The 71,316-nt window shown below is 46.3% G+C and overlaps 1 long non-coding RNA gene and 13 other non-coding genes across 14 annotated transcripts in view; 8 read left to right on the top strand and 6 right to left on the bottom strand.

Annotated features, from left to right (window-relative positions):
- LOC144130192 (uncharacterized) overlaps positions 1–2,347 on the bottom strand; it is a 4,006-nt gene extending 1,659 nt beyond the window's left edge. Inside the window, exons 1-2 of the long non-coding RNA XR_013313998.1 lie at positions 1,890–2,347; positions 955–1,024 (exon numbers count right to left, since the gene is read on the bottom strand). This is a non-coding gene — a long non-coding RNA (uncharacterized LOC144130192). The remainder of the gene's footprint in view (positions 1–954; positions 1,025–1,889) is intronic.
- TRNAG-GCC (transfer RNA glycine (anticodon GCC)) lies at positions 333–403 on the top strand. Its single transcript has one exon. It is a non-coding gene; the product is annotated as a tRNA-Gly (tRNA).
- A 3,141-nt stretch (positions 2,348–5,488) lies between the features above and the next one.
- Positions 5,489–5,559, bottom strand: TRNAG-GCC (transfer RNA glycine (anticodon GCC)). Its single transcript has one exon. It is a non-coding gene; the product is annotated as a tRNA-Gly (tRNA).
- A 1,924-nt stretch (positions 5,560–7,483) lies between these two features.
- Positions 7,484–7,554, bottom strand: TRNAG-CCC (transfer RNA glycine (anticodon CCC)). The gene has a single exon. It is a non-coding gene; the product is annotated as a tRNA-Gly (tRNA).
- Positions 7,555–12,428: 4,874 nt separating this feature from the next.
- Positions 12,429–12,499, top strand: TRNAG-GCC (transfer RNA glycine (anticodon GCC)). Its single transcript has one exon. It is a non-coding gene; the product is annotated as a tRNA-Gly (tRNA).
- A 2,112-nt stretch (positions 12,500–14,611) lies between these two features.
- TRNAG-GCC (transfer RNA glycine (anticodon GCC)) lies at positions 14,612–14,682 on the top strand. The gene has a single exon. It is a non-coding gene; the product is annotated as a tRNA-Gly (tRNA).
- Positions 14,683–20,487: 5,805 nt separating this feature from the next.
- TRNAG-GCC (transfer RNA glycine (anticodon GCC)) lies at positions 20,488–20,558 on the bottom strand. Its single transcript has one exon. It is a non-coding gene; the product is annotated as a tRNA-Gly (tRNA).
- Positions 20,559–32,011: 11,453 nt separating this feature from the next.
- On the top strand, positions 32,012–32,082 carry TRNAG-GCC (transfer RNA glycine (anticodon GCC)). Its single transcript has one exon. It is a non-coding gene; the product is annotated as a tRNA-Gly (tRNA).
- A 559-nt stretch (positions 32,083–32,641) lies between these two features.
- TRNAG-GCC (transfer RNA glycine (anticodon GCC)) lies at positions 32,642–32,712 on the top strand. Its single transcript has one exon. It is a non-coding gene; the product is annotated as a tRNA-Gly (tRNA).
- A 4,809-nt stretch (positions 32,713–37,521) lies between these two features.
- On the bottom strand, positions 37,522–37,592 carry TRNAG-GCC (transfer RNA glycine (anticodon GCC)). The gene has a single exon. It is a non-coding gene; the product is annotated as a tRNA-Gly (tRNA).
- A 9,978-nt stretch (positions 37,593–47,570) lies between these two features.
- Positions 47,571–47,641, top strand: TRNAG-GCC (transfer RNA glycine (anticodon GCC)). The gene has a single exon. It is a non-coding gene; the product is annotated as a tRNA-Gly (tRNA).
- A 2,109-nt stretch (positions 47,642–49,750) lies between these two features.
- On the top strand, positions 49,751–49,821 carry TRNAG-GCC (transfer RNA glycine (anticodon GCC)). Its single transcript has one exon. It is a non-coding gene; the product is annotated as a tRNA-Gly (tRNA).
- Positions 49,822–55,902: 6,081 nt separating this feature from the next.
- Positions 55,903–55,973, bottom strand: TRNAG-GCC (transfer RNA glycine (anticodon GCC)). The gene has a single exon. It is a non-coding gene; the product is annotated as a tRNA-Gly (tRNA).
- Positions 55,974–69,177: 13,204 nt separating this feature from the next.
- On the top strand, positions 69,178–69,248 carry TRNAG-GCC (transfer RNA glycine (anticodon GCC)). Its single transcript has one exon. It is a non-coding gene; the product is annotated as a tRNA-Gly (tRNA).
- The last annotated feature ends 2,068 nt before the right edge of the window (positions 69,249–71,316 follow it).

The following is a 71,316-nucleotide window of genomic DNA, read 5'->3' as shown; positions in this document are numbered from 1 at the left end:
ACCATTTGATCTCATAATGCTCTTGGGCCTCCACAGTATATGGCGCTCCAGAATGGCAGGCTATTATTGTGACAAAGACGCACGACCTGCCCGAATTTATTTTCGGGAAAGAATGGACTGCTTTCTGGCCATCCAGAAAGCAGCTGCGGAGCCTCCCGAGTGGCTCTCGAGGCTAGAGCCGCTCTGTATGCTTCGTGAATTTTAGTATGACGAAGCCAGACTCATGATGGCTGACCACGACAGTGTCGTATGTACATAGCGTTTTGTGTGTTTTTTGTTGAGTGTTTTTGTGTAAATGTTATGAGTCAAAGCCAGGCAATAAAGAAAAAAAAACGTCGGTGGTTCAGTGGTAGAATACTCGCCTGCCACGCGGGTGGCCCGGGTTCGATTCCCGGCCGACGCAAATGCTTTTATTTTTAACTTAGATCGTTTGACCGCACAATTCATTTCTTTTGCAGCGACGGCTCTCCTGCAGCATTGTAACGGTAGGCTGCACGATCAACGCAGATGCATGGCTGCGTCTAAATTAGCGTCTGATGGAGGCGCAGTGTTACCGCTATACAATAACGCTAAACAGAGATGTTGCAATGCTCGATGCGTATTTAAATTTCAGTGAACCTACTTGTGCATGTGGAAATCCTTCTAAACACTTTAAATACTGCGAAAGAATTTGACGTTTTCAGGTTCTGCTCGTGAGAAAGAAAGGGCTGAAGGTAATGGAGTCAGGTGAACCTTAATTTCTTGCTGGCATGTGCGAACACCTGCAGCATTTTTGCCGTGGTACGTTTCACATCTTGCAGCTCCTTCCGAAAAACCGGTTTAGCATTTCCTTTCCCCAAAAACCAATTATTATTATTATTATTATGACAGCCTGTCGCCGCATTCTTCGCCTTCGTGCACAGGAAAACGCCATAATTAGAACGCAGGCACTACTCAGCGAAATTCAATACTTACCTGTGTCTTGGGCTTCTCTTGAGAACGCTCTCATAGAGGCCCATGTATTCCCCGATGCTGTTATTTGCACCTGTAAACAGACAAGGTCCCTTGCCATGTTTCACGAATTTCGGCGCGCACGCAGCTACGCGGTGCCGCTCATGCCTTAAAACAAGGTAAAAGCAGAAAATGCGGCGGCTGATCATTCCGGAATGATGGCGCCGTACCCTAGTAGTCCGGGCTAAATCCCATGCTTCCCGGTGGATCAAGACATAGCGCTCCGTGGCGGAGCGAGGTGCACCAAAACGACCAGTGGAACTAACGAATCCAATGCATATCGGCCACTAGAATTCGCATACTCCGCCGCGGAGCAAGAAACGACGACCAGTGAAATCCGCCGTGAGTTCATAGTATTCAAGCAGAGTTTTGTAATACTTGCTTGTTTATGGTGTAAGCCTCTGGCAAATCACTTTATCACTTTGTTTAGGAAGCAATATGCAACCAGAATTACGTGTCTGGAATCACTGCGGCAGCGGTAAACAGCTTACACGTTATTCGAGGCTATAGTAGGTGGTTTCAGCGCATTATCTCGAAAGTTATTGGTCCCCTTAAACTGAGCGCGGCCGAGCAGGGCAGCGGGTCTGTTTCTGCACGACTGCCGAGCAGGCGTGCTGTTATCGCCACCGCGGAGTTGCTCATTTCTTTGCAGTCGCTAGCCCAGGCAATAAAGAGTTCTTTTCAGTGCAACGTACGTCAGTCGGATCGTCTGTTGTTCACTCTTGTAATCACCGCGAGACAATATTTATTTCGTAGTCGGTAAATATTGCAAATATATTACCCATAAACATAAATGGGCACCCTACACACTCTTTTTATCACTGTTAATTCGTCTGTACAATAGTGGAGAGCTGTCTCGAATTCAGCAAACACGGAATAAAAAAAGCCAACAGACAGACCTTCCTCGCCTGTCGTTCATAGAAACTCCCCAAAGGTCGTTGAGGGCTGTGTGTTTTGTCAGTCGACTAACCATTTCACAGAGTCGTGCACGTCAAGCTTCCGCTTACGGAACTTCTTTCTAAGAACATGTGCTGCTTCGTCTGTATCACAAAGGGACACCGAGCACGAGACTGCCGTCGCAGGATTACCTGTTCCACCTGAAAGGGTCGGCATGTTTCGTTTATGTGCAACTCTGACGTGAACCGGAACACTGGTGAAGGTGAGGCCCACAAGAGCGGCGACACGACAGTCTGCGCATCTTCCGGACAGAGCAGGCCTAATGAGCCGTTCGTATCGCACTCATGCGTGCTCTTGCAAGCGTTCCGTGTCTGGGCAGTGGGCGGAATTACAGGAATACCCGATGGTGGCAGTCAGCGCACATTCGTCAGTGAAGCGTTGTCGAGGCGTTTGCAGTTGAAGCCTGTGGGCTATATATCACTATTGCCCCTAATACGTTTGCAAACTTCTCCAACCAGGTGGCTAAGAAGCGACGCATTGTAGAACCGCGTTTCAAAAGCAAGTTTTAAGAATCTGGGGTCAATTTACGTGCCAATGAGATCCCTCACATTGGCCAGGATATAGAAGAGACGCCCATGGATTCGTCCTTTATGGCATCGTTTAAGCAGATAGCAAAACCATCGCAGGCGAGCTGCTATCTTCCAACATCGCCACGCGAGATGGTTTGGCGTACTTATTAGCTCTTAGCAGATGTGGACTGTTATGACTGGCCAAGTCTGCAGACGTGACACGATTAAGCCACTAACAGCTTTGGAGTCCAAACTCGGATGGAATTTCCAACGTATGACGAAGTGCTTGAGAGCAGACTGAGGCGCGTCGCGGATGATGGTGTATGGGTTGCGAGCGAATGCACTTGAGAGGGACGAATGGCTCTCCTCTTTTTGGAAACTCGAAAGCTTGGGAATCTTTGATCCTGATGTTAAGCGTGAATCAGGTTGTGCGACATGCGAGAATTTGAGCTTGGTATCCGATTTCGCGATGGAAGATATAAAGTCGCACTACCGTGGAAGCAGGCAGCCGAACTTTCTGACAACCAAGAGATAGCCGTCACGGCACTTACGAAGCTCATATGTAGACTTTCGAGCAACGGTCACAAACCCGACATTTATGACAAGACGATAAGGGAATGCCTCACTGCGGGACTTACAGAAGTGATTGACAGCCTTCCTACAGACCCCGCAAAACTTTACTACATGCCGCAAAGAGAAGTTACCAGAGAACACTCCCTGACTACAAAGGTGCCGGTAGTGGTTTATGCATCGTCACATGCCGAAGGATACAGTTCTCTTAATAACTGTCCTGAAAATGGGGACGTTCTGGACTCCATCTTGGTTTAGGGTGCACTCATAAAAGCCCCTTATACCCGTCCAAGAGTTCAGCCTTTGGGTGCCAGCCCATGGCCCATCCTCAACGCACAGTAAGAACTAGCAAAAGAAAAAGAAAAACAATCTGGGATGACAGTATTGCTTTGGGTACGCCGTTTTACGTCCCCGCTGTAGCGTGAACCTAATGCAGCCCGTATTCATTATTTACTACACTTTCGCACTGAAGTCTTCGGTTATCGCGTATTAAATCACTGTAAGCTCCTGCTATATATGTTAACTTAATGTTAATATGTTAACTTAATGCCACACAGAAATTTACGCCACTAGAAATGCGAAACACGTTTTTTTTTTCCCGCCCCGCGGGTGGCTTGGGTTGGATTCCCGGACGACGCATCCTTTTTGTTTGTAACTTCGATCATTTGATCCAACAATTAATTCCTGTTGCAGCGGCGGCTATACTGCAGCCTCGTTACGGCAGGCTCTAATGCTGCACGAACAGCGCAGAGGCATATGGCCGCACTCATGTTAGCACCCGATGGAGGCGAAGCGTTAGCAGCATAGACTAACGCTAACCTTAGATGTTGCTATGATCCATGAAGACTTTAATTTAACTGACGCTCCTCTGACACGTTGCAATACTTCGGAACACTTTCAAATACTGCGAAATAGTTTGACTTCTCCAAGTTCTGCTCATCAGAACGAGAGAAAATGGCTAAAGGTAAAAAAGACACATGCACCTTAATCTCTCACTGGCACGTGCCAACACCTGCAGCATTTTAAGCCAGTGTGCATTTTAAATATCGCAGCTCTCTCCGACGAACAGGTTTTCCGAATGAAAGCCTCTCGCCGCATTCTTCGCCTTCGACGACGGGTAAACGTCGTAATTAGAATGCAGTACGCTACTCCGTGAAATTCAATACGTACCTATGTCTTGGGCTTCTCTAGACAAAGCTCTCGTAGAGGTCCAGGTATTCCCCGGAGTTATCATTTGCACTGATAAATACACAAGACCCCCTTTCGCGCTTCTCGAAATTCGGCGCGCATGCAGTTGTGCGGGTGCAACCCATGCCTTAAGCCACGCTATAAGCGGGCTAATGCGCCTAGTCACTCCAGACCGGAAGCGATGGTACCGCACCGTAGTAGGTAGGGCTAAATACGGCGCTTCTCGGCGGATCAAGCGACAGCGTCTCGCCGCTAATCAAGGTGCACCAAAACGACCAGTGGAACTCACGAATCCGATCCAGATCAACCAGCAGAATTGGCATCCACCGCCGCGGAGCAAAAAAGCTGCTCTTGGTCGATCAGTGGAATTCGTCGTAATTTGATAATATTGAAGTGATACCACCTTATTGCATCATTAATTCGACCGGGCCACTGCAGTCACTAATCACAGTTAACTGAGTTTAGGTTACGCCTGCATGCCATGATTAAGGTGCAAAGGAAAAGTTATATCCTGCAGGTCCTTTCACTTGATGAATAACCTAACGATTCTGAATCTGCACCACGGAAACCCTGCTCAACGAAGTTTAACTATTCTTTCTGAATAAACGTTGAAATTTATGCTGTGGTTACCTGTTGTGAAATGTGTTAACTTAATGCCACACGGAAATTTAGGCCACTAGAAATGCGAAACACGTTTTTTTTTCCCTGCCACATGCCCTGCTAATTTGTTTTTCCCTTTTATAAGCAAGCATTTCACTTAAAGAAAAAATTTCAAGGACACTTAAGCTCCGCCTTAAGGGTGTGAAGTGATAACGAAGTGGGTTAAGCTTTCCATTCTGAGCAGTTTGACACCTTTGAACACATTTTTCATTTTCTTTCAACTGTTTCAATTAACTGATTGATCAACCACCGACTATAAATTTTCTTAATTAGCATCAGCAAGCACTGTTTTCTCATACAATACATTTTCACACCTTTCAACCCCGCTGTTTCCAATTTCTCTGATTTATTCAATTATTCAATTAATTACAATCACTTCATTAACTCGTCATTGCCTGTCACACACCAAGCAATCGTCACTCACTAGAACGCTTTTAGAATTTTTTTTACGCAGCCCCCGATTATTTCCGTCACGCGGGGCCGACTACTACTACGCCAACGGCTTTTCGACCGAATGAGATGTGCACCCTATCGCGTAATATGATTTCAAGCGGCTCTAGCCGTAGAAGTACGGTAACAGTGCGGTTATATTTAAAAAAAAGAAAAACAGAGGCTGCGTCGGCCGGGAATCGAACCCGGGCCACCCGCGTGGCAGGCGAGTATTCTACCACTGAACCACCGACGCCGATATGCGAGCGCAAATTATGATTCAATACATGGCTTGGGTCAATGGATAACGTCTGGCGTCATGTAGGAGTCAGTGCCTGCAGCGCTCAGGCGACTTTTAGCGTGGGGAAAGTAGTTGGCGCCACAGGAGGAACAGAGGTATTCTCTCGAAAACAAAGGATGAGGTGCGGATGACATGTAATATATGTTATTAAATTAATAATCTGCGCAAACTAGAGCCTCGGAGTAACCCATTGTTGAGCCTTACTTCCTGTAAAGCCTTTTGTTGGTTTTATATACACGACGCACGCTGTACCTGTGGCTCATCTGACGCATGTGTCACCTGCTCTTGTCATCTGCCATGCTGTTGAAACTACCGCTGAATCAATTTGATCCAAGTCGGCATGATTTTCAGAAAGATATGTCATGTAGCGCACATCTAACTCTACTCATTACTGACATCACTTCCAGTGTAATCTTACACATACCTGTGGACGTATTATTCTTGGACTTTTAACAAAAGCTTCTACGAAGTTCTCCTCAAGCGGCTTTTCCTTTCCCTTTCATTTTGATTATCATCTCCCTCATTCACGGGTGGATATGATGCCTGCTCACTAACCTTCAGGAGTACTCATATGTTAATTGACATGCCTATGCTTCTAGTGTGCTATAATGTACAGTACTCGGTTATTTCCATTTTCTGATTTACACTAATGATCTTCCACTAAACTATTTCCCTCGTATGATTCTTCACTGACGACAGCGTAGTTGATTCATTTAGCACTACCAGCAACGATACCTTAATATTAGAAACTCACTGCAACCATATCGAACCAAGGTGCAACGAGCGCTTCATCTCTCCAGATGTTAATAAAAAGTCAGTAGTTTTTTAACCGTACGTAATGCCATCTCTCGCCGCATTAATAAACCATCAGGTATAGTTAATTCTTATCATTTTTCGTTGTCAGCACTTCTCATTCCCTTGGTTAATGACCGTAAATTTCTTACATTACGAATAACGCCAACCGCGAGCTTTGTTTTTACATCATAACCTAGAACTGGCACCTCCCACTGCAAGACTGCTGTCCTTTTTAACAATCTCTTGTCCTAAACAGGAGTACGGATCCGCAGTTTGGGACCCCACTCAGTAGAAACTTTCTGCCCCTTCGAGTCCATCTAAAATTGTGCCGGAAGGTTAGTTCATTCTGAGTACTCATTTTAATCGTACGCCACCAAACTCATGTTAGGATATACGCTTCCATCCCTCGTTTCACGCTGTAAAATTTCCGGACTGTCTTTTCCATGAATTTTGCCTGTAATAAGTTGCAAATTGGGTTATTAAACCTGTTCTCACACTTGCTAACAGCCAAACTAGAATCTCCTTCCTGATGGCGCAGTTGACCACACTAATCGAAGACACATGAAGGCGATAATTAAAGATGCAATCAACATGCTGTAACAGCCACGGTGTAAGACTATGTTAGGTGCTGATTCTGCTCCCAAAGGTGTGTCCCGATCTTGTTCGCATCTGCTTGTGTTTCTCTTGAACGCGGGCAGATGACACCATGACAGATGGCGGCAGGCATATAAATTTTAAAAATTGAATTAGTTGGTCAAGAACGGCGGCAGCCTTCGCCACCTAACATTAACAACGGAGGCTGGAGCCACGCTTAACGTTAACTCCTTATGGACAAAATAATGCCCATATAGAAGAGCATTAACAGAGAAAAGAGAGAAATTGGGCAGCCCGCGTGCCAGGCGAGTATTTAACAACTACACCCCCGACGCCTACGAGGAAGCAGAACTATTGTGCTTCCATTTATACCTAGATTCATTGCGCGAGGTGTGTGCTTCAGTCCGCATTCCGCCGAAGTTACCCTTCGCGGCGAGAAAAGGGCAACAGCTGCGCACAACTCTCCATACATCAGTCAGAAAATGAAAATTGCATCGGCCGGGAATCAAGCCCGGGCCACATGCGTGGGAGGCGAGTATTCTACCACTGAACCACCGACGCCAGCACTTCTGTGCAGACAGCGTTTCTCTATACATAGCTTCGGCCATTAGACAATATCCGTCTTTATTTAAGGCACTGTTTGTAGCGCCCAGACGATCCTCTACTCCGTGGCGAAAGTAGAAAACTAGTATTCAGAGCTGGCTCTTATAATTAACTCAACGAAAAAAAGTAGCCAGTCACCACCTCCCTGCTGTGCGCCAGCGTGACTAACAGCCTAAAACTCCTCCCGTTCCTCCGCGCCTTTCGCGTCACAGCTGCCCCCTCCTTCCCTCCATACTTAAAGACGCTTAGCTACTGCCCTCAGTCACCCCTGATGAAGGAGCCGAGTCGGCTTCGAAACGTTGGGTTAAAGTTCAAATTTTTGGTCGGAGTTGTGCAGTTTATTATAAATCTTCAAACGCAACCAGACAGGCCAATATGTCAAAATGTTTAGTTTTCAGAGCTCGCTGTGTTTCGCAACAACGGTTTCTTTTTTTATTTAGGTCAGCAGAAGCGGGGCCCAGACGATGCGTTTTCCTGCGCGGCAGGTGTACGAAGCGACGAGAGCTGAGTCGTCTATGTAGGTAGTAAATGACTCAAAGTATTGAATGCCGTCCTGCCTGCACAAATATCTTTACCGAACTTAGAATTCTCAGCGACGTCACGGCCGTGTTCTGCAGTGCAGCGGCACAACGGGGCAACCATGGCTCGAGGTGCAGCGCGGAATTTCAAAAATGTATTTTCTCGCTTAAAATGAAAAGAATTCTACGATAAAGTTCACTGTGCAAAATTACAATCAAACTAGCTATCAATTGGGCCACATTTCATAATTCTAATAAAATCGCCTCTGTACGAAATTTGCGGCCGATAATGGGACACAAGACTTTTTCTAAGTCGGGCATTCTTTTCTGAAATATATTGTGTTCGAATGTAGTTTGAGCCATTTAATTATATAAGACATGTCCTAGAGAGCCGCTGAAAGTATGTTGTTTCTCACGAATTCCGCGAAACAGTCTAAACAAACAGCAAAAACGGTGCTTCTTCGGGTAAAATGATAAACTTACGCAGCGCAAAAAACCTCATTCTGAACATCTCATGCTGTGCGATAAAAATATGCAATGAATATGCATTATCCATAAAACTTCTTGGAGCGAAGTAGATAATATGATCTTTGTAAATTTTTAAGAGACCACATGTTGCACTCGCCCAAGCAATTCAAAGGGCTGCCGCGTAAGCAGGAAATTTTTTCATCCAACGTTACAAGGTTAACTATTTTAGACGGTTCAGTAAAGAGCCGCAAATTTAGTGGACAAGATATAAGGAAGATGAAAAACAAATTCACTTGCAAGTTAATTAGTGAGCGTAGGCGAATTTCGCAAGGCAATTCATGTCTAGCAATATTTTATGCATCGTCCGAAAGCAAAAGTATATTAAGAAAATTTTCGTGTCTCCACTCCTTCAAGCATTATAAGAGCGCAACTTTTAATGACTCGTTCACCGAGATTTCAGCAGTTAGGTGTTTAATCTACAGCAATGGCTTGAGCAAACATGGCTTCTGCGGCAGGCTTATCTTTTCAATCCAACGCTGCGACGAGCAGCGGGACCCGCGCTTTTTCACTAACAGAGGCGCAACGCGTTCTGTAGACGCTACTGTTGACGCATGCCCTGCTCTGGCGGCCGCTCAGCACGTGCGTATGCACCAGGCGGTGACTGAAAGTTTCGCCAAAGTTCGTTACGTTCGGCTCCTTGTTGTCCCTCTGTTCTGCCGCCGAGTCACTTGCAGCGCATCGAAAATGGGAGCTAAAAGCATTTCATACTTAATAAACCGTCCCACTGACGCACTCCTCTAGACACAGCTTCAGACGCTATGAGTGTACCGCACACAGTGGACGCTCCATATTCACGCTTTTTGCGATGTGGCTCACCCAGAAAATATTCTTAATTTGTTCGTAACAGGCTAAATATTCGCAGTCGATTTCTCCATTAGAATTGCTTTCTGCTGTACCGTGCATGGTGCTATAATAAAGTGAATAATGTGTTCCAATGTGCAATAAAAATATTTCTCTTCGTTATACTCATCATTATCACTCGCATTACAATCACATCAGGAAAGATGCCTCTGCACTTCGATTATCCTTTCGTGCGCATCGAGGCTATGAGGCTCATCTTAAACAGTAAATCCGTCGCAAAGACAACGTGATAACCCCCCTATGAATACGCCCCCCCCCCCCCCCCCCCCCCAGTTACCATGGAATGATGACGCGAATTGGTTGGTTTTGTCGAAGCTAAAACCCCCGCAGCTGCCCTGACAGCCTGGCCACAAAAGAAATCCTGGCTGAACAAGGCGCGAAACTTATCACCTGCCCATGTGAGCTCAGGGCAAAACTTGAAGTAGGTTGTTAATTGTTGCTACCAGTATATTGTACGCAGCTGCACATGCGGTCCTAAGCACTGCCTTCCTTCCGCCTATATTGACTTCATGCGTTTGTTATAACCTCTCGAAAAGATGTTCTTACCGTCCCTATGGATATCGCTCTCGTGATAACTTTCGAACGGCTGACGAAGAGATACAGCTGGCATCGTGTTACAGCGAATATGGCTGAGAGGAGTGAGCTTAAGATCCTATACTTACCGTATGACCGGTATGCTTGCTTTAATGTACCACGTTTCTTAATTATTAAAAGCAGCTTTCTATTCCTCGGAATGTTTCGGTTGAGCTTTCACCATGAATAAGGTATGTGCTACACTACGTAGAATAATCTCCATTCTGCCTCGAGTAACATTCGGCCCTTTTCGTTCTGAAAAGGCACAGCCCGTGCTCAGCGTAAAGGAAATGTACGGCTTGACCCACACCGAATAAAGAGATAAAGCTGCAGCGGGAAAACCTCCAACGTATCATTTTTCTGGACCAAAAAAGTTAAAGAGAGCCCATTGTGGAAGTGAGATTGGGCTCCTCATTGCCAGCTTCCTCCTCCAAGAGTTACTCGACCCCATCCCCCCGTTGCCCTCCACAAGTGTGGTCTCCAGCCACCGGCTAATAGCAGCGCTAATGGTTTCGTTTGAGAAACATGTGGTCTCCAGACTTTTTTCCTCGACTGTGCATTAGTTCTGCTTCCTCGTAGGCGTCATGGGTGTAGTTGTTAAATACTCGCCTGGCACACGGGTTGACCAATTTCTCTCGTTCCTATGTTAATTCTCTTCTATATGAGCGTTATTTGGTCCATCGGGAGCTAACGTTAAGCGTGGCTCCAGCCTCCGCTGTTAATATTAGGTGGCGAAGGCTGTGGCCGTTCTTGACCAACTAATTTAATTTTTTAAATTATATGCCTGGCGCCATCTGTCGTGGTGTCATCTGCCCGCGTTCAAGAGAAGCACAAGGAGCAGCGAACAAGATCGGGACACACCTTTGGGCGTAGTATCAGCACCTGAACATAATCTTATACCGTCGCTGTTACAGCATGTAGATTATATTTTTAATTAACGCCTTTAAGTGCCTTCCACTGGTGTGGTGAACTGCGCCAACAGGAAGGCGATTCTAGTCTGGCTTTAAGCAAGTCTGAGAACAGGTGTAATAACCCAATTTGCAACTTATTACTGGCAAAATTCATGGAAAAGACAGTCCGGAAATTTTACAGCGTGAAACGACGGATGGAAGCGTATATCCTAACATGAGTTTGGTGGCGTACGATTAAAATGAGTACTCAGAATGAACTAACCTTCCGGCACAATTTTAGATGGACTCGAAGGGGCAGAAAGTTTCTACTGAGTGGGGTCCCAAACTGCGGATCCGTACTCCTGTTTAGGACAAGAGATTGTTAAAAAGGACAGCAGTCTTGCAGTGGGAGGTGATAGTTCGAAGCTATGGTGTAAAAACCAAGTTCGTGGTAGGCGTTATTCATAATGTAAGAAATTTACGGTCATTAACCAAGGGAATGAGAAGTGCTGACAACGAAAAATGATAAGAATTAACTATACCTGACGGTGTAGTAATGCGGCGAGAGATGGCATTACGTACGGTTAAAAAACTACCGACTTTTTATTAACATCTGGAGAGATGAAGCGCTCGTTGCACCTTGGTTCGATATGGTTGCAGTGAGTTTCTAATATTAAGGTATCGTTGCTGGTAGTGCTAAATGAATCAACTACGCTGTCGTCAGCGAAGAATCATACGAGGGAAATAATTTAAGTGGAAGATCATTAGTGTAAATCAGAAAATGGAAAGAACCGAGTACTGTACATTATAGCACACTAGAAGCATAGGCATGTCAATTAACATATGAGTACTCCTGAAGGTTAGTGAGCAGGCATCATATCCACCCGTGAATGAGGGAGATGATAATCAAAATGAAAGGGAAAGGAAAAGCCGCTTGAGGAGAACTTCGTAGAAGCTTTTGTTAAAAGTCCAAGAATAATACGTCCACAGGTATGTGTAAGATTACACTGGAAGTGATGTCAATAATTAGGAGAGTTAGATGTGCGCCACATGACATATCTTTCTGAAAATCGTGCCGACTTGGATCAAATTGATTCAGCGGTGGTTTCAACAGCATGGCAGATGACAAGAGCAGGTGATACATGCATCAGATGAGCCACAGGTACAGCGTGCGTCATGTATATAAAACCAACAACAAAAGGCTTTACAGGAAGTCAGGCTCAACTGTGGGTTACTCCGAGGCTCTAGTTTGCGCAGATTATTAAGTTAATAACATATATTACATGTTATCCGCACCTCATCCCTTGTTTTCGAGAGAATACCTCTGTTCCTCCTGTGGCGCCAACTACTTTCCCCACGCTAAAAGTCGTCTGCGCGCTGCAGGCACTGACTCCTACATGACGTCGGACGTTATCCATTTACCCAAGCCATGTAATGAATCATAATTTGCGCTAGCATGCCGGCGTCGGTGGTTCAGTGGTAGAATACTCGCCTGCCACGCGGGTGGCCCGGGTTCGATTCCCGGCCGACGCAGCCTCTGTCTTTCTTTTTTTTAAATATAACCGCACTGTTACCGTACTTCTACGGCTAGAGCCGCTTGGAATCATATTACGCGACAGGGTGCACAGCTCGTTCGGTCGAAAAGCCGTTGGCGTAGTAGTAGTCGGCCCCGCGTGACGGAAATAATCGGGGGCTGCGTAAAAAAAATTCTAAAAGCGTTCTAGTGAGTGACGATTGCTTGGTGTGTGACAGGCAATGACGAGTTAATGAAATGATTGTAATTAATTGAACAATTGAATAAATCAGAGAAATTGGAAACAGCGGGGTTGAAAGGTGCGAAAATGTTTTGTATGAGAAAACAGTGCTTGCTGATACTAATTAAGAAAATGTATAGTCGGTGGTTGATCAATCAGTTAATTGAAACAATTGAAAGAAAATGAAAAATGCGTTCAAAGGTGTCAAACTGCTCGGAATGGAAAGTTTAACCCACTACGTTATCACGTCACACCCTTAAGGCGGAGCTTAAGTGTCCTGTCTAATTTTTGTTTAAGTGAAGTGCGCGCTTAAAAGGGAAAAACATATTAGCAGTGCATGTGGCAGGAGAAAAAAACGTGTTTCGCATTTCTAGTGGCCTAAATTTCTGTGTGGCATTCAGTTAACATATTGCACAACAGCTAACCACTGCGTAAATTCCAACGTTTATTCGGCACTGTCCGTCCATTAATAAAAAAGCTCTCTAAAGGAGGTCAACCTTCAGCATACCCGCCCGCACTGTAACACTATGCTATAATGTACCACTCATTTTTTATTATGATTATAGGGGAGCGCTTAACTCCACAACGCAAACAAAAAACGGACGAAACAATAAGAGACACCGAAACACCAAGAAATAATGAACGACCAACTAGCCCCTTTTAGAGCACTGCTCAAGTATTTTTTACCAAAGGAACATAAACAGATATAAGTCTAACTGCAATGAGTCATACAAAGCCACTGAGGTGAGAGAGTTGAGCACAGAAGACAGCACTGTTGTGCGCAATAATTACTTGTCATGACGCACATAATTTCTGCAAGTTTTCGCCATTTCAGCGACCCCTGATTTGGAGTCAGTGACGCTTACGACTCCAGCTAAAATAATTCAGCTAAATATTAGAGTATGGGGGTGCAAATCGCAGTCCTAGCTGCTCGCATCATGGCCGCATCTGTCATTTAATAGAAAGCTCGTATAGCTTGCATCCTTTAAAAAGCATGCTTGATTGAACTACTGCAACGTTGTTCAACAAGTCAGAAAACACGCGTACGCCCTTACGCAGCAATTCACCCGATGGAGCTACAACATCCTTGCACAACCGTGCACTTTTGAAAGGTGCATGGGTGCATTAAAGGCGCTAACGTGCTCAGCGCACTATTAAAAAAAACAAGAAAAAATAAGGACACAGAAATAATGCCGTCATTACAGTTACACCTTTAAGAGTGAAAATGTTTTTACTGTACAATTTATAGCACACCGGAGGCGACGGGGGACACAGGATCAGAATGTCAATTTGCAAAACATACCCCTGAAGATTAGTGAGCAAGCATCATATCCACCCGTGAATGGGGGATATGATAATCAAAATGAAAGGGAAAGGAAAATACGCTTGAGGAGAATTTAGTAAAAGCTTTTTTAAATACCTGAGAGCAATCCGACTACAGGTCTGTGTAAGATAACACTGGAAGTGACGTCATTGATGAGTAGAGTTAGTTGTGCGCCACATTACATATATTTTTGAAAATCATGCCGACTTGGATCAAAATAATTCACTGGTAGCTTCAACAGCATGGCAGGTGATGCATACGTCTGATGCGCGACAGGTACAGCGTGCGTCGTGCCTATAAAACCAACAGAAGGCTTTAGGAAGTCCGGCTCAATAATGAGTCACTTCGTGGCTCCATTTTGCGCAGATTGTTCAGTCAATAAAATACAGTAAGTATTGTCCGCATCTCATCCTTTGGTTTCGGGCGGAGACTTGTCTTCCTCTTGTGGCGCCGTCTACTTTCACCACGCTAAAAGTCGTCTGCGCGCTTAAATCACTAACCTACATGAAGCCGGATGTTGTCCATTGACCTGCACCTTGTGTACAAGAATTCTGCGCTTACACATCGGCGTCGGTGGTTCAGTGGTAGAATACTCGCCTGCCACGCGGGTGGCCCGGGTTCGATTCCCGGCCGACGCAGCCTCAATTTTTTTCTTGAATGTTTCTTGAAACATTCTGTGGCTCAAAACATTTTAAATAATTAATTTCTGTGTGGCATAACGTTAACAGATTGCAAAATGGCTCACCAGAATGCGAATTTCACTGTTTCTTCAGAAACAATATTTAAACTTCGCTTAGTATAAGGATTTCCGATGCGCGGATTCGGAACCATTAAGGCAATCATCACATGAAAGCACCTCCGGGATCTAACTGTTCTCTTTGCACCTTAATTATGGCATGCTGGCGCAAACTGAATGCAGTTAACTAATCACGGACTGCGATGGGCGCGTCGAATTAATGGTGCAATAATTTTGTATTACTTCAACAATGCGTGATATAATGAATTTAAACTCAGCATACTTCTTCCCGGTCACGCTTTTAATTCGGCCAATACATTATAAATGACGTTCCTAGTTCCGATTTGTGTTAGTCAAGCCTACTTATTTTTCACAGAAAGACGCTCTGATACACATTAAGCGCTTTCTTGTTCTCCAGCACTTCCACAACGCTATGGTCGTTTATTAGTTCCCACGTTTTCCACAGTCAAGTAATTCGCGCTGTCGGACGACCTCTTGATGGGGGTGAGGAATTTTGTCCTGGCTATAATAAAGACACCACTGCTACTAATTTTTACACTTGCGGCATGCATCCGCTTATGTAGGTTTCATTGAAAATTTCTAACAGCGAAGTAGGAAGCTTTGATCAAGAACTGCAGCACCTTCCGGTATACCTTAAGAATCTATTGCTTTTCACTTACACTTTTGTAAAACTATTCATGATTAAAATGTCATCAAAATCCCGACCGAGAACAGTCTCACAGGAAATATTATAGGAAAGTGTGAGAACCACTGTCTAACATTTGTGTCGTCAGCCAGCACTTTGTGGCTAAATGCAAGCGTCGCTGTTTGTTGCCGTGCCGCAGACAATGTGAATGTCAGTCGTTTATTTTTATAAAGCCCCGCATAAACTAAAACAACTGCTTTACATAACAAATGTTCGTCCAGTACTCGAACACGTTTGCGCGGTATGGGACCCTCATAGCTCTAATCTTATAGAAAAGCTGGAACGCGTCCAAATCCGCGCTGCAAGATTTGTTTGTGGAAATTAAAACTTGCGTTGCAGTGTTATATTAGTTAAAGAGAACCTTGTTTGGAAAACACAAGCACACCGCTGATTAGCAGCAAAATTACAACTTTTTTTCCCGATTTTACTCTGATCTCAAAAAGAATAAGAACTTGTACATTTACCCTCCGCACTTCATCTCTAAACGATGTCATCCCGAGCTGGAAGTTCATGAACTGCGCTGTCTTACTGATGTATACTTTAATTCATTTTTTCCGCATGCTTCCGCACGCTGGAATAGGCTTCCCAAGAGCATTGGTGAATGTAAGACGTGTTCAGAGTTTTACTCTTTATTGTGACGCAGTCTGCAGTGGATTAATATCATCACGTTTACTTGATATCTTTTGGCTGGCGTTGCGCTTCATGTGGCAGTGTACCCTTGTACCGTTTCCATTTCTGTGTTGTAATTTTGCACCGCGGTACACTGAAGACCGTTTGCAGTCCAGATGATTTATCGATGTAACGCATTTTGTTCGTTTTTTTTTTCCATTTACCAACTGTGCTTAGCTGTTTTAAGTTTTTGTTACATGTTCATTTTGCTCCAATCGTTCCCTCCCACCCCCTTCCTCCTGCAATAATGCCGTTGCGGCGCCACAGGTACTTTTATCAAAAAATAAATCAATAAATGTCACGTAAAAGTCAGGAATTTCAGTATTTTGTCACGTGTAGCTCCTACATAGCAGAATTTAAAAAAACTCTGTTTAAGATAAAAATTATGATTACAGCGCAAGAACAATTACATACCTCTCATACACTAATGCAGCGATTATCAGCAGTATTTGATGTATTGCATGCCTTATACTGTCCTCACGCGTGCACCAACCTCAGCGTATTAAATTGCGTAAATGCGATCCTGCGCAAGTACAAGAGCCGCTCGCCTACGGTGTAGGTAGGTCTGCAGTTTATGAAGACGTTGAGCTAACCGTTGGAACTCGACAAGTGGCATAAATTTGCCGCCCGTCGCCTGCAGCCCGCACGCCGCGCAAAACCTAAGCCTTTTCAGGTCGGGGTGCGGGAATGCTGTTGGCAGGGTTCCGAACTGCCGCGCCTACATCGGGATGAGAACACGCCTCAGCCACGTATTATCGCTCAGGGCACACGTCTTATCATCGATGTTTCCTCTGAACACTCGCTTTGTACTGCGCTGTGGCGACAGAGTCGCCGAGGCATTGCGACCTTGGCCTTTGCCATGCCCGCGGCTCAGTATCGTGGTAGGCCGCGCCTCTCGCGCCACCTGCCCTGAACCTCTGGGTCGCCTCTTTTCACGGCTTCGAAGGCGCACGTTTCGGGGTGCCGGAAGCACCGAAGTCTGGGGCGTCGGCTTCCCGAGTCCGCACCTCGGGGTTCTGAAGAGCCGTACGTTGGCTGGCGACCGGACGTCCTTGCCGCGTGCGCTTCTGAAGGGCCGCTGGCGGATGGCTGCTCCTGGGCTGCAGACGCCGTTCTTCATTATAGAGCTGGTGCTTCTCGCTTGGCTGCCGCGTCCCGAGCCGCGCTCCTGCTTTGGACTGTTCGGCCACTTCAGTGGCATTTCTCGAACTTATGCTGTTTTTGTTGCGGTCCTTTTCAGTAATCGCACATATACACGAGGCGAGACATTGCGGGATGAATGAAATCAAATCATCATATAAACAAAATAACAGTATGTTAATATACTAACGGCTAAAAATTTACGTTATAAGTTAGTGTGTAATTGACGAAAAAAATTGTTTGACACCGTACGGTAATGAATTTCAAACTTTGATGAAGAAGATCCATCGGTTTGAGAGCTAAGGTACGTGCGAACCATGAGCAACCAAAAAATTTCAAGAAGCGAGAAGCGTCTTAGATGAGAGTTTTTAATGGCAATGATAACAATTATTTGCAGGACCTTACAGTAATTTAATACGCGATAACCGAAGACTTCAGTGCGAAGGTGTAGTAGATCATGAATACGAGCGGCATTAGGTTGATGGTACAGCGGGGGCGTAAAACGACGTACCCAAAAGCAATACTGTCAACCCAGATGGTGTTATTTTTCTTTTCTTAGCTCTTACTGTGCGTTGAGGATGGGCCATGGGCTGGCGCCCAAAGACTGAACTCTTGGATGCTTAGAAGGGGATTTTATTAGTTCACCCTAAACCTAGATGGAGTCCAGAACGTCCAAATTTTCAGGACAGTCATTAAGAGAACTGTATCCTTTTGCATGTGACGATGCATAAAATACTACCGGCACCTTTGTAGTCAGGGAGTGTTCTCCAGGAACTTCTCTTTGCGGCATGTAGTAAAGCTTTGCGGGGTCTGTAGCAAGGCTTTCAATCACTTCTGTAAGTACCGCAGTGAGGTATTCCCTTATCGTCTTGTCATAAATGTCGGGTTTGTGACCGTTGCTCGAAAGTCGACATATGAGCTTCGTAAGTGCCGTGACGGCTATCTCTTGGTTGTCGGAAAGTTCGGCTGGCTGCTTCCACGGTAGTGCGACTTTATATCTTCCATCGCGAAATCGGATACCAAGCCCAAATTCTCGCATGTCGCACAAGCTGATTCACGCTTAACATCAGGATCAAAGATTCCCAAGCTTTCCAGTTTCCAAAAAGAGCAGAGCCATTCGTCCCTCTCAAGTACATTCGCTCGCAACACACAAACCATCATCCGTGACGCGCCTGGCTCTGCTCTCAAGCACTTCGTAATACGTTGGAAATTCCATCCGAGTTTGGACTCCAAAGCTCTCAGTGGCTGAGTCGTGTCACGTCTGCAGACTTGGTCAGTCATAACAGTCCACATCTGCTAAGAGCTAATAAGTACGCCAAACCATCTCGCGTGGCGATGTTGGAATATAGCAGCTCGCCTGCGATGGTTTTGCTATCTGCTTAAACGATGCCATAAAGGACGAATTCATGGGCGTCTCTTCTATGGCAAATGTGAGGGATCTGAATGGCACGTAAATTGACCTCAGATTCTAAACACTGGCTTTTCAAGCGCAGTTCTACAATGCGTAGCTTGTTAGCCACCTGGTGAGAGGTGTTTGCAACGTATTAAGGGCAAAAGTTACATATAGCCCGCAGGTTTCAACTGCAAATGCCTCGACATCGCTCCAGTGACGAAATCTCGCTCACTGCCACCATCGAATATTTGTATAATATAGCGACATGCGTTTCCGCCCACTGCACAGGCACAGAACGCTTGCAAACGCACGCATGAGCGTGATACGAACGGCTCATTCGGCCTGCTCTGTACAAAAGATGTGCAGAATGTCGTGTCGGTTCTGATTTGGGCCTCACCTTGACCAGTTTTCCGGTTTGCGTCCGCGTTGCACATACTCTAAACATGCCGACCCTTTCAGGTGGAACAGATAATCCTGCGACGGCAGTCTCGTGCTCGATGTCCCTTTGTGATACCGCGGAAGCAGCACATGTTCTTATAAAGAAGTTCTTTCTTCTTCCTAAGCGAAGCTTGATGCGCACGACTCTGTGAAGTGGTCAGTTGAGTGACAATACACACAGCCCTCGACGCTCTTTGGGGAGTTTCCATGAAGGACAGGCGAGCAAGGTCTGTCTGTTGGCTTTTTTAATTCCGTGTTTGCTGAATTCGAGACAGCTCTCCACTATTGTACAGAAGAATTAACAGTGATACCGTATAATACCGTATACGCTGTTTACCGTGGCCGCAACGATACCAGACACGTAAATCTGGTTGCATCTTGCGTCAGTAACAAAGTGTTAAAATGATGTGCCAGATGCTTCCACCATAAACAAGCAAGTATTACAAAGCTCTCTGTAAATATTATGAACTCACAGCGGATTTCACTGGTCGTCGTTTCTTGCTCCGCGGCGGAGTATGCGAATTCTAGTGGCCGATATGCATTGGATTCGTTAGTTCCACTGGTCGTTTTGGTGCACCTCGCTCCGCCACGGAGCGCTATGTCTTGATCCACCGGGAAGCACGGGATTTAGCCCGGACTACTGGGGTACGGCGCCATCATTCCGGAATGGTCAGCCGCATTAGCTTGCTTTTACCATGTTTTCGTGCTTTTACCATGTTAACTTCGTGAAGCGTGACAAGGGACCTTGTGTATTTACTGGTGCAAATAACAGCATCAGGGAATACATGGGCCTCCATGAGAGCGTTGTCAAGAGAAGCCCAAGACAAAGGTACGCATTGAATTTAAAGGAGTAGTGTACTGCATTCTAATTATGGCGTTTTCCTGTCGCCAAAGGCGTAGAATGCGGCGAGAAGCTGTCATTCGCTAAACTGGTTCTCCGTAAGGAGCTGCAAGATGTAAAACGTACAACGGCAAAAAAATATGCAGCACGTGTCGACATGTGCCAGCAACAGATTAAGGTGCATGTGACTATTTTAACCTCAGCCCTTTTGTTTCTTTCTTACTAGCAGAACTTGGAAACGTCAAATTATTCCGCAATATTTGAAAGTGTTTCGATGGATTTCAACGTCTACAAGTAAGTTCACTTAAATATGCATCGAGCATAGCAACGGCTCAAGCTAGCGTTACTCTATACCGCTAACGCTGCGACTCCATCGGGTGCCAACATGGAGGCAGCTATGCATCTACGCTGTTGTGCAGCGTTAGAGCCTACCGTTACAAGGCTGCAGGAGAGCCGTCGCTGCAACAGGAATGTTTTTTTTTAATCAAACGACTGAAGACAAAAATTTAAAAGAAAAGCGTGCGTCGGCCGGGAATCGAACCCGGGCCAACTGCGTGGCAGACGAGCATTCTACCACTGAACCACCGACGCTTTTCTTTCTTTATTGTATGAATATACACAGCAGTAAAATATCGTAGTTGCCGTGCCCCTTGGCAGACAACCGTGTCTAATGGACTTCCATTAGAACAAGTTGGTCCATCAGACTCAATACATCATCCGCATAGCCCTGCTGCTTCAGGACTGCTCTTAATTTATACCTTTGTTCGACAAAATAATCACATACCGATCGTGCATCCAAGTCACAATGTCTAAAAGCCATTCTACTCCTCCAAATACTGTGAAGGCCCAGTAACATAATCTGGTCATACTGTGCAACATCCGTTTCATTGGTCAGGTACCGAATTCCGCGCGGTGTCAAAGGCAAGTCTTTTTTTTTAGTGTTTTTTGCAAAACATCTCAGTTGAACACCGCATCCTAACAATCCAGGAACACGTGTTCTACCGTCTCTGGCTTTCTACACAAGAGACAGCTTGAGCCCCAAGGAACAAAAATGCCCTTTTCCTTTAGCCACGTTTTAACTGGTAGGGTTCCTGTATGCAATTTGAAACAGAATGTTTTAACGCCAGGTGCAATAGTCATCTTCTTAACTAGCCTGAGAACGTCTTTTCCAGGGCCTTCACAGTATAAGGTTCTGTACAGTGGAGCTGGAAACAACTGCTCAACAAGATCCTTGTATAGTCGCTTCGGCGTTACACTGGGTAAATACTCTACAGAGAATCGCACTTGCAAAAACCTGAACGACCAGATAACCCCTCGCAGGAAGCGAGACACTGTGTACCTCCGAACATTGCACGAAGAGACAATGAATTCTGGAAATGCACTAGATAGCATGGTTTGTATGAATGTCCGCAAGAAAGCGTCATTTTGGTCACGCAACAAACAAAACCTTAAAACCACCTGCCGTACATATAGATGCATAAGAGACAGTCCTCCGACCTTTACTCTCCGGAAGAGATTATCTCTGCGAATTCGTTCCCAGTTGGACGCCCAAATAAAAACAGTAAAAACCCGATGGAACTTTTGGATATTGTTTCGTGCACAATATAATACTTGGAGTAAATACATGATCCTTGCAACAAGAAAGGTGTTACATACAGTTTGCACGCGCGAAAATGGAAAGATTACGGCCCATCCACCCTTTTGTCCTGTCCCGCATTTCTTCTGCTTTTTCATTCCAGTAATTGGTATTCTCCCTATATTTGTCCAGCGGGACTCCCAAATAAACTCCGGGAGTTGTAACCCATCGGACCCCGCAGAACAATTCTGGTTCTAAGTCCCATTGCCCATGCCAGACTCCGAGACATTTGTCTAAATTAACAGCGCTGCCAGTTTGCCTACAGAACCTATCGGTTATTTGTAACGCTCCTACAACACTTTTGCGGTCTTCACAAATGAGCGCTACGTCATCAGCGTGTGCCAGTATTCTTACCTCACATGCTCCCAACCTAAAACCTCGGATGTGCCCACTCGCAGTTATCATCCTACAAAAAGGCTCCAAATAAATTGCAAAAAGGAGAGGGGACAGTGCACATCCTTGTCGAACAGATGCCCTTACATCAATTCTTTCAGATAAGTTTGTTTATCATAGTGCGGGTCGAGCAACATGCATAAGCCATTTTTATCCCTTTGAGAACAACTGAACCAATACCAATATGTTCCAACAGGCAGTAGAGTATTTCATGAGACACGCGATCGAACGCTTTTTCAAAGTTAATTTGAACCATAGCCACTTTCTTATTTAGAGCATCGCAGCACTCGAGCACGCTGCGTGCTACATGAACATTTTTAAATTTGCTTCTTGTTTTTTTTTTCACACGTTTGGTGAGGTCCTACAATATCCTTTATGGCGCATTGCAATCGCTTAGCTAACACATTCAGCAGAATTTTATAATCAACGTTTGTTAACGTGATCAGTCTATATCCTGCAACCTTTACCAGCTTGGCTGGGTCATTTGTCTTAGGAATTAGGACCGTATGAGCATTGATAAACGAAGGCGGCAGCCTGCCGACCTCAAAACACTCCTTGAAAAGCTTATAATGCATAGTGGCAAGGTCATATTTAAAGCTCTTATAAAAGGCCGCACTCAAACCGTCAGGTCCCGGCGACTTTCCGGCATTCAGTTCATCAATTGCTGTCACTATTTCGTCAATACTTAATTTGTTCTCTAGTTCTTCAGTGATCTCATTTCCTAATATTGGCATAAGTAGCAAAAAAGTTTCCCGAAACCCTTCTTAACTTGGTGCTTTGCTTGCAAACAGCTCACGGTAATGTTCCACGAATGCACTGGAAATTCCACTTCGATCACTGAGGATTGGCCCTTTGTATTCGATGACCGAGATCTCGTTCGAGCGCGCATGTCGCTTTTCATCTGAGAGCGCTCGTTTTTTTGGCGTTTCGCCAGTAAGCCATTTATCCGTACGTGCTCTTATCGCTGCCCCTCTGTACTTATGAGCATCTAAAGCTTCTAGCCTAACTTTTACGCCATTTATACCATGCATGAACATGTCCGGCGTTTGTACCTCTTCGCGCCCAAAATTCGCCAGAAGCTCTCGCAGTTGCTTTTCTTCTTTTTTTCCTCATAATTTATTATGCTTGAACGCTCAATGGCATGAACTTTCACCTCCTGCTTAAAGCGTTCCCAAGATTCAATACATCCTGTTTCACTATTATTAAACATATTCATGCTTTCCTTAACTTTTCTTAAAAATATGTTGTCTTCTAAAAGCCTTGAGTTTAGCTTCCACATATCCCGGTTCATTCTTGTTTTACGCTGCTTCCTTCCTCCCAAAGTTACCGTAACTAGGCAGTGGTCACTAAAGGACACTTGCTTCACCTCATACTGCTCACAGGAAGGCGAAAACTCCGGCGACACATATATTCTGTGCGTAAAAAAATGCGTAAAATGCGTAAAAAATGCGTAAAATGCGTAAAATGCACATGTTTATGACTTTTCGCCAGGCCCATTACGTCCTCTAAGCTGCACTCGTTCAGGACACTCCAACAAATCAGCACTCATGCCTTTTACATCATTTCCATTTGAACGATCTTTAGGGTTCGTTAGCTACTTTGCCTTCCCAATGATTTAATGAATTTTGTATTTTAACTGCACTCACTGCTATCAGTAAGAAATTCTTTTGCCGTGGTGAACCGTCTCAGGTTGAGGCGTAACGGCTTTGGTGATGTAGGAAAGTTTAGTTTATTGGGGTTTACCGTCCCGAAGCGACTCAGGCTATGATGGATGCCGTAGTGAAGGGCTTCGGAAATTTCGACCACCTTGGGTTCTTTAAGGTGCACTGACATCGCACTGTACACAGCATATACATACTTTTGGCAGGTACTGAGGAGCCGCCATATCTATCCGAAAAAAAGAAAGGTTTCATTCTAAACTGAGACTTAAAAAGGAAGCCGCTTGATGGGAAACTTCGTCAACGCTATTTTCAAGATCAAAGAAAAACGCGACCACTAGTATGCTAAGATTTTGATTAGAAGCTATGTAAATAATGAATAATGTTAGTTATTTTTAACAAGCGATATCATTCCGAAAACCATGTTGACTGGGACGAAAGAAATTTACTCATAGGTTCAACATCATGCTTAAGTAAGATCTTTAGTTCTTGACCTTGTGAACAGTATATACGGGGGTCAAATTTACACTGATGACTTTGCGAGGGCGCATGAGCAGTCAGGCTCAGCCGCATTTGTATTGCCTCGCCTTAATATATTTTGGGGCTGGACACCTGCTTCAGAAGGTAGTTTCGTCAGTTTTTCTGCAAATCACAGAGTGTCGTCATTCGCTCTGACTCCAAATCTGCACTAGAGCGCCTGCATGGAGGGACTCCTGTTGATAAATTTTTATCTGATCTCTAAGCTTACTCATGAAGCTACAGTTCAAAGGATTAATGGTTTGCTTCCAGTGGCTACCATCTCAGGTTGGAGTGGCTGGCAACACGGCGGCAGGCGTTCCCCAAAATGACCATCATATCCTTCTTCGCTGACTGTATTAAAGGACGAGAACATCGCAAGGCAGCTAGGGGTGCATCAGTTTTCCGCCCTTCGGCCGCGTCTGCACCTCCCTTGCGTTACACGAGGCTTATCGCGCGACAGAACTGCTCTCTGGTATCGCCTGCGCACGAACACCGCCTATACATCAATATGGACGGAAATTCACCGCGCCACCTCGCCCACGTGCGGCAAAGTGCTGCTGTGGGCGATGTGAACCGTTTCCTTTTATCGTGCCGCCAGAATAATTAGGAAGTGTTTTTTTCCTTTTTTAATGAAACAAGTGATAGAAATGAACCATGAGCGCTACTAACGATTTCTTCAACCTGAAAAAGAGTTTGATATTTCTTTGAATAGGTGAGCATAAAACAGCTATAACGCTCATTTTGCGCGAAAATAACTATTGAAGACAATTTGTAGAATGCGCCTGCGAATTGCACGGAGTGTGAGATAGCTTTCTATGCCTGCTCAATATCTTTTCATTGCATAAACTTGAATAGGGTTTCGCCATTAGTATTACAAAGATCTGGTGATGTTCGACACGAGTTCTTATTAAGACGGGAACACTTCTGTAGACTTTACAGGCTGACGTCGACCAATGACAGCTTTCTTCAGCTAATCTGGTACTGTTCATTAGCGTCAGAATTCGTGGAATTTGCTTCTCGCCGCCACAGAAAAAAAAAAACAGTTTCTAACTCGAATTCCCCCCCCCCAAAAAAAAAAAGAAACAAGGACAGCTTTCCATAATAACAAAAGTGCCAGACTTGAAATTTAAGCCTACCAATACGTCCAACAGGGATTTAGCATGTAGCCAACTTCAGTGGTCAGACAAAGAGCTGCAAATACGTCCTGCGCGTCGTGCATAATCGCGCACTCTCTCTCTCAAAAAAAGAAAGGCGGTCACCGCAATTACCTCTAAGGGCAGTAACACCTCAACATATATGTTATTAACAAGGCATTAACTTCTCCGTTCTAACAATTCCTACCTCCAGAAGGTAGCAACAAGTACAAGCTTTTACTGTTTTATTTATTTATTTATTTACAACACTGCGAGACCCAAGGTAAGCGATGGCGGGGTGGGAAGATACATGAGTATATACCAAGACAGTACACAGTTTAAAAATATTTAGAAAAGCACACTAGATATGAAATATTAAGCACGCAAATGAAAGTACCATGCATTCAAAAGCAGTAAAAGATACGGAACAGACTTCACATACTAAGTTCAACCAAAGCATGAAATTCATGCACGCCATGCACTTGAAACCTGATACTGTCAAGGCCGTTTCACTCTACTACCGATGTTTTTATCTCTACAAAGAAGTGGTGCGAAAAACCTCTAGTTACACTTTCTACAGCCCCTCATTATTAATCTGGGTCAACGTCATTTTCCATAAACGTTTGTCCCCTAGCAGAGGGAAGCATCTGCGTGTACACCTGCACAAACAACCGCAAAATAAAATGCACCCGGAGCGTGGTTTCAAGTCTGTTTTCGGCTGGTATAGCTTTTTAGGCCACTAATGGCGAGTAACAACAAAAAAGCAGACAAGAACATTAAACACAAAGATACCAGCATTCGAGCTCAATACGTTTTGATTGGGAACCGGGGGATCTCACTAGGCCGCCGCAGTAGACCATCCAGCTTACGAAAGGATTGCTTATATACGAAGCACCGAAGGTGCCCGGGTGTACCGGCCACATTTTCAGTTTATTGGCTTTTACAATAAGGCATGGTGATCTTGGTGCTATCAGCTCTTGCAACGCGCTGCGGTAAGCCTTAAAGTGTATCCAGCATGGCTGAAATCTCGTTTTTACTGATATGAGTAGTGCCGAACAGTGTGCACTTCATGGAGTACTACCCAACCGCGAATCATTCATTATGTTTTTTCACATAAAAAATACACAAAATAAATTTGGAAGGTTGCTAGAAAAGAAAGAAATGGATGTTTTTCTTCGTTTTTTATGCATCAGTTTGCCCGATTTGTTGTAACTGGCTGGTTCACACTGCAATCCATGCAAAAGTACACATATGACATCAATAAGCAATGTTGTCTCGAGTGTTCCAATTATCAGTGCATGCCACAGCACGAGACAGCGATAAGGAGCTCGTGTAGCAGAAAACCCGGTGTCGGCATCGGCGGCGTTGGCCGTGAGCGAAAAAATCAATGTACACCACTGCCCCAATAGATAGCGTGCGAAGGCATTAGCCGCTGTTGACCGAGTAGCGTTGAGCCTTGCTGGGAGGATAGTCCTGCCACCGCGCAGAGGGAGGCTAGCCGGCGCTCCCTCTCCTTCGCGCTGGCGCGCCCCTCCCCATCGGGCTCTGCGCTACGCGGTTTGCCGCTCCGGGCGTCCATTTCACCGCAAGGCGTCGCGCCGAATGAGCGATGGCGTTCTGTGGACTCTCTGGCAGTGCTGCAACTCGCTGTCGCATTCCACTCTTAATGGCGAATCTTAAGCTTCCTCAAATTTTTCCTTTCAAGGTAGCAACGCACACTTCCTAAAGCGTGCTACCGATGTCAATTATTGCCACTGCTGCCTGTAAAATAGCAACAGGCATGAAGTAGTAGCAACATCAGTAGTTATTACCTATTTACTACGTTTTTTTCCAGCTGTGTAGACGCTGGGCCGCAAAGGGCTAACTTGCACTCGGCGTACTGAACCGAATGAAATGGTACATCCGCTATCGTAGGCGTGCCGGAGACCGCTGTTCAGATAGGCGAACTCGGACCTGGCCAGAATTCCTAGAAGGCCAACGTGAAGGCGGATGAGTCTTCGGGAAGAAACGTTGGGGCGCGGACTGTCGTTCACCGAAGCAGCGGCGGTGTCAAGAGGCCGAGTCTGCCCTCGGGTCGCCGGACTGAGTGATGCTGTTCACAGGTCACGCGGGGATGTTAATTGGAAGAAGGCTGCAACTTTCACAGAGGTCCCACGCATCGGACACCTGGCAGGGGAGACAAGGTCGTTCATTCACCTGCTGGGAGACGGCTTAACTAACATCTCTTTCCTACGGTGGCGCTGAACCCGCCACACTGGTGAAATCGACTCGGCAGTGTTTGATACGTTTTTGTCTTTCCCACCTGCTGATAATCTGCGTGCCATTCCTTTACCACAAAGGCAACGATCTAGTCGCAGTGGTGACATCCACGCCACAGTGTTCGAGGACTGTCTTCCTCCATTTCCATCGACCGAGCTGCGAGAGAGCATCAGCATCGCCCGCTGCCGTAGGCGGCACCAGAAGTGTCTACGACTGCTCACTTGTTTGAACATCGTTCTCCGAACTTTATTCCCCAGCCAGGAATCTGGGGAATACGAAGGCTACGTAAAGGGCTGCTGGTTTGTTACCGAGACACTCCTATATCGACTGTAAATATGCAAAAATAAATATAATTTACAGTTTCCTTCTTAACGGAGTCCAAAAACGTCCTGCGGAGCCCGGATCTGCGGTGCTGAACGATTCAGACAACCCCACGGCCACTCATCTCCAGCATCGCTTAGCGTTCAGGGAAGCGTCTGTAAACGAGCTGTGATGCGGGTAGCCGGTAACAAATGAGGGTGCTTTTGTCCGCTGTGGTGCAACAATGCCGGTTTAAGCTAGCTAATTTCAGCGCCAAGCCCAAGCTATGACATTTAGACTGAAACAACGCAAGCACTATGTTGCGTGCTCATACACAACTTGGCTCTGTATGACCAGCTAACCCGCATCAGTAAGATGGTTTGGTTTTGGGGGGGTTTAACGTCCCAAAGCAGCTCAGGCTATGAGGGACTCGATAGTGAAGGGTTCCGGAAAATTTGACCACCTGGGGTTCTTTAACGTTCATTGACATCCCTTAGTACACGGGCCTCTAGACTTTCGCCTCCATTGAAATTCGACCGCCGCGGCCGGGATCGAACCCGCGTCTTTCGGGCAGCAGCCGAGCGCCATAACCACTGAGCCACCGCGGCGGCTTATATCAGTAAGATGGTCTACTAAGCTTATCTGCGGTCAGTAGCACAAATACATGAAATCAGTATTATGAAATGATGGCAAGTCATTCTGTTTTATAATAGAAATTCTGAATGTCTTTAGCAATGAGCTTGAGTACAGATGTCTCGCACTGCAGGCTGGGGGAGCTAAAGCATTTTTCGAAAAAAATTGTTTTCTTCGTCATTTTATAGCTTTTAGTCATCTAAAAACGAATATCTCATTCAAAAAGAGACGAAATAAACGCAAAAAGCTGTTTTTTAGAAGAAAACGCGCCCCATCGCCTCACGCGCTGAGCGAACGCCGCTCTTGGCCGCGATTGGCCGGGACCGTCGTGAGGTCATTCACGGGGATCTCCGGCAGGCACCGATGACGTTGCTGCGTAGCGCGTTGCTTCAGCTTGCTTTTTAAGGGCTACGTTTTAGAAACTATGGATAACTCAAGCAGTGTTGAACAGTTTGGACTTTCACTATGCATGTTCGAGCCATCAGCATCTTCAGAAAACGGCGGAACCAAAGACGCCGCGGAGTGCGCCGGCAGCGAAAGTCAATTCGCGACATTTTCGCGTGTTGGAGATCTCCACTGGATGGATGGATGGATGGATGGATGGATGGATGGATGGATGGATGGATGGATGGATGGATGGATGGATGGATGGATGGATGGATGGATGGATGGATGGATGGATGGATGGATGACAGCTCTTATTTCCACCGGAAATGGAGGCCCCTTAATGCTCACCGTTCCCGGCACGCAGGAATAGAGGGCGGGGGCCGGAGCTTCCGTGACTAAAGGCTAACCAAGAGACCTTATCTCTTCGCGGCTTCAGCCGCCAGGCGGATTGGCTTGTTTCTGCCGAGTGGGTTCTTAACTGCGCTGCAGGTCTTCCCAGCTTTCTCTGCTATCATATCTTCAACTCCGGGGTAGTCGGCGCATTCCCATATTCTCTGCTTCACTGTAACCGTGGAACCGCCGGACTGCCGGAACCTGGACGAGCGCGCTCAAACCTATTCCGAAATCGTTGAGAACTACTGACTAAACAGAAAACTGGTGCCACCGCCGGATAAGAATTAAGCTAAATAATAGAGAAGCGACCACATGGCGGCGCATGCAAGCCGCACAAATTCGTTAACCCAGTATGGGCCTTTCACGTCCTACCAGGGTAACACGCAAACCAAATCTCGACTGATACCTATGTTTTCTTTTTTTTGCCTAGATGCATGCGCGTGCATATCTTTTGTGTAGGTGCACGTGCAAGTGGCAATAAAAAAATTAATTGCTCCGAAACGTTGTGGTGTACCACTGCGGCTTAAAAGCCTGGCCACCAACTTCTTGTAACGCCTGTAAACATGATCTAATTCAGATCACTGGCACACTTACACTAGGCGCGCGTGGTAAAGCATTTGTTTCTTAATTTATTTATAGATACTTGCCTAATTACTTCCGAAGGCCTTATAGAACTACAAAAGAATTCCAAACTGGATGAGTTGGAGTGGGTTCACTGCTGTACAGCAGCGCGAAGAGACGAGGCAACCGGCTGGAAGCTCCCGTGTGCGCTTTCCTTCTGTCGCATGTTCGGGCTACTGTTCAGCCATGAAATTTCTGCACTTACCCCCATACATTTTTTTTTGCAAGCTGAACACGCTTTTGAACAATAATTATGGCTGCGTTGCGGAGCTCGCAATGCTGTTCATCAAAACTAGTGTGCTGCGAGATATAGTTATGCTGTTGCGTATCGAGATAACCAGCAGAATTACTTGTGGATGATATACATGTATGTGTACCGCGGCTCGACAACTTTGTCGTTCTGATTAAAGGACTAATTTGCATGAATTCTGGCGCCATTGTCGATCGTCAGCCATGACCAAGTGCTCAGGAATGAAAATGTATGTTTGTTTTGCTCAAGTATACTAGCTTATATAACCGGTTTTTTTTTCAGTTAGGTGCAGCGGCATGTGCACCGCGCTGATGAAAGGTTCAGAGAATTGCTTGTGCTGCCATGAGGTTCAAGCAATCAGGAAAAAGCGAAAAGGCACACACTGCGTAACGAGCTCAAAAAAGTTCAAGACTGTGGACCTTAAAGACAGTGCTGGAAGTGACCTTAGCTGAGCATGGATGTGAACCAGCTGGGAAATGCAAAGAGGTTACAAACAGGTAAGAAAGTAATATAACGAAAAGAGAAATATTGATGCACCTATTTTGTACAGACGGTTTCGGCATGCTGCGTGCCACCAGACTGTCTGGTTAACGTGGAAGAGGCTGGGGGAAAACAACCGACGGATTCTACCAAGCTGTGTGCTGAGCGCTGTTCGAAAGAAGTACCATGCAAAACTGGTTTATATACAGGCTTCAAGCATTACACGGAACGCTGGTAAGAGAAAGCAAACGGCACTGGCAGAAGATTACGTTGATCTGTGGTTCGCCAAAGCGCGGGCCGCAGCGATGCAAGCGCAGCAGGACGGCCGGCCGACTCTCCGTGAATGGCGTCACTTCCGCCAGTTCTCCCTCTCTGCCATCCCCCCACCCGGCGCTTCCGGAAGCGACGAGGGCGTGCCGGCGGCGGGTTTTTAAGAAGCGATTGCTGCTCTGATTGCGGACAGAATCGGGAAAAAATTTAACATATGATTTTCCAAGGTCCTTTCTTCCCAACCACAGCGTTTCATGCGATTTGAGAACCCTTTCAGCTTCCCTTTAGCGTCTGAATTTTATGCTTTCGCGTTACTACCGTCCCCGCCGCGGTGGCTCAGTGGTTAGGGCACTTGACTACTGATCCGGAGTTCCCGGGTTCGAACCCGACCGCGGCGGCTTCGTTTTTATGGAGGAAAAACGCTAAGGCGCCCGTGTGCTGTGCGATGTCAGCGCACGGTAAAGATCCCCATGTGGTCGAAATTATTCCGGAGCCCTCCACTACGGCACCTCTCTCTTCCTTTCTTCTTTCACTCCCTCCTTCATCCCTTCCCTTACGGCGCGGTTCAGGCGTCCAACGATATATGAGACAGATACTGCGCCATTTCCTTTCCCCCAAAACCAATTATTAATTATTAAATTACTACCGGTTTCACTCATCAAGGATACAGAGGTGACTGCTTACGACTGATATGCGGCTGATAATGCGTTCTTTATGAAAACAGAAGCAACAATGAAAATAATTACGCATTTTCTTCCCATTTATTGAAAAAAAAACAGGAATATTCCCCATGCTTTCTTGGTTTCACTTTCTGTTGGCTCTTTTAACATGTGTGTCATTACAATATCCTTATTTCTCTACAATTATCTGCTGGAAAGCTATGAATCAAGTCAAACTTAATAATGAGTCACTCCGGGGCTCCAAGCCAGCCAAATTTGTGAAGTCAATAACACATATGAAGTGTTGTCCGCCCCTCTTCTATTGGGTTCCGAGGGGTACTTCTATTCGTGTGGCGCCATCTACTTTCGCCACGGAGAAGACGGATATAAAGACTGATGTTGTATAATGGCCGAAGATATGTATAGAGAAATGCTGTGTGCACTCATGTGCTGGCGTCGGTGGTTCAGTGGTAGAATACTCGCCTGCCACGCGGGTGGCCCGGGTTTGATTCCCGGCCGACGCAGCCAGTCCTTTTGCTCACTTAGGGACGGCACTTAGATCTACGTACGTGCTTCGAACGCCAAAGCTTTGTCTCATAGCGAGTTATGTTTCGAGGCTAATCAAAGATTCCTTCCTTTCTGATGACACACGTAATAATTACCATACAGAAGAGGATCGTCTGGGCGCAGCAGACAGTGCCTTATATAAAGACGGATGTTATCTAATGGCCGAAGCTATGTATAGAGAAAATCTGTCTGCAGTGATGTGCTGGCGTCGGTGGCGTCGGTGCTGGCGTCGGTCGGATGCCGAGCCACCAAGATCGCCCAAATCTGTGTTTCGGGAACAGTGTGCGTTGGTGAGGAGTGTATATGCTGCTCGCGACGAACCTCCAAGCTGGCTGCCGTGCCTAGATGCTTGTGTGTGCCTCCCTGAATTTTGATGTTTTGATGGGGATGCAGTGGTGAGTTAGGGCTATGGGGGGCTCATATTAAGCAGCCCGGTAACTTGAGACGCGAACTAGTCTGATTGAAGTTTCCTCCTTTCTACAGAAGTTCTTCCATGCAATAAAGAAAAAAAAACTGGCGTCGGTGGTTCAGTGGTAGAATACTCGCCTGCCACGCGGGTGGCCCGGGTTCGATTCCCGGCCGACGCAGGCAGTTCTTTTTGCTCTTCTTAAATGAGCATTATGGAGGGCACTTAAAACTACCTGCGTGCTTTGAATGCGAAAGCTTTGTCTCATAGTGAGTTTTGTTGCGACGCTAATTAAATATTTCTTCCTTTCTGATGACACACCTACTCATTAGCATAGAGTCGTAAGAAAACGCAATGCACAACGTTCACCTTTATTCGCCAAGAAGCAACCGGCGCAAGTTGCAACCTCGTTGGGCACAGCTCTTACGTATATTTATAGTCCTGACTGGACTTCTGTTCTTAGGCCTTAAACCGCATTACCGAACGCAAGCACTGGCAGCTTGCTCTTCTGTAGCGCCACCTTGCAATACCAAAAAACCTTTGTGAAAAAGATTAAGAGCGCGGTTGGCTGCGCTCATCTCCATAAATTTTGTGCCGCTGTGGATTTGTGTTGCGGTTTTCAGTGCATAAGAGCAGTTTGAACCTCCTTTTCTCAAACGAACGTTTCTTTGTTTCTTTTTGTGCACCAAATATGTACAGGACGAAAACTGATCTCCGCATTCTCTGGGCGTGTGCGTTCTGTTTTAGGTGGCTGTTCGAGACGGTTTAGAGCCAGAATCACAGTTTAACACGCTGCGAGTTACCGGAAGACCGAAACTATACGGTGAGGTGCTGTGTCATTAAAAGATGGAATTATGCAGCCTTGTCTAGCTTGGGACAACATGGCAGACGAATTTGTTTTGGTGACGCTGGCACACGATAGCCTAGAAGCTGATTACTGTGTCACAATAATTTTTTTCTCTGTCATAACCTTTTAAAAGGTTTTGAAGTACGCAGTTGTGAAAACGGCGAACTCGCAGCTTTTCTCAGATGTGCTCTACCGAGCACTAAATTATGGCTGTTTAGGATAATTTAGCATATCTTCAAACTTGCAACCAGGATGGTCTTTCTTACGCTAAATAGCGAACGCAGCAAAAAAAAAAAACTTCACAAAACAGCAAGCATGATAACACGTGTTCCACCATTTTATCTTTTTGCTGACAGATTATACAACTTAAAATAATGTCCTTTTTCAGATTCCTTACGTCGTGCGCATATTTGAAGCAAAAAAAAAAGATTGTGCGATCCCAAGGTCATTGATCTCATAAACCTTTGTGTTCTAACTTTACAGTTGCCAACTTTGCTGACAGCTTGCAAGAAATCTTGTATGTGGGTGCGAAAAATATCCTATCAGTATCTTTAGATGGAAAACTAATTGCTTTTATAGGCCCCTTTGGCTACTTAGGTCTACATATACTTCTTTTCGCTTTAAATGAGAAATCGCGCCTCTATGGGTAAAGAAGGGGCAGTGACACAGGAAACAAAAAGTAAGAAGCACGTGCGTCTGCCGGCAATCGAACCCAAACCACAAGTGTGGCAGGCGAGTCCCTAGCAACCAAGGGCATCGGCCCAACATTGGCAGTACATTGGCAAATAGTGGTCCGTGGTAGTATTTTCCAATACACACCCAACAAATGGGCCGATGCTTTGTGACGCTTGGGGTATTCTACCACTTAACAACCGATGCCGCAAGGAAGCACACTAAGCGGACCTCTATTAAAAACTTGTCTCACTGCACAGCGACAGGTTTTATGCGGTCAGCGCGCGCCGTGCCCAGGCGTCGGCTTTCACCATGCAGGACGGTAAGAGCGCAGCTTGGTCTTAGAAAGGCGGGGAACTAAAATATATTCGATGTGAAGCTGACTGGGCCGATTTCTTGCTCGTTTGGGTATGTCACGAGACATATCCATGCGAGAAGTCTAACACTTTTCTGCACACAGACTGCTTGAACACTGTATTGCTTTTTCAGAATAATGATTGCAGTAACTCGGTTAATGTGCTCTCTTCCAGCCAAACCTGATGCTGGTCTTGCCTGACCAGCATCATACCAAAGCTGATCACGGCCTATACTAGACACTGAGCTGGAGGACGTCGGATTAACTTCATCAACTCAGGGAATATAATTTGCCTGATGGACTGCAATATCGAAAAATATTTTTGTTAGGTGCCATGAAATAATCAGGTATTTTTATAATAGCAGTTAGATAAGCCATGTGGTCCGTGGCTGTGCAACTTAGCGATGTCGCTTCGGAAACTAAAGCGACTGCCTCAACAGCTTTTCATCCTAAGAAGAGAAAAACGGGTTATTCTCGCAGGACTGGCGACTGCAGCGCCGCCGTTCTGCTGACCAGCCTGCTCCTTCCGCGCTCACGGCAGCCTGGTTACTTCTGGCAAAGACGGTACATCCCACTTTGCTTTCATAATGCTGGAAATAACATGTCACTTTGATGTGCCCTTGCCTTTCTTTACCGCGTAGAGGCAGGGCGGCAAAATGGGACTTTCAACAACTGCGTTAGCTCTAAAACTGAAAGCTTCATAAAAACAGCGGATGCTCCATCACCTTCAGGCAATTGTTAGAAGCTGTCCGGATATTCTTCTGGAAGTTGCGTTGGGCTATTTTCTCCAACACTGAATACGGGAACGGTGACAAGGTCTCGAGAAAAGATACACGAACCTGTTTTGTTGTGGTGAACTATGTGGATACGCAAAAAAAAAAAATTTGTCTACAACGTGCTTCGCATCGATAACGCCACTTTAGGAATGCATGCGTGCTGTTCAAAGTTGTGTCCTGCATACGCTAGGAAGAATTAACCCAAAGAATGCTGTCGCTAAAGAAAAATGTATACGAGTACACTTGTTTCGTTACGCCCCTTGTGAGCATCCAGCGAGGATATAAGGAGCACGACATGCCTGCTTACTGTGATCTCCTCTTACCCGCGTGTCCGATCAAGCATTTGTTTTATGTTTCATTTACTTTATGCCAGTGAGAAGTCAACCAACCGTGCGAAAACTATCACACTCGAAGAGAGAAACGCGGACACTACAAGTCCGTGCGAGCACTCACAAGAACGAGGGTGGCTACGAATGTGCGCTCGAACGCAGCAGAGAGCGCACCACAGAGTAAGAGCTGCAACGTTTTCACCGAGTATCTCTTTTGTCATCTCGCGAAGATATTATGCATTGATAAGTAGATAAAACTGACCAGTCTCATTGGGTCTTTCGCTTTCCTTCTTGTTCTTCGCTGCGCACTAAATGAACTCCTGTTTTTAGCAACGCTGTTGCTAGTATGGCGCTATATGACCTGCTGGCCAAGTTGCAGGGAGCACTGGCGGTATCTGTTGCTGCAGCAATCGCTTGAACGCACGTGGCTTCAGCGAGACGCCTATGCTTTCAATCTTGACTTTCACGCAACCCTCTTCAGTCTTCACAAAGCAGTTGTAGTTGGGGAACCACATGAGCCTTAAGTGTTATTACGCAAAGTATTTTTACCTGAGCGCTAAGATTGTAACAACAGTCGTAATGAATAAGTGCAAACTTGAAGACGAGGTAAACAGAGCCGTCTGTATGCGAATGCCCTGCGTAACATATTGATGTGGCACACGACCACATGCAAAAGCGATCTTGGAATATATAAATTCTTCGACTTACTCTCTCACAGAGGCAATGCCTATGTTTTTTGGTAATTAGAAGGGTAACGTTGATTTCTTGCATACGTTGGTATTACTCTTATGTTATCTTATGCCCTGAGAAGAATTTCAGCTGCGCGCAAACCTAAGCCTGTTTATTGCCATGCACAGAAATACTTATCGATATGAATTTGCACAGCGCCATTCTGCAGGCACAAACTGAAAAGCTTTTTCGAATAACTATAACATTAATAAAAGCTAACACTTAATGTGGCCATATGACACACAAAGATGGTCACACGTCGAATTCCAGAGGTAGCAGCGAGAAAGTATGACCAGCTATGTTGTCTGCGAGGGTCCGGATAATCATAGACGTTGAATACGGCAAGCTGTACTGCTCAGCCCTTTCATGTCACGTTTTACCTGGAACTGCAATACACTCGTGCTTCGTCCATAGGAACACGCTGGTAGCCGGACAGAACTGTCCATGAAGCCAATATATGTGTTAGTGCACTAAAATACTGCTTTTGAAAGTAGGCGAATAGAGCTTGTCAGAGCTGAACAAGCGACACCCTACGTTTTTATTGCCAAAAATGGCCGCTTTAAAACGCGTATAAGATTTAGCATACGGCAATGGATGCCACGGGTTTTTTCTTACGCTGACAGCCGCATTAAAAAACAAATTTCGTGCGCAATAATTTCGTCAAATAGACTGAAATTATCAACCACTTGATCTTGTGCTTTTAAAACGTCAGTCAGCTTTGAACACTTTCTAAATAGGGCATCTCTATCGCCGCAGTCAGCGACATTGCGGTGCAACGGAGGACCATTAGTATTACAACCTGCAACCATCAAAAAGAAAAAAAGAACCATGAGCGCTTTGACAGCCAGGGCATTCTATTTAGTTCTCTTCGCAAAACGGCAATATGTCATACAGGTAGTTGCAAGTATGCGTCCCATCGCCATTCATTTCCAGCGTAAGAGGGGAGAAAAACTAAGTATTCATTATCCGTGTCCTTAAATGATGCAGCAAGGCCCCTGAACTATGCCACGAATGGGAAAATTTATCTCTATTCTTTTTACTCACCAGTGCTGGTTCAGCATAACAATTCAAGTCAGTAATTTTTTTCACCTTCCGCTACTCTTCTTGGAAAACGTTTACAAGCGCACTTTTAATTTTGATACCAATCGAGTAACTACTGAGCTTCCTTTTCCTATTTTGCAATGGATACAGGCATAACTGTCTGACGGCAGACCCTTCCAGAGGTTAAAGAGGCTGTGCGCAACTGTCCATACATCCGTTATAAATTTAAAAAAATTAAAAATGCGTCGGCCGGGAATCGAACCCGGGCCACCCGCGTGGCAGGAGAGTATTCTACCACTGAACCACCGACGCCAGAGGGTCGTTGCAGACAGCGTTTCTCTATACATAGCTTCGGCAATTAACAATATTTGTCTTTATATTGTCACGGAGTTCTCACGGAGAGACGCTTCAACAGCTGGAGTCGGCAAGAGGAGACGGTAATGGCGGCCGATCCGCGATAGCACGTTCGCAACCTCATCGTCTTCGCGGACAGCTTGCGCCACCTGGCAACACTAGGTGGCATTATTCCCCCCTCCGAAAAAGAAGGGCATCGCAGTGGTGCCGCCAGCAGCGTAGGCGCGCTAAGGTTCAGAAGGGAAACAGAGAAGAACGCGAGGAAAACGGAGCACACACAGAGTCACAACGGAGGGCCGCTAAGCCGTTATCGGGCATAGTACGGCTTAAGCCGCACAACGTGCACAATGTCAGAGCTGTTGGGCTGTCGACGTCTCGGTTGCGCGGCACCGTCGGGAACCACTTCATAGGTAACATCACTGATACGCCGTAGCACTTTATAGGGGCCAAAGTACCGGCAGAGTAGTTTCTCGGACAAGCCCTGGCGGCGGACAGGTGTCCACACCCAAACTTGTTCACCGGGATTGTAGTCGACCTGTCGGTGTCGAAGGTTGTAACGGCGCGCATCAGTGCCCTGCTGCTGGCCGATGTGTACGCGGGCAAGCTGACGGGCTTCTTCAGCGCGTTGGGCAATTTCATGAACATCGGGTGCGAGTTGGTCGTCATCGAGGCATGGTAGCATCGCGTCAAGCATGCTCTGGACTTCACGTCCATATACAAGACGAAAGGGAGTAAAGCGTGTAGTCTCCTGGAGGGCCGTGTTGTACGCAAATGTGACGTACGGTAGCACCTCATCCCAAGTTTTGTGCTGAACGTCTACGTACATTGACAGCATGTCCGCAATGGTCTTGTTTAAGCGTTCGGTTAGCCCATTGCTCTGCGGATGATAAGCTGTGGTCTTGCGATGGCTAGTGCAGCTCAACGTAAATATATGGTCGATTAGCTGCGCTGTAAACGCTGTGCCTCTGTCGGTAATAACGCACGAAGGGGCTCCGTGCCGCAAGACGATGTTTTGCATGAAAAAGGCGGCGACCTCTGAAGCTGTGGCACAGGGTATCGCCTTGGTCTCGGCGTAGCGAGTCAAATAGTCAGTAGCGACTATGATCCACTTGTTTCCTGAGAGTGACAACGGAAAAGGACCGAGAAGGTCCATTCCTATTTGATCGAACGGAGAGCGGGGTGTAGTAACGGGCTTGAGAAAACCCGCCGGCTTAAGCGGTGGCGTCTTCCGGCGCTGGCATTCACGGCAGCTTTTTACGTACCTTTGGACATCGTCCGAGAGTCCGGGCCAGTAGTACATGTTGCGTATCCTGGCGAGCGTCCGGGAAAAACCCAGATGGCCTGAAGTGGGCTCGTCGTGGCATGCCAATAAAATGTCGGCGCGAAGATCGGCCGGAAGTACCAGAAGGTAAGCTCTTTCTTGGCCTCTCGAGTTCTTCTTGTATAAGATACCTTCGCGCAAACAGAAAGAGCCGAGACGTCGAGTGAAGTGTCGTGGTAGAGGCATGGCATGACCTTCAAGGTTGTCAATCAGCGGTCGGAGGTCCGTGTCAGCCCGCTGCCGGGCTATTATGTCCGATGCATTAAGTATACCGAGGAAACCGCTGTCGTCGTCGATTTCGGGACCGGAAGAGTCGAGTGGTGCACGCGACAGCGTGTCGGCGTCTTCGTGTTTACGGCCCGACTTATATACGATGGTAATGTCGAATTCTTGGAGCCGTAAACTCCAGCGGGCCAATCGTCCAGACGGGTCTCGCAAATTAGCCAGCCAGCATAGGCAGTGGTGGTCGGTTACGACTTTGAATGCGCGGCCGTAAAGGTAAGGGCGAAATTTCATGGTGGCCCATACGACAGCAAGGCATTCCTTCTCTGACGTAGAGTAATTGCGTTCGGCGCGGGAGAGAGTACGGCTAGCATAGGCTATAACTCTCTCAATGCCCTCTTGGTGTTGGACAAGGACAGCTCCAAGACCGATATTGCTGGCGTCGGTGTGGATCTCGGTGTCGGCCTCTTCGTCGAAGTGTGCAAGAACGGGAGATGTCTGAAGGCGTTGGCGGAGCGAAGAGAAAGCCGTCTCTTGGTCTATTGTCCAAACGAAGGAGGTGTTGCTCCTGGTGAGGCGCGTCAACGGCTCTGCAATCTTTGCGAAGTCCGCAATAAACCGTCGGTAATATGCACAGAGACCCAGAAAACGCTGGACAGCTTTCTTGTCAGTCGGAGTAGGAAAATTGGCGACGGCGGCTGTCTTGTCGGGGTCGGGTCGAACTCCGTCGGCGCTCACAACGTGACCGAGGAACCTGAGCTCTGTGTAACCGAAGTGGCACTTCTGGGGCTTCAGCGTAAGGTCAGCGGAATGGAGGGCTCTGAGGACAGTTCGCAGGCGCACGAGATGCTGTTCAAAAGTTTCTGAAAAAACGACAACGTCGTCCAGGTATACAAGACAACTTTGCCACTTGAGGCCGGTGAGGACAGTGTCCATCATCCGTTGAAACGTCGCTGGCGCAGAGCACAAGCCAAAAGGCAGCACTTTGAATTCATAGAGGCCATCTGGTGTAACGAAGGCAGTTTTTTCGCGGTCCCGTTCGTCCACTTCAATTTGCCAATAACCGCTCTTCAGGTCAATGGATGAAAAGTACTTAGCACGCCGTAATCTGTCCAGGGAGTCATCAATGCGGGGCAACGGGTAGACGTCCTTTTTAGTCACATTGTTTAATTTACGGTAGTCCACGCAGAATCGAAGTGTTCCATCCTTGTTTTTAACAAGGACAACAGGCGAAGACCACGGGCTTTGGGAAGGTTGAACTACACCGTCGTCAATCATCTCCTGAACTTGCTTTTGGATTACTTCCCGTTCTTTGGCGGAAACACGATAAGGCTGCTGGCGGATAGGGCGAGCGTCGTCATACGTAATGATCCGGTGTTGCGTTAGGGGCGTTTGACGAACTTTCGACGAAGAAGCGAAACACTGTTTATACTCCAATAGCAAGTGCTCTAAGGCCAGGCGCTTTCCTTCGGGGAGGTTGCAGTTGATGTCGACATTCGGAACAGATTGGTCGTCAGTGGCGCGCGATGATTGGTCGTCAGGGGCCGCTGCCGCGAACGCAAAGCAGACCGGAACATCCACAACCGCTTCAGCGGTAGCGATCGCAGTTCCAGAGAAAAGGTGCCGGTGCTCTGGAGAAAAATTTGTAACAAGTGTCGCAGACCAGCCAGCGCGAATTGTTAGTAAGCTTCGAGCGGCGCAGATGCCTTGAGTCAGGAGGAGCGAATGATTAGCCTCGGCGACTGCTTCAGCGTCGTGCAACTCAGCACAGGCGACTTCAATCAAAACACTGCTACGGGGCGGAAGTGTGACGCTGTCGGCGAAAACGCGAAGTGCGGCACTGCGTTGGCAGGAGTTGTCGAGTTCGGCGGCTTGCTCTGTGGAAAACATGACGATTCGGTTGCGCAGATCGATAATTGCTCCATACTCCCGCAGAAAGTCGATGCCGAGGATTAGGTCCCGAGAACACTCGCCCAGGACGATGCAGCTGACGACGAACGTGGACTTGCTGATCTGAACGCGAGCAGTGCACATACCCTTGGGCGTAACCAGATGACCGCCGGCAGTTCGAAGGTGCGCGCCAGGCCAAGGGGTAATCACTTTTTTCAGAATGGTCGCCAGTTGTCCACTTAAGATCGAATAATCGGCCCCGGTATCAACTAATGCGCTTACTCTGCGACCATCGATAAGAACGGGTATTTCTAAAGAAACGCGGTTTTTTAACTCTGGTGATGGCGTCGGCGGGTTTTTGTCGGATTGTAGCGGCGACGACGGGAGGTCTTCAGCACAGCGCCCCCCAGCGACCTCGCCCCCGAAGGTCGCGGGTTTCAGTTTTCCCGACGAGGACTTGGCGATCGGCCCGGTGCCGCTCGCGAGAAGCCGGGAGGTGTCGGGGAAGAGCGCCTCGGTGAGGGTGAGCGCGACTGCCGCTGCGCTCGGGATGGATTGCGCTGGTCCGCAAGGAATTCTTCAATTTCAGGGGGTCGTTCACCTTGACGGGGTCTCGGTGAGTCGGTGCGGAAGCCTTGGATGCCGATGCGTCGGTAATAACAATTTCGATAAAGATGACCTGGCTCTCCGCAGTGAAAACAGAGCGGTCGTCGGTTAGGTGTACGCCAAACGTCGGCCTTTCGGAGGGGTGCTCGACGATCCTCGAAGTACTGCACCGGTTGCACAGAGGGCCGCGGGGCTTGAGGCGTGGCGTGAATTGGTGGCGGCGAAGCGGGAGCCGGACGCCTTGCAACTTCGGCGTACGTCGGACGGTGGTAGTCCCCAGGCAGAGGTGGTACGTCGACCACAGGAACAGGGCCCCGGAACGCCTGTTGCACCTCCTCTCGTACAAGAGCGGAGATGGAACCGAGCGCAGGCTGCGACGGGCTACAAAATTTGTGAAGCTCCTCACGCATGATTGTGCGAATAAGTTCCCGCAAATCATCAGGATGCTGTCCGATGGTGGCAAACGATGATGTGACTGCAGCAGCATGCACGGGCCGGTCGTAACTGGCGCAACGCTGTTGCAGGACCTTCTCCATCGTTGTGGCTTCCGAAAGAAATGCAGCAACTGTAGATGGTGGGCTGCGCACGAGGCCTGCGAACAGCTGCTCTTTGACGCCTCTCATTAAGTGCCGAAGTTTCTTCTCTTCAGGCATGGCAGGATCAGCTCTCCTGAAGAGCCGCGTCATGTCCTCGACGTACATTTGTACGCTTTCGTTCGGTAGCTGGACGCGGGACTGGATTGCCCGCTCCGCTCTTTCGCGGCGATCCGCGCTGGTGTAGGCCTCCAGCAGGCGACGGCGAAACTCTCGCCAGGAAGTTAGAACTTCCTCACGGTTCTCAAACCACGTGCGGGCGCCATCCTCTAGGCTAAAGTAGACGTTTCTTAGTTTCGCGGCGTCGTCCCACTGGTTATAAGCAGCCACACGCTCGAAGTGAAGGAACCAGTCCTCCACGTCTTCGAAAAGGTCCCCGTGGAAGGCCTTGGGAACCCGCGGGGTCTGCAAGGTATAGTGGGCAGGTGTAGCACCGGCAGCTTGCGTGAGAATACCGGTGGCTGGTATCATGACTGTCTCGAGTGGTCCAAGCTCCGGTGAAAGTCCCTGCAGCCTCCGGCTGAAGCGGTGTACCGGGGTGTCAATCGGCGCAGGGCTGGCGGCACGGCTCCCTGGAGGGGTTTCTTGCATGGGATACTCGTACCCAGCACCTCCACCAAATTGTCACGGAGTTCTCACGGAGAGACGATTCAACAGCTGGAGTCGGCAAGAGGAGACGGTAATGGCGGCCGATCCGCGATAGCACGATCGCAACCTCATCGTCTTCGCGGACAGCTTGCGCCACCTGGCAACACTAGGTGGCAATATAAGGCACTGTTTGCAGCGTCCAGACGATCCTCATATCCGTGGCGAAAGTAGGAAACTCGTATTCAGAGCTGGCTCTGTTTCGCAACAACGGTTTCTTTTTTTAATTTAGGTCAGCAGAAGCGGGGCCCAGACGATGCGTTTTCCTGTGCGGCAGGTGTACGAAGCGACTAGCGCTGAGTCGTCTATGTAGGTACTAAATGACTCAAAGAATTGAATGCCGCCCTGCCTGCACAAATATCTTTACCGAACTTAGAATTCTCAGCGGCGTCACGGCCGTGTTCTGGACTGTAGCGGCACTACGGAGTAACCATGGCTCGAGGTGCAGCGCTGAATTTCAAAAAGTTTTTTTCTCGCTTAAAATAAAAAGAAGTCTCCGATAAAATTCGCCGAGAAAGACTACAAACTAGCTATCAATAGGGCCACATTTCATATTTCAAATAGAAACGCCTCTGTACGAAATTTGCGGCCGATAATGGGACACAAAACTTTTTCCAAGTCCGGCATTCTTTTCTGAAATATATTGTGTTCGAATGTAGTTTGAGCCATTTAATTAGATAAGACATGTCGTAGAGAGCCGCTGAAAATTATGATTTTGCTCACGAATTCCGCGAAGCAGTTTTAAACAAATAGCAAAAACAGTGCTTCTTCGGGTAAAATGATAAACTAACGCAGCGCGAAAAACCTCATTCTGAACATCTCATGCTGTGCGATAAAAAGATGCAATGAATATGCATTATCTATAAAACCTTATGGAGCGAAGAACTAAATAATATGCTTTGTAAATTTTTTACAGACCAATTGTAAATTTTTTACAGACCAACTGTTGCACTCGCCCACGCAATTCAAAGGGCTGTCGCGTAACCAGAGAATTTTCTCACCCAACGTTTTAAGTGTAACTATTTTAGACGGTTCAGTAAGAGCCACAAATTGGTGGACAAGATATGAGGAAGATGAAAAACAATTCACTTGCAAGTTAATTAGTGAACGTAGGCGAATTTCGCAAGGCAATTATTGTCTAGCAATGTTTTATGCACATCGTCTGAAAGCAAAAGTACATTAAGAAAATTTTCGTGTCTCTACTCCAAGCGCAACATTTAATGACTCGTTCTCAGAGATTTCCGCGCTTGGGTGTTCAATCTTCAACAATAGCTTGAGCATAAATGGCTTCTGAGGCAAGCCTATTTTTTCAATCCAACGCTGCGACGAGCAGCGGGACCCGCGCTTTTTCACTAACGGCGGCGCAACGCATTCTGTAGACGCCATTGTTGACTCATGCCCTGCTCTGGTGGCTGCGAAGCACGTGTGTATGCACCAGGCGGTGACTGAAAGTTTCGCCAAAGTTCGTTACGTTCGGCTCCTTGTTGTCCCTCTGTTCTGGCGCCGAAGACACCTGCAGCGCATCGAAAATGGGAGCTAAAAGCATTTCATACTTAATAAGCCGTCCCACTGACGCACTCCTCTAGTCACAGCTTCAGACGCTATGAGTGTACCGGACACAGTGGACGCTCCATATTCACGCTTTGTGCGAAGTCTGTGGCTCGCCTAGAAAGTGTTCTTAATTTGTTCCTGACGGGCTAAATATTCGCCGTCGATTTCTCTATTACAATTACTTTCTGCTGCAACGTGCATCGTGCGATAATAAAGTGAATATTGTGTTCCGACGTGCAATAAAAATGTTACTCCTCGTTATATTCATCATCATCACCCGTATTACATTCACAGCAGGAAGGCTGGCTCTCATAGTGCACTTCGATTCGTGCGCATCGAGGCTATGAGACTGATCGTAAAAAGTAAAGATGCGAATGGAGAACGTGATACCCCCCCCCCCCCCTATTATTACGCTCCCCCCTCCCCCAGTTACCATAAAGAGATGACGCAGATTGGTTGCTTTTGTCGAAGCTTAGGCTAGCAAACGTCTATCTGTTGAAACTAAAACCCCCGACGCTTCCCTGACAGCCTGGCGACAAAAGAAATCCTGTCTGAACAAGGCCTGAAACTTATCACCTGCCCATGTGAGCTCAGGGCAAAACTTGAAGTAGGTTGTTAATTGTTGCTACCAGTATATTGTACGCAGCTGCACATGCGGTCCTAAGCACTGCCTTCCTTCCGCCTATATTGACTTCATGCGTTTGATATAACCTCCCGAAAAGATGTTCTTACCGTCCCTATGTATATCGCTCTCGTGATAACTTTCGAACGGCTGACGAAGAGATACAGCTGACATCGGGTTACAGCGAATACGGCTGAGAGGAGTGAGCTTAAGATCCTATACTTACCGTATGACCGGTATGCTTGCTTTAATGTACCACACTTCTTAATTATTACAAACAGCTTTCTATTCCTCGGAATGTTTCGGTTGCGCTTTCACCATGAATAAGGTATGTGCTACACTACGTAGAATAATCTCCATTCTGCCTCGAGTAACATTCGGCCCTTTTCGTTCTGAAAAGGCACAGCCCGTGCTCAGAGTAAAGGAAATGTACGGCTTGACCCACACCGAATAAAGAGATAGAGCTGCAGCGGGAAAACCTCCAACGTATCATTTTTCTGGACCAAAAGAGTTAAAGAGAGCCCATTGTGGAAGTGAGATTGGGCTCCTCATTGCCAGCTGCCTCCTCCAAGAGTCACTCGACCCCATCCCCCCGTTGCCCTCCACAAGTGTGGTCTCCAGCCGCCGGCTAATAGCAGCGCTGATGGTTTCGTTTGAGAAACATGTGGTCTCCAGACTTTTTTCCTCGACTGTGCATTAGTTCTGCTTCCTCGTAGGCGTCATGGGTGTAGTTGTTAAATATTCGCCTGGCACACGGGTTGATCAATTTCTCTCGTTCCTATGTTAATTATCTTCTATATGAGCGTTATTTTGTCCATCGGGAGCTAACGTTACGCGTGGCTCCAGCCTCCGCTGTTAATGTTAGGTGGCGAAGGCTGTGGCCGTTCTTGACCAACTAATTTAGTTTTTTAAATTATATGCCAGGCACCATCTGTCGTGGCGTCATCTGCCCGCGTTCAAGAGAAGCACAAAGAGCAGCGAACAAGATCGGGACACACCTTTGGGCGTACTATCAGCACCTGAACATAGTCTTATAACGTCGCTGTTACAGCATGTAGATTATATTTTTAATTAACGCCTTTAAGTGCCTTCCACTGGTGTGGTGAACTGCGCCAACAGGAAGGCGATTCTAGTCTGGCTGTAAGCAAGTCTGAGAACAGGTTTAATAACCCAATTTGCTACTTATTACAGGCAAAATTCATGGAAAAGACAGTCCGGAAATTTTACAGCGGGAAACGAGGGATGGAAGCGTATATCCTAACATGAGTTTGGTGGCGTACGATTTAAATGAGTACTCAGAATAAACTAACCTTCCGGCACAATTTTAGATGGACTCGAAGGGGCAGAAAGTTTCTACTGAGTGGGGTCCCAAACTGCGGATCCGTACTCCTGTTTAGGACAAGAGATTGTTAAAAAGGACAGCAGTCTTGCTGTTTGAGGTGATAGTTCGAAGCTATGGTGTAAAAACCAAGTTCGTGGTCGGCGTTATTCATAATGTAAGAAATTTACGGTCATTAACCAAGGGAATGAGAAGTGCTGACAACGAAAAATGATAAGAATTAACTATACCTGACGGTTTATTAATGCGGCGAGAGATGGCATTACGTACGGTTAAAAAACTACTGACTTTTTATTAACATCTGGAGAGATGAAGCGCTCGTTGCACCTTGGTTCGATATGGTTGCAGTGAGTTTATAATATTAAGGTATCGTTGCTGGTAGTGCTAAATGAATCAACTACGCTGTCGTCAGCGAAGAATCATACGAGGGAAATAATTTAAGTGGAAGATCATTAATGTAAATCAGAAAATGGAAAGAACCGAGTACTGTACATTATAGCACACTAGAAGCATAGGCATGTCAATTAACATATGAGTACTCCTGAAGCTTAGTGAGCAGGCATCATATCGACCCGTGAATGAGGGAGATGATAATCAAAATGAAAGGGAAAGGAAAAGCCGCTTGAGGAGAACTTCGTAGAAGCTTTTGCTAAAAGTCCAAGAATTATACGTCCACAGGTATGTGTAAGATTACACTGGAAGTGATGTCAATAATTAGGAGAGTTAGATGTGCGCTACATGACATATCTTTCTGAAAATCATGCCGACTTGGATCAAATTGATTCAGCGGTAGTTTCAACAGCATGGCAGATGACAAGAGCAGGTGACACATGCGTCAGATGAGCCACAGGTACAGCGTGCGTCGTGTATATAAAACCAACAAAAGGCTTTACAGGAAGTCAGGCTCAACAATGGGTTACTCCGAGGCTGTAGTTTGCGCAGATTATTAATTTAATAACATATATTACATGTCATCCGCACCTCATCCTTTGTTTTCGAGAGAATACCTCTGTTCCTCCTGTGGCGCCAACTACTTTCCCCACGCTAAAAGTCGTCTGAGCGCTGCAGGCACTCACTCCTACATGACGCCGGACGTTATCCATTGACCCAAGCCATGTATTGAATCATAATTTGCGCTCGCATGCCGGCGTCGGTGGTTCAGTGGTAGAATACTCGCCTGCCACGCGGGTGGCCCGGGTTCGATTCCCGGCCGACGCAGCCTCTGTTTTTCTTTCTTTTTTAATATAACCGCACTGTTACCGTACTTCTACGGCTAGAGCCGCTTGAAATCATATTACGCGATAGGGTGCACAGCTCATTCGGTCGAAAAGCCGTTGGCGTAGTAGTAGTCGGCCCCGCGTGACGGAAATAATCGGGGGCTGCGTAAAAAAAATTCTAAAAGCGTTCTAGTGAGTGACGATTGCTTGGTGTGTGACAGGCAATGACGAGTTAATGATATGATTGTAATTAATTGAATAATTGAATAAATCAGAGAAATTGGAAACAGCGGGGTTGAAAGGTGTGAAAATGTTTTGTATGAGAAAACAGTGCTTGCTGATGCTAATTAAGAAAATTTATAGTCGGTGGTTGATCAATCAGTTAATTGAAACAGTTGAAAGAAAATGAAAAATGCGTTCAAAGGTGTCAAACTGCTCAGAATGGAAAGCTTAACCCACTTCGTTATCACTTCACACCCTTAAGGCGGAGCTTAAGTGTCCTTGAAATTTTTTCTTTAAGTGAAATGCTTACTTATAAAAGGGAAAAACAAATTAGCAGGGTATGTGGCAGGGAAAAAAACGTGTTTCGCATTTCTAGTGGCCTAAATTTCCGTGTGGCATTATGTTAACATATTGCAAAACAGCTAACCACTGTGTATATTTCAACGTTTATTCGGCACTGTCCGTCCATTAATAAAAAAGCTCTCTAAAGGAGGTCAACCTTCAGCATACCCGCCCGCACTGTAACACTATGCTATAATGTACCACTCATTTTTTATTATGATTATAAGGGAGCGCTTAACTTCACAACGCAAAAAAACGGACGAAACAATAAGAGATACCGAAACACCAAGAAATAATGAACGACCGACTAGCCCCTTTTAGAGCACTGCTCAAGTATTTTTTACCAAAGGAACATAAACAGATATAAGTCTAACTGCAATGAGTCATACAAAGCCACTGAGGTGAGAGAGTTGAGCACAGAAGACAGCACTGTTGTGCGCAATACTTACTTGTCATGACGCACATAATTTCTGCAAGTTTTCGCCATTTCAGAGACCCCTGATTTGGAGTCAGTGACGCTTACGACTCCAGCTAAAATAATTCAGCTAAATATTAGAGTATGGGGGTGCAAATCGCAGTCCTAGCTGCTCGCATCATGGCCGCATCTGTCATTTATTAGAAACCTCGTATAGCTTGCATCCTTTAAAAAGCATGCTTGATTGAACTACTGCAACGTTGTTCAACAAGTCAGAAAACATGCGTACGCCCTTACGCAGCATTGCACCCGAAGGAGCTACAACATCCTTGCACAACCGTGCACTTTTGAAAGGTGCATGGGTGCATTAAAGGCGCTAACGTGCTCAGCGCACTATTAAAAAAACAAGAAAAAATAAGGACCTAGAAATAATGCCGTCATTACAGTTACACCTTTAAGAGTGAAAATGTTTTTACTGTACAATTTATAGCACACCGGAGGCGACGGGGGACACAGGATCAGAATGTCAGTTTGCAAAACATACCCCTGAAGATTAGTGAGCAAGCATCATATCCACCCGTGAATGGGGATATGATAATCAAAATGAAAGGGAAAGGAAAATACGCTTGAGGAGAATTTAGTAAAAGCGTTTTTAAATATCTAAGAACAATCCGACTACAGGTCTGTGTAAGATAGCACTGGAAGTGACGTCATTGATGAGTAGAGTTAGTTGTGCGCCACATTACATATATTTTTGAAAATCATGCCGACTTGGATCAAAATAATTCACTGGTAGCTTCAACAGCATGGCAGGTGATGCATACGTCTGATGCGCTACAGGTACAGCGTGCGTCGTGCCTATAAAACCAACAGAAGGCTTTAGGAAGTCCGGCTCAATAATGAGTCACTCCGAGGCTCCATTTTGCGCAGATTGTTCAGTCAATAAAATACAGTAAGTATTGTCCGCACCTCATCCTTTGGTTTCGGGCGGAGACTTGTCTTCCTCTTGTGGCGCCATCTACTTTCACCACGCTAAAACTCGTCTGCGTGCTTAAATCACTGACCTACACGAAGCCGGACATAGTCCATTGACCCGCGCCTTGTATAGGAGAATTCTGCGCTCACACATCGGCGTCGGTGGTTCAGTGGTAGAATAATCGCCTGCCACGCGGGTGGCCCGGGTTCGATTACCGGCCGACGCATCCTCTACTTTTTTTTGTTTCTTGAACATAACACTTCCACCATTATTCGGGTGCTCTAGCAGCTTGAAGTCATATTTTTAAATAAAATTATGATTTATATCAGAGCAAAGTAACTCCCCTGTGCTTCTGGCAGCTAAAAAAAAAAAGCTGCGTACTGTTAGTCTCGTTAATTTCTGTGTGGCATAACGTTATAAGATTACAAAATGGCTCGCCAGAATGTGAGTTTCAACGTTTGTTCAGAAACAATATTTAAACTTCGCTGAGTATAAGGATTTCCGATGCGCGGATTCGGAACCATTAAGGCATTAATCACATGAAAGCACCTCCGAGATCCAACTGTTCCTTTTGCGCCTTAATCATGGCATGCAGGCGCAAACTGAATGCAGTTAACTAATCACAGGCTGCGATGGCCCGGTCGAATTAATGGTGCAATAATTTTGTATTACTTCAGCAAAGCGTGATGCAAAAAAATAAAATCGACATACTTCTTCCCGGTCACGCTTTTAATTTGGCCAAGACATTATAAATGACGTTCTTGTTCCGATTTGTGTTAGTCGCCAGCGAATGACCTAACTTCCTCGAAATTCTGCTCTTGTTCTTATTACCACTACATCACGCAGGACGCCTCACGGACAAGCTGTGTTATGAGCTTTCCCTCGGTAATACAATATTAAAACAGGAAGGTTTTTATGAGAATGACGTTACGGATTTGTGCTCGACGTCTGGTCAAGCGGTCAAGCCTACTTATTTTTCTCAGAAAGACGCTTTGATACACATTAAGCGCTTCCTTGTTCTCCAGCACTTCCACAACGCTGTGGTCGTTCATTAGTTCCCACGTTTTCCACCGTCAAGTAATTCGCGCTTTCGGACGACATTTTGATGAGAGTGAGGAATTTCGCCCTGACTATAATAAAGACACCACTGCTACTGATCTTTACACTTGTGGCATGTATCCGCTTAAGTAGGTTTCATTTAAAATATCTAACAGCGAAGTAGAAAGCTTTGATCAAAAATCTGCAGCACCTTTCGGTATACTTTAAGAATCTACTGCTGTTCACTTACACTTTTGTAAAGCTGTTCATGATTCAACTGCCATCAAAATCCCGACCGGGAAGTCTCACATGAAATATTATAGGAAAGTGCGAGAACCGCTGTCTAACATTTGTGTCGTCAGCCAGCACTTTGTGGCTAAATGCAAGCGTCGCTGTTTGTTGCCGTCCCGCAGGCCATGTGAATGTCAGTCGTTTATTTTTATAAAGCACCGCAGAAACTAAAATAACTGCTTTACATAACAAGTGTTCGTCCAGTACTCGAACACGTTTGCGCGGTATGGGACCCTCATAGCTCTAATCTTATAGAAAAGCTGGAACGCGTCCAAATCCGCGCTGCAAGATTTGTTTGTGGAAATTAAAACTTCCGTTGCAGTGTTACATTAGTTAAAGAGAACCTTGTTTGGAAAACACAAGCACACCGCTGATTAGCAGCAAAATTACAACTTTTTTTCCCGATTTTACTCTGATCTCAAAAGAATAAGAACTTGTACATTTACCCTCCCCACTTCATCTCTAAACGATGTCATCCCGAGCTGGAAGTTCTTGAAATGCGCTGTCTTACTGATGTATACTTTAATTCATTTTTTCCGCATGCTTCCGCACACTGGAATAGGCTTCCCAAGAGCATTGGTGAATGTAAGACGTGTTCAGAGTTTTACTCTTTATTGTGACGCAGTCTGCAGTGGATTAATATCATTCCGTTTAGTTCATATCTTTTGGCTGGCATTGCGCTGCATGTGGCAGTGTACCCTTGTACCGTTTCCATTTCTGTGTTGTAATTTTGCACCGCGGTACACTGAAGGCCGTTTGCCGTCGAGATGATTTATCGGTGTTACGTATTTTGTTAGGTTTTTGCTTTTACCAACTGTGCTTAGCTTTTTTAAGTTTTTGTTACATGTTCATTTTGCTCCAATCGTTCCCTCCCCCCCTTCCTCCTGCAATAATGCCGTTGCGGTGCCACAGGTACTTTTATCAAAAAATAAATCAATAAACGTCACGTAAAAGTCAGGAATTTCAGTATTTTGTCACGTGTAGCTCCTACATTGCAGAATTGTAAAAAAAAACTCTCTTTAAGAGAAAAATTACGATTACAGCGCAAGAACAATTACATACCTCTCATACACCAATGCAGCGATTATCAGCAGTATTTGATGTATTGAATGCCTTATACTGTCCTCACGCGTGCACCAACCTCAGCGTATTAAATTGCGTAAATGCGATCCTGCGCAAGTACAAGAGCCGCTCGCCTACGGTGTAGGTAGGTCTGCAGTTTATGAAGACGTTGAGCTAACCGTTGGAACTCGACAATTGGCATAAATTTGCCGCCCGTCGCCTGCAGCCCGCACGCCGCGCAATACCTAAGCCTTTTCAGGTCGGAGTGCGGGAATGCTGTTGGCAGGGTTCCGAAATGCCGCGCCTACAGCGGGGTGAGAACATGCCTCAGCCACGTATTATCGCACAGGGCACACGTCTTATCATCGATGTTTCCTCTGAACACTCGCTTTGTACTGCGCTGTGGCGACAGAGTCGCCGAGGCATTGCGACCTTGGCCTGTGCCATGCCCGCGGCTCAGTATCGTGGTAGGCCGCGCCTCTCGCGCCACCTGCCCTGAACCTCTGGGTCGCCTCTTTTCACGGCTTCGAAGGCGCACGTTTCGGGGTGCCGGAAGCACCGAAGTCTGGGGCGTCGGCTTCCCGAGTCCGCACCTCGGGGTTCTGAAGAGCCGTACGTTGGCTGGCGACCGGACGTCCTTGCCGCGTGCGCTTCTGAAGGGCCGCTGGCGGATGGCTGCTCCTGGGCTGCAGACGCCGTTCTTCATTATAGAGCTGGTGCTTCTCGCTTGGCTGCCGCGTCCCGAGCCGCGCTCCTGCTTTGGACCGTTCGGCCACTTCAGTGGCATTTCTCGAACTTATGCTGTTTTTGTTGCGGTCCTTTTCAGTGATCGCACATACACACGAGGCGAGACATTGCGGGATGAATGAAATCAAATCATCATATAAACAAAATAACAGTATGTTAATATACTAACGGCTAAAAATTTACGTTATAAGTTAGTGTTTAATTGACGAAAAAAATGGTTTGACTCCATACGGTAATGAATTTCAAACTTTGATGAAAAAGATCCATCGGTTTGTGAGCTAAGGTATGTGCGAACCATGAGCAACCAAAAAATTCCATGAAGCGAGAAGCGTCTAAGCTGAGAGTTTTTAATGGCAATGATAACAATTATTTGCAGGGCCTTACAGTAATTTAATACGCCATAACCGAAGTCTTCAGTGCGAAGGTGTAGTTGATCATGAATACTAGCGGCATTAGGTTGATGGTACAGCGGGGGCGTAAAACGACGTACCCAAAAGCAATACTGTCAACCCAGATGGTGTTATTTTCCTTTTCTTAGCTCTTACTGTGCGTTGAGGATGGGCCACGGGCTGGCGCCCAAAGACTGAACTCTTGGATGTTTAGAAGGGGATTTTATTAGTTCACCCTAAACCTAGGTGGAGTCCAGAACGTCCAAATTTTCAGGACAGTCATTAAGAGAACTGTATCCTTTGGCATGTGGCGATGCATAAAACACTACGGCACCTTTGCAGTCAGGGAGTGTTCTCCGGTAACTTCTCTTCGCGGCATGTAGTAAAGCTTTGCGGGGTCTGTAGCAAGGCTGTCAATCACTTCTGTAAGTCCCGCAGTGAGGCATTCCCTTATCGTCTTGTCATAAATTTCGGGTTTGTGACCATTGCTCGAAAGTCGACATATGAGCTTCGTAAGTGCCGTGACGGCTATCTCTTGGTTGTCGGAAAGTTCGGCTGCCTGCTTCCACGGTAGTGCGACTTTATACCTTCCATCGCGAAATCGCATACCAAGCCCAAATTCTCGCATGTCTCACAAGCTGATTCACGCTTAACATCAGGATCAAAGATTCCCAAGCTTTCGAGTTTCCAAAAAGAGCAGAGCCATTCGTCCCTCTCAAGTACATTCGCTCGCAACACACAAACCATCATCCGTGACGCGCCTGGCTCTGCTCTCAAGCACTTCGTAATACGTTGGAAATTCCATCCGAGTTTGGACTCCAAAGCTGTTAGTGACTAAGTCGTGTCACGTCTGCAGACTTGGCCAGTCATAACGGTCCACATCTGCTAAGAGTTAATAAGTACGCCAAACCATCTCGCGTGGCGATGTTGGAATATAGCAGCTCGCCTGCGATGGTGTTGCTATCTGCTTAAACGATGCCATAAAGGACGAATCCATGGGCGTCTCTTCTATGGCAAATGTGAGGGACCTGAATGGCACGTAAATTGACCTCAGATTCTAAACACTGGCTTTTCAAGCGCAGTTCTACAATGCGTAGCTTGTTAGCCACCTGGTGAGAGGTGTTTGCAACGTATTAAGGGCAATATTTACATATAGCCCGCAGGCTTCAACTGCAAATGCCTTAACATCGCTCCAGTGAAGAAATCTCGCTCACTGCAACCATCGAATATTTGTCTAATATAGCGACTTGCGTTTCCGCCCACTGCACAGGCACAGAACGCTTGCAAACGCACGCATGAGTGCGATAAGAACGGCTCATTCGACCTGCTCTGTACAAAAGATGTGCAGAATGTCGTGTCGGTTCTGATTTGGGCCTCACCTTCACCAGTGTTCCGGTTCACGTCAGAGTTGCACGTAAACGAAACATGCCGACCCTTTCAGGTGGAGCAGGTAATCCTGCGACGGCAGTCTCGTGCTCGATGTCCCTTTGTGATACCGCGGAAGCAGCACATGTTCTTATAAAGAAGTTCTTTCTTCTCCGTAAGCGAAGCTTGACGCGCACGACTCTGTGAAGTGGTCAGTCGACTGACAATACACGCAGCCCTCGACGCTCTTTGGGGAGTTTCCATGAAGGACAGGCGAGGAAGGTCTGTCTGTTGGCTTTTTTAATTCCGTGTTTGCTGAATTCGAGACAGCTCTCCACTTTTGTACAGAAGAATTAACAGTGATACCGTATAATACCGTATACGGTGTTTACCGTGGCCGCAACGATACCGGACACGTAAATCTGGTTGCATCTTGCGTCAGTAACAAAGTGATAAAATGATGTTGCAGATGGTTCCACCATAAACAAGCAAGTATTACAAAGCTCTCTGTAAATATTATGAACTCACGGCGGATTTCACTGGTCGTCGTTTCTTGCTCCGCGGCGGAGTATGCGAATTCTAGTGGCCGATATGCATTGGATTCGTTAGTTCCACTGGTCGTTTTGGTGCATGCACCTCGCTCCGCCACGGAGCGCTATGTCTTGATCCACCGGGAAGCACGGGATTTAGCCCGGACTACTGGGGTACGGCGCCATCATTCCGGAATGGTCAGCCGCATTAGCTTGCTTTTACCATGTTTTCGTGCTTTTACCATGTTAACTTCGTGAAGCGTGACAAGGGACCTTGTGTATTTACTGGTGCAAATAACAGCATAAGGGAATACATGGGCCTCTATGAGAGCTTTGTCAAGAGAAGCCCAAGACAAAGGTACGCATTGAATTTAAAGGAGTAGTGTACTGCATTCTAATTATAGCGTTTTCCTGTCGCCAAAGGCGTAGAATGCGGCGAGAAGCTGTCATTCGCTAAACTGGTTCTCCGTAAGGAGCTGCAAGATGTAAAACGTACAACGGCAAAAAAATATGCAGCACGTGTCGACATGTGCCAGCAACAGATTAAGGTGCATGTGACTATTTTAACCTCAGCCCTTTTGTTTCTTTCTTACTAGCAGAACTTGGAAACGTCCAATTATTCCGCATTATTTGAAAGTGTTTCGATGGATTTCAACGTCTACAAGTAAGTTCACTTAAATATGCATCGAGCATAGCAACGGCTCAAGCTAGCGTTACTGTATACCGCTAACGCTGCGACTCCATCGGGTGCCAACATGGAGGCAGCTATGCATCTACGCTGTTGTGCAGCGTTAGAGCCTACCGTTACAAGGCTGCAGGAGAGCCGTCGCTGCAACAGGAATGTTTTTTTTAATCAAACGACTGAAGACAAATAAAAGAAAAGCGTGCGTCGGCCGGGAATCGAACCCGGGCCAACCGTGTGGCAGGCGAGTATTCTACCACTGAACCACCGACGCTTTTCTTTCTTTATTGTATGAATATACACAGCAGTAAAATATCGTAGTTGCCGTGCCCCTTGGCAGACAACCGTGTCTAATGGACTTTCATTAGAACAAGTTGGTCCATCAGACTCAATACATCATCCGCATAGTCCTGCTGCTTCAGGACTGCTCTTAATTTATACATATGTTCGACAAAATAATCACATACCGATCGTGCATCCAAGTCACAATGTCTAAAAGCCATTCTACTCCTCCAAATACTGTGAAGGCCCAGTAACATAATCTGGTCATACTGTGCAACATCCCTTTCATTGGTCAGGTACCGAATTCCGCGCGGTGTCAATGGCAAGTCTTTTTTTGGGGGGTTCTTTGCAAAACATCTCAGTAGAACACCGCATCCCAACAATCCAGGAACACGTGTGCTACCGTCTCTGGCTTTCTACACAAGAAACAGCTTGAGCCCCAAGGAACAAAAAGGCCCTCTTCCTTTAGCCATGTTTTAACTGGTAGAGTTCCTGTATGCAATTTGAAAAAGAATGTTTTAACGCCAGGTGCAACAGTCATCTTCTTAACTCGCCTGAGAACGTCTTTTCCAGAGCCTTCCCAGTGTAAGGTTCTGTACAGTGGAGCTGGAAACAACTGCTCAACAAGATCCTTGTATAGTCGCTTCGGTGTTACACTGGCTAAATACTCTATAGAGAACCGCACTTGCAAAATCCTGAACGACCAGATAACCCCTCGCAGGAAGCGAGACACTGTGTACCTCCGAACATTGCACGAAGAGACAATGAATTCTGGAAATGCACTAGATAGCATGGTTTGTATGAATGTTCGCAAAAAAGCGTCATTTTGGTCACGCAACAAACAAAACCTTAAAACCACCTGCCGTACATATAGATGCATAAGAGACAGTCCTCCGACCTTTACTCTCCGGAAGAGATTATCTCTGCGAATTCGTTCCCAGTTGGACGCCCAAAAAAAAAAAACAGTAAAAACCCGATGGAACTTATGGATATTGTTTCGTGCACAATATAATACTTGGAGTAAATACATGATCCTTGCAACAAGAAAGGTGTTACATACAGTTTGCACGCGCGAAAATGGAAAGATTACTGCCCATCAACCCTTTCGTCCTGTCCCGCATTTCTTCTGCTTTTTCATTCCAGTAATTGGTATTCTCCCTATATTTGTCCAGCGGGACTCCCAAATAAACTCCGGGAGTTGTAACCCATCGGACCCCGCAGAACAATTCTGGTTCTAAGTCCCATTGCCCATGCCAGACTCCGAGACATTTGTCTAAATTAACTGCGCTGCCAGTTTGCCTACAGAACCTATCCGTTATTTGTAACGCTCCTGCAACAATTTTGCGGTCTTGACAAATGACCGCTACGTCATCAGCGTGTGCCAGTATTCTCACCTCACATGCTCCCTACCTAAAACCTCGGATGTGCCCACTCGCAGTTATCATCCTACAAAAAGGCTCCAAATAAATTGCGAAAAGGAGAGGGGACAGTGCACATCCTTGTCGAACAGATGCCTTTACATCAATTCTTTCAGATAAGTTTGTTTATCATAATGCGTGTCGAGCAACATGCATAAGCCATTTTTATCCCTTTGAGAACAACTGAACCAATACCAATATGTTCCAATAGGCAGTAGAGTATTTCATGAGACACGCGATCGAACGCTTTTTCAAACTTAATTTGAACCATAGCCACTTTCTTATTTACAGCATCGCAGCACTCGAGCACGCTGCGTGCTACATGAATATTTTTAAATATGCTTCTTGTTTTTTTTTCACACGTCTGGTGAGGTCCTACAATAACCTTTATGACGTATTGCAATCGCTTAGCTAACACTTTCAGCAGAATTTTATAATCAATGTTTGTTAACGTGATCAGTCTATATGGTGTAACCTTTACCAGTGATCAGTCTATATCTTGTAACCTTTACCAGCTTGGCTGGGTCATTTGTCTTATGAATTAGGACCGCATGAGCATTGCTAAACGAAGGTGGCAGCCTGCCAACCACAAAACGCTCCTTGAAAAGCTTATAATGCATAGTGGCAAGGTCATATTTAAAGCTCTTATAAAAGGCCGCACTCAAACCGTCAGGTCCCGGCAACTTTCCGGCATTCAGTTCATCAATTGCTGTCACTATTTCGTCAATACGTAATTTGTTCTCTAGTTCTTCAGTGACGTCATTTCCTAATATTGGCATAAGTAGCAAAAAGGTTTGCCGAAACCCTTCTTAACTTGGTGCTTTGCTTGCAAACAGCTCACGGTAATGTTGAACGAATGCACTCGAAATTAAACTTTGATCATTGAGGATTTGTCCTTTGTATTCGATTACTGAGATCTCGTTCGAGTGCGCGTATCGCTTTTCATCTGTGAGCGCGCGTTTTTTTGGCGTTTCGCCAGTAAGCCATTTTTCCGTGCGTGCTCTTATCGCTGCCCCTCTGTACTTATGAGCATCTAAAACTTCTAGCCTAACTTTTACTCCCTTTATACCATGCATGAACATGTCCGGCGTTTGTACCTCTCCGCGTCCTAAATTCACTCCTCTCTCGCAGTTGCTATTCTTCTTTTTTTTCCTCATAATTTATTATGCTTGAACGCTGAATGGCATGAACTTTAACCTCCTGCTTAAAGCGTTCCCAAGATTCAATACATCCTGTTTCACTATTATTAAACATATTCATGCTTTCCTTAACTTTTCTTAAAAATATGTCGTCTTCTAAAAGCCTTGAGTTTAGCTTCCACATATCCCAGTTCATTTTTGTTTTACGCTGCTTCCTTTCTCCCAAAGTTACCGTAACTAGGCAGTGGTCACTAAAGGACACTTGCTTCACCTCATACTGCTCACAGGAAGGCGAAAACTACGGCGACACATATATTCTGTGCGTAAAAGAATGCGTAAAATGCGTAAAAAATGCGTAAAATGCGTAATATGCACATGTTTATGATTTTTCGCTAGGTCCATTACGTCCTCTAAGCTGCACTCGTTCAGGACATTCCAACAAATCAGCACTGATGTCTTTTACATCATTTCCATTTGAGCGATCTTTAGGGTTCAAAACACAATTGAAATCACCCAATAATATGAGCACTCGACTGCACTCAAGGAACGAACCTAACTGTACAAAAATTCCGCGGCGTTCCTTTTGTATCGTAGAAGCATACAGGACAACTCTCACCGCGAGTTTTTCGTATGTGAAGTCACACACGATAAACCGCCCCCTTGCACAAGTTATTATTTTTTCCTCTACTATGCCTATGTTTTTTCCTCAGGAAAAAACAGCATCGCGCCGACAAACCGGCCGCATGGCTTACACAAACATTGAGTCGTGACCGAAAACTAAGCACCATGTTATCTGTTTGCTGGTCATCCTCAAGTTTTGTTTCTTGAATAGCCGCGATATCTAGATCTAACTCGCCGAACAGTCGGTTCAATTGCACTTGCTTATGCTTCGAGGCAAGTCCTCGTACGTTCAGAGTGCCAACTTTTAACGGTTTCTTCAAGTAAGCCACAGCGTACACACAACAAACAATAGTGCTTACAAAGCGCACTGCTTCGGTCTCTCGTCGCGAGTGAGCGACGAGGACCGTGACAAGGCTAACTTGCCTTTCTTGGCTCCCAACCCTCTCCAATGCCTTTCTAGCCGACGAAGTTCTCGCTCTGTAGGCGTTGCCTTTTCGAGGTCACCAGGTCGCTTATTGGAAGCGACTGTCGCATCCATGGGCGCCTCGTAGTCGTGATCACCTGTAGTGCCCTCCCTCGTTGGCTCTTCTGGCGGCGCAGCAGCATCCGCCTTCTTGCCAGTCGCTTCTGCAGCGGGGCACCTTGTGACTTCTTGTTGCCAGCAGGCAGCCGGCTGCTGGGAATCAGGGCCGTCGCTTAGTCCTGAAGGGGGCCGGGCTCCGGCGTTCTCCAGTTCCTCCTGGTCCATAAGCAGCTCGCTTCCGCCGTCTTGCGGCGGAGCAGTACCCGTGGGCACACGAGCATACGTGCGGACGTATCCTTCCCGTTCGTGTCCGACGGACCGACACAAGCTTCACCTCGGCTAGCGGCAGTCATGTCGAATATGTCCCGTCCTCTTCCACCCTAGGCATATTAGTGGACGTCCAGGCACCACCACTAACACTTGCCCTCCGTAAAACTTGAACATGTGGGGTGAATCAACGATAGAGAGCCCCTCCTTCAGAACCATACGCACCAGCCGGGTAGTCGACTCGGTGTCTTCGAAACCCCGACTGTTCCACTGCTCACGAGTCACATCTGCCACATCTCCGATGTCTTCAAAAGCCGTCTGAACAGATTCTTTCGGCACATAGAAGAGCACCCAGTGCACCCAGAAGGGCACCCAGTGCACCTCACGTTTGTTTGGTTCAATGACTGCACAATAGCGTTTTTTCACTAGTAGTGCTCCTTCTGTCAGCAGTCGTTCCTTTGCTTCCGCAGTTTTCAGCTTCAACATCCACACATGCGACATTTGAAAGGGCCCAATGCCAGCCACGAAGGGTATAGAACACCGGCAGTTTCCAATTGCTCGCGAAAATCCTGTATGCGACAAGGCTGCCCGGCAATATCGCAGTGAAGGAAAACCGTAGTCTTCATTGCGTCTCCGTAGGCAGCGTAGGTAAAACTAAGCTATAGGCCACTGGTGGGCCTCGCTCACTGAAACCTCGGCCAGGCATGACCGATAACGAAGCGCGCTCAGAGCTTCCCATCACACGTCCGTACGGTGCGGTGGCCAGCAGTGAAATCACTTAACCACCAACGCCGATGGCAGGATGATGCACTGTCCGTCAATTCATAGAACAGCTTGTTACCCAACTATCCTGTTTAGCAGGTCATAGAGGCGGACGGCGTCTGCTGCGAACGCGCTCCGCTCTGCCGGGAGGAGCTCTCGCATTGCGGCGCTCCTTCAGCATAACGCATCACTAATACATAGGCCCCGCAACTAAGAAGGTGTGTTCGTAGCGATACGCAAATGCGTTCAGTGTGTTCGTTGCGATACGCATATGCGTTCAGTATGTTCGTTGCGATACGCAAATGCGTTCACGGCAAGGAAAAGTTCTCCCGAACATGTTCGAATGTCGCAGAGCACTCGGGCTGCAGCCACAATTCAAGCTCCTTGGAAATTCCCAATATATGACGAACGCACGCTGCACGGTTTACATTCCTCAAGTACAGACTTCAATACATTGTTAATGATAAATTTGCATCACATAGTTAATTTCAAAAATGCTACACTGCGAGGACGATTAGTTAGCTACTTTGCCTTCTCAATGATTTAATGAATTTTGTATTTTAACTGCACTGACTGCTATCAGTAAGAAATTGTTTTGCCGTGGTGAACCGTCTCAGGTTGAGGCGTAACGGCTTTGGTGATGTAGGGAAGTTTAGTTTATTGGGGTTTACCGTCCCGAAGCGACTCAGGCTATGATGGATACCGTAGTGAAGGGCTTCGGAAATTTCGACCACCTTGGGTTCTTTAATGTGCACTGACTTCGCACTGTACACAGCATATACATACTTTTGGCAGGTACTGAGGAGCCGCCATATCTATCCGAAAAAAAGAAAGGTTTCATTCTAAACTGAGACTTAAAAAGGAAGCCGCTTGATGGGAAACTTCGTCAACGCTATTTTCAAGATCAAAGAAAAACGCGACCAGTAGTATGATAAGATTTAGATTAGAAGTTATGTAAATAATGAATAGAGTTAGTTATTTGTCACATGCGATATCTTTCTGAAAACCATGTTGACTGGGACGAAAGAAATTTACTCATAGGTTCAACATCATGCTTAAGTAGGATCTTTAGTCATTGACCTTGTGAACACTATATACGGGGGACAAATTTACACTGATGACTTTGTGACGACGCATGAGCAGTCAGGCTCAGCCGCATTTGTATTGTCTCGCCTTAATATATTTTGGGGCTGGACGCCTGCTTCAGAGGGTAGTTTCGTCAGTTTTTCTGCAAATCACAGAGTGTCGTCATTCACTCTGACTCCAAATCTGCACTAGAGCGCCTGCATGGAGGGACTCCCGTTGATAATTTTTTTATCTGATCTCTAAGCTTACTCAGGAAGCTACAGCTCAAAGGATTAACGGTTTGCTTCCAGTGGCTATGTATACAATCTCAGGTTGGAGTTGCTGGCAACACGGCGGCAGGTTTTCCCCAAGAAGACCATCATATCCTTCTTCAGTGACTGCATTAAAGGACGAGAACATCGCAAGACAGCTAGGGGTGCATCAGTTTTCCGCCCTTCGGCCGCGTCTGCACCTCCCTTGCGTCACACGAGGTTTATCGCGCGACAGAACTGCTTTCGGGTATCGCCTGCGCTCGAGCACCGCCTATACGTCAGTATGGACGGACAAAATTCACCGCGCCACCTCACCCACGTGCGGCAATGTACAGCTGTGGGCGACGTGAACCGTTTCCTTTTATAGTGCCGCCAGCGTTTCTATGGCCAGCTTCAGACAGTCCTGGGCGCCATAAGGAGAGTGAACCTTCCATTGGACGACGCCCCTCGCGTCGTGTACTCTGAGGGTTCGTGAAATGAGAGGACAGTGGCCTTAGAGAACCGTCGTAGAGACACAGCAATTCTAATCAGTGACTCAGACGGCGCTATTGCCGATAGACCCCTGTAAGGCTTATCCAGCCACTACATAATCACGTACACTACCACCCGCCCTCACTATGGTTAATAATCGGGGCACAATCGTAGAGTTTCCAATTACTACCTAGTATTAAAACTGGCAACACCGCCTATGCGAGTTTCTTAAAGGGCATTGCATCCAAATGTCACGGGCACAAGGCCAAATGTCAAGGCCGGGTGCCTGCGGCGGAGTCAAGCTGTCATAGGACCCTGTACTATGGGCTCCCTGCCGTCATGTACTGCATGGTGGCGAAATAAAGATTATTATTATTATTATTATCCACCGTAGGAATGCCGGAAAGACAGCGCATACTACTTGGCTTGGCCTTAAAAAATAACTGCATCTGCAGAAGCACAACTTTGCGCAAATTATATGTTGCAAGGAAGCGTTGTTTTACAATCACTATGCCCAGTAATAAAATATTCTTACTGCAATGCATTGCAATAAAACGCAGAATAGCAGACGGGCTTAAACGACCACAGAATGAGATGGTGAGGAAAAGCTTTTTAGTCATGCCGCTGAATATAGCCAACCGTAGAAAATAATCATTTGCATTGATCCCACACTTTTCGAAGCAAATATTACTTCAAAAGAATTGTTAGCGCTTAAAATATTACGCTGCAGAAGCTTCCGTTTTCGTATTGTCAAAAACAAACTATTCATAGGTGTCATCTGCTATTTCTGGTTCGTGCCACATTTTCGTGTATAGGCTATTGTTGGTGCCATTAGAAACTTGCCCAGACCCTTACTTTTCTGTGATAAACTAGTTTGCATGTGCTAAGAGCCGGCTCTCACCTTATTGTGGCGCTACGCTTGCAGATTTTACGAAGCAAAACATCAATTAGGAAGTGGAAACCTGTCCAACCCGGAAGAGATGGCAGTGCTCATTCTGACAAGGGTAACGTGCGAGCATCTGCGTGAATTAATTCTTGAAGTGGAAGTCGTTCCTGCATGCAATGCACGGCCACGCCAGTCTTCGATATGGAGAAAACTCAACCCTCGGCGAGTACGGTCGAACTTAAGTCGAAGTACCTTCAGCTTTTGAAAGGTGTGTCTCCGGGAATTCTACGAGAAATGGGCAGAGTGGCCACAGCAGCAGGCTGTTGAGCTGTTGTTGCCTCAGAAGCGATGGCAGATACCCACGGTGGGGAGTCGTCAAGCAGCCAGTTGTCAATCCCAAGAGCTGTAATCCCGGCATGCCTCGGGCTTCCATGGTGAAGAAGTGCACAGCTGCCAGCTTTCCCTGTAGTGAAATGTACGAAACTCAATGGGCTCAGCACAGAAGCCAAGCAGTAACTATTTAACTCTATTTCCTTGCCTGCATGCGAACTTCCAAGGAACAGCTAAAATTCAGCTCGTTAACGATCTCATGATACTAAAACTTGGCAAGTGATTGGGCATACGGTTTTCAATACCACAGTTTTCGAATCCGAACTTAAGAATAAAAGTGTTATTTTATCGTCCAGCCAATTTTTCTATGCAGTGCGACCTGCCCCGACACAGATATGTAATTAAGAGAAAAAATAGAGACAAAATTTCTACAATAGGCAGTTTAAAAATTAAGAATGCATTTCACTTTGAATGCCAACAAATATCGTTGTCTAAGCTCGGGACACGTGGTACTCCACGTACACGTGGAGCTCCACTAGATATAACAAAGGTGCGGTTTCCCGTCGAAGCTTATGCAAGCCTGTGACAGTCATACCCTCTTGCCGCAATGGGAGATAGGGGGTTTACTAGCTTTTTTGATTCTTTGTGTAAATAATGTATATAGTATATTTATTTTGCATATATAGTGTTCACTTTTAATGTTTTTATGCAGTGTATATTTATTTTATGTAGTGTACTATTTACCTCCCCCCATGTCTTTCTTCTGTCCCCTCACCTCTTTTATTTCATTTCTCCCACCTGCCTGCTATCCTTTCTTTCCGCTGCCCCAGCTCAGGTGCCGCCGCACGTGATGGCAGATGCCGGGGTTAGCAAAAATCTTTTACCTTCCGTTTATGTTATTTTAAATAAACCGCTAGTGTTATTTTAAATAAACCACTACTGCTACTAGCTTCGGCTATTCGTCAACAATATTTCGGAAGTTTTTCTCCTTTTTAATGAAATAAATAACAGAAAGGAATCCTGTGCGCAACTCACGATTTCTTTAATCTGAAAAAGAGTGTCATATGTCTTTAAACAGATGTGCATAGAACTACTACGACGCTCATTTTGTGCGAAAATAACTATTAAAGACAATTTGTAGAATGCGCCTGTGAATTGCGCGGAGTGTGAGATAGCTTTCTATGACTGCTCAATATCTTTTCATTGCATAAACATAAATAGGGTTTCGCCATTAGTACTGCAAAGATCTGGTGATGTTCGACACGAGTTCTTATTAAGACGGGAAGTTTTCTGCGTACATTACAGGCTGACGTCAACGCATGGCAGCTTGCTTCAGCTAATCTGGTACGGTTCATAAGCGTCAGAATTCGTGGAATTTGTTTCTCCCCGCCAGAGAAAAAAAGAACTTTCTAGCTCGAGTTCTCCCAAGAAACAAGGATATCTTTCCATAATAATAAAAGTGCCGGATTTAAAGTTTGGACCTACCAATACGTCCAACAGGAACTTAACATGTAGCCAACTTCAATGATCACGAAAAGAGCTGCAAATGCGTCCTGCGTGTCGTGCATAATCGCGCACTCTCTCTCTCTCAATAAAAAAAAAAACGAAAGGCCGTCACCGCACCTACCTTTAAAGGCGGTAGCTCCTCAACATATATGTTATTAACAATGCAGTAACTTCTTTCTAACAATTGCTACCTCCAGAAGGTAGCAACAAGTACAAGCTTTTATTGTTTAATTTATTTACTTATTTACTACACTGCGAGCCCCAAGGTAGGCGATGGCGGGGTGGGAAAATACATGAGTAATTACCAAGACAGTACACAGTTTAAAAAATATTTGGAAAAGGTCACTAAATATAAAATGTTAACCACGTAAATGAGAGTGCCATGCATTCAAAAGCAGTAAAAGATACGGAACAGACTTCACATACTAAGCTCAAACAAAGCATGAAATTCATCCACGCCATGCACTTGAAACCACATACTGTCAAGGCCGTTCCACTCTACTACCGATGTTTTTATCTCTGCAAAGAAGTGGTGCGAAGTACCTCTAGTTACACTTTCTACACACCCTCATTATTAATCTGGGTCAATGTCATTTTCCATAAACGTTCGTCCCCTAGCAGAGGGAAGCATCTGCGTGTACACCTGCAGAAACAATCGCAAAATAAAATGCACCCGGAGCGTGGTTTCAAGTCTGTTTTCGGCTGGTATAGCTTTTTAGGCCACTAATGGCGAGTGACAACAGAAATCAAAGAGAAGTACATAAACATAAAAATATCAGCATTCGAGCTCAATGCGTTTTGACAGGGAACCGGGGGATCTCACTAGGCCGCCGCAGTAGACCATCCAGTTTACGAAACGATTGCTTTTATACGAAGCACCGAAGGTGCCCGGGTGTACCGGCCACATTTTAGTTTATTGAATTTTACAATAAGGCATGGTGATCTTGGTGATATCTGCTCTTGCAACGCGCTGCCGTAAGCCTTAAAGTGTTCCAGGATGGCTGAAATCTCGTTTTACTGACATGGGTAGTGCCGAATAGTGTGCACTTCAGGAGTACTACCCAACCGCAAATTAGTAATCGTTTTTTTTTGTCACATAAAGAATACACGATATAAAATTGGAAGGTTGCTATAAAAGAAGGAAACAGATGTTTTTCTTCGTTTTTTATGCATCAGTTTGCCCGATTTCTGGTAACTGGCTGCTGCACACTGCAATGACATCAATCAGCTATGTTGTCTCGAGTGTTCCATTTATCAGTGCATGCCACAGCACGTTTTAACGCGAGAGCGTTAAGGAGCTCGTGTAGCACAAAAGCCGGTGTCTGCATCGGCGGCGTTGGCCGTGAGCGAAAAATCCTCCGCCTCGCAATGTACCCCACTGCCCCAATAGATAGCACGCGACGGCATTACGCCGCCGTTCCCCGAGTAGAGTTGGGCCCGGCTGCGAGGCTAGTGCGGCAGCGCTGCCGTAGGCTGTGCCCGACTAGAGTTGAGCCCTGCTGGGAGGCTAGTCCTGCCACCGCGCAGAGGGAGGCTAGCCGGCGATCCCTCTCCTGCGCGGTGCTGCTGAGACGCGGGCGCTCCCTCCCCCTCGGGCTCTGCGCTACATGGTTTGCCGCTCCGCGCGTCCATTTTACCGTTCGTAGCAGAGAAGGCGTCGCGCCGAACGGGGGATGGCGTTCCATAGACTCCCTGGCAGTGCTGCAAACACTGTCGCGTTCCACTCCTTAAAGGCAAACCTTAAGCGCCCTCTCATTTTTCCATTCGAGGTAGCAACGCATATTTCCTAAAGCGTGCTACCGATGTCATTTATTGCCACTGCTGCCTGTGAAATAGTAACAGGCAAGAAGTAGTAGCAACATCAGTAGTTATTACCTATTTACAACGTTTTTTTTTTCCAACTGTGTAGGCGCCGGGCCGCAAAGGGCTAACTTGCTCTCGGCGTACTGAACCGAATGAAACGGTACATCCGCTATCGTGGGCGTGCCGGAGACCGCTGTTCAGATCGGCGAACTCGGACCTGGCCAGAATTCCTAGAAGGCCAACGTGAAGGCGGATGAGTCTTCGGGAAGAAACGCTGCGGCGCGGAAAGGGGTTCACCGAAGCAGCGGCGGTGTCAAGAGGTCGAGTCTGCCCTCTTCGGGTCGCCGGACTGAGTGATGCTGTTCACAGGTCACGCGGGGATGTTAATTGGAAGACGGCTGCAACCTCCACAGAGGTCCCACGCATCGAAGAACAGGCAGGGGAGACAAGGTCGTTTTTTCACCTGCCAGGAGACGGCTTAACATCTCTTTCCTACGGTGGCGCTGAACCCGCCACACTGGTGAAATCGACTCGGCAGTGTTTGATACGTTTTTTCTCTCTCCCACGTGCTGAGAATCTGCGTGCCATTCCTTTCCCACGAAGACACCAACCTAGACGCAGTGGTGACATCCACACCACAGTGTTCGAGGACTGTCTTTCTCCCTTTCCATCGACCGAGTTGCGAGAAAGCATCAGCATCGTCCGCTGCCGTAGGCGGCACCACAAGTGTCTACGACTGCTCACTTGTTTGAACATCGTTCTCCGAACCTTATTCCCCAGCCAGGGATCTGGGTAATACGAAGGTTATGTAACGGGCTGCCGGTTTGTTACCGAGACACTCCTATATCGACTGTAAATATACATAAATAAACCTACTTTACAGTTTACTTCTTAACGGAGTCCAACAACGTCCTGCGGATCCCGGATCTGCGGTGCTGAAAGAGTCAGTCAACCCAAGGCCCCTCATCTCCAGCACCGCATAGCGTTCAGGGAAGCGTCTGTAAACGAGCTGGGATGCGGCTAGCCAGTAACAAATGGCGGTGCTTTTGTCCCCAGTGGTACATCAATGCCGGTTTATGCTAGCTAATTGCAGCGCCAAGCCCAAGCTATGACACTTATACTAACACAACACAAGCAGTGTGTTGCGTGGTCATACACAGATTTATCTTTGTATGACCACCTAGCCCGCATCAGTAATATGGTTTGGTTTTGTGGGGGTTTAACGTCCCAAAGCAACTCAGGCTATGAGATACTCTGTAGTGAAGGGCTCCGGAAATTGGGGCAACCTGTGGTTATTTAATGTGCACTGAAATCGCACAGTACACGGGCCTCTAGAATATTCCCTCTATCGAAATTTGACCGCTGCGGCCGGGATCGAACCCGCGTTTCGGGTCAGCAGCCGAGCGCCATAACACCACTGAGCCATCGCGGCAGCTTATATCAGTAAGATGGTCTACTAAGCTTATCAGCGCTCAGTAGCACAAATACTTGACATCATTATGAAATAATAGCTAGTCATTCTGTTTTATGATGGAAATTTTTAATTTCTTTAGCATTGAGCTTGAGTACAGATGCCTCACACTGCAGGCTGAATACTCGTAGCGTTAACGTCTTAATTTTATGTTTTCGCGTTACTACCTGTTTCACTTATCAATGTGAGAGATGTGACAGCATTCGACTGATATGCGGCCGATACTGCGGGCTTTATGTAAACATAAGCAAGAATGAAAATAACTACTCATTTTCTTCCCATTTATTGAAAACAAAACACAGGAATATTCCCCATGGTTTCTTGGTTTCACTTTCTGTTGGCTCTTTTCACATGTGTGTCATTACGAGATCCTTATTTCTCTACAATTCTCTGCTAGAAAGCTATGAATCAAGTCAAACTTAATAATGAGTCACTCCGATGCTACAAGCCAGGCAAATTTGTTAAGTCAATAACACACATTAAGTGTTGTCCGCCCATCTTCTATTGTGCTCCGAGGGATACTTCTATTCGTGTGGCGCCATCTACTTTCGCCACGGAGAAGTGGATCGTCTGTGCGCAGCAGACAGTGCCTTATATAAAGACGGATGTTGTCTAATGGCCGAAGCTATGTATAGAGAAAAGCTGCCTGCACTGATGTGCTGGCGTCGGTGGTTCAGTGGTAGAATACTCGCCTGCCACGCAGGTGGCCCGGGTTTGATTCCCGGCCGACGCAGAGCATTAGGGAGGGCACTTAGAACTACCCACGTGCTTTGAATGCGAAAGCATTGTGTCATAGTGAGTTCTGTTGCGAAGTTAATTAAATATTTCTTCCTTTCTGATGACACACCTACTCATTAGCATAGTGTCGTAAGAAAACGCATTGCACAACGTTCGCCTTTAGCAACCGTCGCAAGTTCCAACCTCGTTGGGCACTGCTCTTAAGTATATTTATAGTCCTGACTGGACTTCTGCTCTTAGACGCAAAAGCGCATTACCCAGCGCAAGCACTGGCAGCTTCCTCTTCAGCAGCTCCACCTTGCAGTAAACCGAAAAACTTTTCTGAGAAAGATTAAGAGCGCGGTTAACTGCGCTCATCTCCATAGATTTTGTGTCGCTGTGGATTTGTGTTGCGGTTTTCAGTGCATAAGAGCAGTTTGAACCTCCTTTTCTCAAACGAACGTTTCTTTCTTTCTTTTTGTGCACCAAATATGTACAGGACGAAAACTGATATCCGCCTTCTCTGGGCGTGTGCGTTCTGTTCTAGGTGGCTGTTCGAGACGCTTTAGAGCCAGAATCACAGTTTAACACGCTGCGAGACTAACCGGAAGACAGAAACTATACGGTGAGGAGCTGCGTCATTGAAAGATGGAATTATGCAGCCTTGTCTAGCTTGGGACAACATGGCAGACGAATTTGTTTTGGTGACGCTGGCACAGGATAGCCTAAAAGCTGATTACTGTGTCACAATACTTTTCTTTTTTATAATACTTTAAAAAGTTTTGTAGTATGCAGTTGTGCACACCGCGAACTCGCAGTTTTTCGTCGACTGTGATCTAACGAGCACTGAATTATGGCTTTTCAGTAGAATTTAGCATCTTAAAACTTGCAACAAGGACGGTCTTTTTTTACGCTAACTAGCGAACGCAGCGAAAAATACTTTACAAGACAGCAAACTTGGTAGCAGGCCTTCGACCATTTTTTCTGCTGACTGATTTTGCAACTTAAGATATTGTCTTTTTTTTATATTCCTCACGGCGTGCGCATCTTTGAAGCAAAAAAGATTCAGCGATACCTAGGCTATTGGTCTCATAAATCTTTATGTTCTGACTTTACAGTTGCCAACTTTCCTGACAGCTTGCAAGAAATCTTCTAGATGCGTGTGAAAAATTTCCCATCAATATTTTTCGATGGAAAACTAATTGGTTTTATTGCGGCCCCTTTGGCTACTTAGGCATGCATATATTTCTTTTCACTTTAAATGAAAAATCGCGCCTCTATGGGTAAAGAAGGGGCAGTGACACTGGGAACAAAAAGTAAGAAGCACGTGCGTCTGCCGGCAATCGAACCCAGGCCACAAGTGTGGCAGGCGAGCCCCTAGCAACCCAGCGCATCGGCCCAACATTGGCAAAACATTGGCAAATAGTGGTCCTTGGTAGTCTTTTCCAATACACACCAAACAATCGGCCGATGCTTTGTGATGATTCGCGCATTCTACCACTGAACGACCGATGCCACAGGGAAGCACACTAAGCGGACCTCTATTAAAAGCTTGTCTGACTGCACAACGACAGGTTTTATGTAGGTCAGTGCGCGTCGCGCCCAGGGGTTGGCTTTCACCATGCAGGTCGGTAAGAGCGCCGCTTGAACTCTTTAGAAAGGCGGAGAACTAAAAAAATATTCGATATGAAGCTCACTGGGCCGACTTCTCGCTCATTTGGGTATGTCACGAGACAAATTCATGGGAGAAGTCTAACAGTTTTCTGCACACAGACTAATTGAACACTGTTGTGCTTTTTCAGAATAATCATTGCAGTAACTCGGTTAATGTGCTCTCTTCCAGCCAAACCTGATGCTGGTCTTACCTGACCAGCATCATACCAAAGCTGATCGCGGTCTATACTAGACACTGAGCTGGAGGACGTCGGATTAACTTCATCAACTCAGGGAATATAGTTTGCCTGATGGACTGCAATATCGAAAAATATTTTTGTTAGGTGCCATGAAATAATCAGGTATTTTTATAATAGCAGTTAGATAAGCCATGTGGTCCGTGGCTGTGCAACTTAGCGATGTCGCTTCGG

This window comes from Amblyomma americanum, chromosome 4 (assembly GCF_052857255.1).
Source record: "Amblyomma americanum isolate KBUSLIRL-KWMA chromosome 4, ASM5285725v1, whole genome shotgun sequence".
NCBI lineage: Eukaryota > Metazoa > Arthropoda > Arachnida > Ixodida > Ixodidae > Amblyomma > Amblyomma americanum.
Note: the sequence above shows the minus strand (reverse complement) of the source record. Positions and strands in the feature narration are given on the sequence as shown.